Consider the following 62,120-nt stretch of genomic DNA (forward strand, 5'->3'; position numbering starts at 1 on the left):
GGGATGGCACATAGACAATCTGCTTTCAGTCATCTGTGATGGGAGAAGGATCTACTGACAACTGTGGCTCTTCTTTCCCTGCCGTGAACAGCACCCGTTACTACATTACCAGTCAAACACCCCAGCCGTTTGTACAGACCATCCCCTGGGTAATAGGTGGCTTCCAGAACTACCAATGCATATCAACACCCAAGTCGAAGTGCCACTGCTAGATATAATTATGTCTTAAGTAGTTTCTCTAGGAAGCCACAGTGGAAGAACAAGGGGGAAGTATACGTTCAGTGTTAATGTCCAGAGTGAAGTGTGAAGGTACCACATGTGCATGCCATGAAATAGGTGGAAAACAAGTGCATCTGCAAGTTTCTAATCCCTGGGCTCCTGTCGTCTGCCTGAGGGAACTACACATGGATGCACACTGTTAAGTCCACCTTAACACACTGTCAGCATTTTAAATAAGAGCTGTTCTTTTTTTAATTTAAGAGATTTCTTTTGTTTTTTTAAAGACAAGGTTTCTCTGTAGCCCTGGCTGTCCTGGAACTCACCATGTAGACCAGGCTGGCCTTGAACTCACAGAGATTGGCCTGCCTCTGCCTCCTGAGTGCTGGGATTAAAGGTGTGTGTCACCACTTGTCAGGCAGGGCAGATTTATTTTTATTTATGTTTATTTCTCTGTCTGTGTGCTGTGTGTGAGAGAGAGACAGAGAGAAAGCAAAAGAGCTCATTGACTCCCCTAGAGCAGGACCCATGGCCTGTGAAGGAACCACAATCTACAGGTGGTTGTGAGCTGTCTAGTGTGGATGCTGGAACCAAACTCCAGTCCTCTGGAGTGCTTCAAGCACTCTCAATTACTGGACTCTCTCTTCAGTAAGAATCTTAATGAAGTAGAGAAAAATGAGACTTTACAAACTTTAGATTTATTACATTTATTTATGGGGGTTTATGTCTATGGCACAGTGAGTATCAGAGGCACTTGTGGAAGACGTTCTTTCCTTCCATGGCAGGAGTCCCAGGAATCCACTCAGGTTGCCAGTCTTGTCTGCAGATGCCTGTGCCAGCTGAGCCAACTCCCAGGCCCAATTTCATAAACTTTTGTGCTTCTTTTCTGTTGTGAAACAAGGCTAGTTTCTCTTTTCCAATGTGAAGAGTGTTCTAGTTAAAAGAATGCATCTATTTAAGTCTTTCCCTTGATAACTTGGGAGAAGCAAAAGATTGTGGCTTTGAGATAAAAGCATCTTAGCTGGGTGTGGTGGCATGGGTCTTTAATCCCAGCATTTGGAGGCAGAGGCAGCAGATACTTGTGAGTTTGGGGACAGCCAGAACTACACAGAGACCCTGTCTCAAAACAACAAAAACCAAGCCAAAAACCATTTGGACTATACTCAGTGGTCCATTCCTGTACCACAAATATAAATAAGGCAAACAATTTCCATTTCTAAAACGTACTTCAATGTGGATGGACAGAGGCTAAAGACACTAGACAGGGGTCATGAGATGGGAGAGAAAGAATCTACAGGGGCAAGGAAGACAACAGAACACAGACAAAAGGGAGGGAGGACCACTGCAGCAGAGGGCACAGAGAGGCTAGGAAGTGAGTAAGAGGCTGCACCTGAGCTGAACCTGTGCACATTTACAAAGTATTAGATACAAATAGGAATTTCTAAGATACTTTATAAAACATTAACTTACCTACATATTATAAACGGTTGAGCAGTAAAAAATACCTTATTCACACATTATGGACAGCTGAATACAGTAAAACATGGCCTTTATGTATTACTCCAGTAGGCAGACAGTAAAAATAGAAGAAAACAGTGGTCTGAACCTCATCAAGTCAAAACTATCATCTAACAAGAATCAAAACGTGGGAGAGCGAGGATAGTCCCCATCCTCCTCCGTGCTCCCCATCTCTGTGTCCACATCCAGGCTGCTTGAGGACGTTCTGTTTGGGTGACTGCTTCGGGAGTCTGTCCCAGGTCTGCTTTCTGTCTCCAGCAGTCGAGGTTTCTTCACAGGCCATGGGTCCTGCGTGTCTAGAGCTTTACGCTTAGTCAGCTGGGCTGCAGGGGCTGGACTAGTGTCAGGGCTGTGAACATACTCCACCATTAAGGTCAGCTTAGCCACATCAAGATGGTGGTTCGTGTTACATCCACTTTGAGAAATACGTCTATTTTTCAAAGAAATAACACAAGAATGAAGAACTTCAGATTCTGGGAAAAAGGTTCGTAAAGCTTGACAAAGAAGAATGTTCTCCTGGGGGTTGTTTTGGACATTCTTCTCTCCTAGAGAGAACAAGAAAGAGCTTAACATGTGCTTGTTTCACAATCTTTTATAATTAGCTGTGTCAATAAAGTAAAAACGATTCCAAAAGAGGGATTATTCAGAATAAGAATGACATAACGCTAAATTCCTGTTTATGTGCAACGCTATTCTATGAAAAGTCAGTCTGCCTCTTCATCCGACACAGCACACCCACCACGGTAGCACAGTGTAATCACTACTTGTGCCCAGTGCAAGGGTTGGTGGGTCAGGACGCTGGCTTGCGCAGATGTGAAGGCAGCATCTGCAGTGTCCGTTCGCTGCTTACCCGCTGCTTTAATCTGCGCTTGCTGTTCTTTTCTAACTTCTTTTAGTCGGTTTACATCCATCATTAGTTTCTCCACTTCTCGTTCACTTTGTTCAACTTTTTGGCATATACTCTGCACAATAAAATAAGGGCACAGATAAAACATTCCAGGTTTGTGCTAATGAGGACTTACAAAATAAGATTCTCAGACTGTAAAATACCATTAACCTTTTGTGTAAACCACCTTAGTAACAAGCATTTGATGTTCTGTAGATAAAGACGTGCTTCTTAGATGTGTTAGCTTCCCATTTATTTGTGGACCAGCTATTTCATTGATAACAGACCTAAGGTAAAATTCATTTTGAAATTAAAAAAAATATGTATTGGGCTAAGGTTAGAGCTCAGTGTACAGCACTTAGCTAGAATGTGTGTAGCCCAGGTTCAACTCCCAACATGTGCCCCACCCCCAACAGAACTGTGATTCTGGCATTTGGGATGTGGAAATAGGATCAGCAATTAACGGTTATCCTTATCTATAGGGAGTTCAAGGTTAGCCAGAGCTGCATAAGAGCCTGTGTCTTTTTTTTTTTTTTTAAAGATTTATTTATATATTATGTATACAGTGTTCTGTCTGCATGTATCCCTGCAGGCCAGTAGAGGGCCCAGATCTCATTACAAATGGTTGTGAGCCACCATGTGGTTGCTGGGAATTGAATTCAGGACCTCTGGAAGAGCACCCAGTGCTCTTACCTCTGAGCCTGTATCATTATACGCCCCCCCCCCCCCAATCCACACTAAAGTAAGTAAAAAGCGACTATGTTTATATGTTTTAAGGAAATCACAGAAGACTACAATTTCTGTAAGAGAGGCTGTATTTGAAAAGTAAACTGATGCTATGTGTCTCAATTTTAAAAGAATGAGTAATATCATTTTGGAAATATACCTAATAAAAGCTTATATAGGATAATGATGTTTTTTACTGTTAAATCAAACATCATTAATTTCAAAACAAAGGTCAGAATTTAAGTATGGCCAATTGTAGTGGATACTTTTTATGGTATTTGCCCAGAATACTCAAATAATCGAATCATTACCAATGTTCACTGAAGGATAAATGAGTAAAGAAGTATGGCACTGAGAGAGAAAAGCTAAAAATGATCTACTTGGAGAAGAGAGCGTGAGTGCTGAGTGTTCTAACCACAAAGATGCTGACACAAGGCATTTGTGATTTTTCTAGATATAACCCTTCTATCACACACACACACTTTACAAAAAGTTTTCCCCTTTTTATACAGGGTCTCATGTAGCCCAGGCTAGCCTCAAACTTACTGTGTTGCTGAGGATGGCATTGAACTCCTGATCCTCTTGCCTCCACCTCCACAGTGCTAGAGTGGCAGGTGTGCATTACACGTGGCTTTACCTGAGTTTTACCTGTCAATTTAAAATTTAAGAACATAGCGCATTAAAAATAAAAGATTTTGTGGCAAAGTGAAAATGTTTAATGACACATCCTTTGAAATCACGATACAAATTCCTGTTGTCATCACTGTCAAGTATGTCAGTATTTATGTGTTGGGGGAAAACTTGAGAAATGGCAAAATAAAAAAAAATAAATCACTTGAAAATGGCGACATTCTCAGCGGCCTCCCAGCACTTGGGAGGCAGAGGCAAGTGGATCTCAGTGACTTCTAGTCCTGCCTGGTCCACTTAGTTCAGGCTAGCCACGGCTACATAGTGAGACCCTGTCTACAAACAAACAAAGCTACTTGGTTTCTTCCCACAGCAGAAGGGAACAAATAACAGAGACCTACAGTCTTGGAACATTTAGTCCTAAATGGTATGTCTATCAACCCCTCCCCAGAGCTCAGGGAGCTCTATGGAAGAGGCAGGGAGAGAATATCAGACAGAGGGAATGGAGGATGCCAAGAACACAGGCCCTCTGAATCAGCAGGATCAAAGCTCCATGAACTCAGACTCAGGTAGCATGCAGAGGGCCTGCCCGGGTCTGCCAGGTCCTCTGCATGTCTGTTATGGCTTCCAGTTTAGTGGTTTTGTAGATCTCTGAATGTGAGGAGTGGGTTGCGGTTTCCTGGGCCTTCTGTTAGGCCTTTTCCTTCTGTTTCCTCCAACTCTGATGTGTTGTTTTTGTTGTATTATATTTTATTATTATCCTTTAGAAGCCTCTTTCTTTCTTTCCTTCCTTCCTTCCCTCCTTTCTTTTCTTCCCCCTCCCCAGATGGTTTTTTTGTGTAGTCCCAGTTGACCTAGAACTTCAAGGTTGGCCTTGAACTCTAAGATCTGCCTGCATCTGCCTCCTAAATGCTGGAACTGAAGGTGTGTGACACCCAGGCTTACGTGTTTGTTTTCTAATGAGACCAAAAGGGAGTAGATTTGGATGGAAGGGGAGGTGGAGAGGTTCTGGGAAGAGTAGAATGAGGGGAAACTATAATCAAGACATATTATATGAGAGAAATATTTACTTTCAATAAAAAATTTACTTAAATAAAATGGTGACATTCTCAGTGTTATTTTCAAAGTTTCTGTGTTATTTATTCATTACAAAAACTAGTATGTGAGGGTTAGAGAGATGGCTCAGCAGTTAAGGGGATCTGAGTTAGTTTTCTAGCACCCACATGGCAGCTCACAACTGTTTGTATCTCTAAATCCAGGGGAACAAATGCCCTCTTCTGGCCTTCGAGGGCAGTAGACACACACAAGACATCAAGGCAAAAAACGAATCACATCAAAATAAGTCTTTAAAATATAATATATAATGTCTGTAGTATACAAAGTGTTAACCTTTTTTTTTTCCTTACTATGCTCTACTGACAAGTGTGGCTGCCATGGAAACAGGCTTTAGATATCCAACTGAGGAAAACAACTGACCAATGTTTCCAGTTTTAGACTCATGATTTCACAATTTATTAGACAAAGCCTCATGTGTCCCAGACTGGCCTCAGATTTAGTATGCAGCCAAGGATGACCTTGAACTTCTCATTTTCCTGCCTTTACCTCCCCAGTGCTGAAATTACAGACGTACACCATCGTGTAGTGCTGGGGATCAAACTCGGAGCTTTTTGAGTTCCAGGCAAGTGTTCTACCACTGAGCCCCAGTGCTTTCTTTTAAGCAGTATCCCCCAAGGACTGCTCCTAGCCATGACTGAGCAGGTGAGGACATTAGTATGCCTATGGACAACTTTGAGTCACTTTGTCCAATTAAGGATTTAACATTTTCTCCTTTTAAGAAAGAGTCTCTCTCAGTCAGGCACAGTGGTGCAATCCCTGTAATGCTCATGCTGAGGTGAGAGCAGATTCAAGGTTATGCTCAGGTAAGCTTTCATCGAACAGTACACCCGAAACTCCCCTTGACCAGCTGTTCTCTCCACCTCCCTGGAGTCAGATTCTGCTGTAGTCCTCAATCCCTCCGATTTATTTACACTGACCCAATGACTCTCCTGCATTTGGGATCCATCCTAGGACTCCAGACTAGAATGCTGGAGTGTGGCTGTGCTTCTAAATATCTGCTTCCCTCTTCGTCTTCAAAGACTGAGGGCTGGGCCTGGTGGCACATGCCTTTAATCCCAGGAGAGCCATTTTAAGTTCAAGGACAGCTTGGTCGACTATATAGCAAGTTCCAGGACAGCCAGGGCTCCATAGTGAAATCATTTTTTTTTTTTTTGTTTGTTTGTTTGTTTTTTTGTTTTTTCGAGACAGGGTTTCTCTGTGTAGCTTTGCGCCTTTCCTGGAACTCACTTGGTAGTCCAGGCTGGCCTCGAACTCAGAGAGATCCGCCTGGCTCTGCCTCCCGAGTGCTGGGATTAAAGGCGTGCGCCACCACCGCCCGGCTGTGAAATCATTTTTCAAAAAAAGAAAAGAAGTAGTTATAGTCATGATATACTGAGCAAAATTAAACTTGTATAGCTATCCCCCAGAGGTGGTAGTCTCTATAATGGAAGTCAAAGGAATACAACATATACTCAAAAAATGTTAATTTTTCTCTGAAATAATTCATAGCAATCTACTGAGGTGAACTCTGAAGTGGTCCCTAAGTTACCTTCAATTCTTCTTGTATAGCAGCGTACATTTCATTTATCTTATGCACCTCCTTTAACGATCCATCTTCATTAAAAAACTGAGAACTATTAAAAAAAAAAGATGATTTCCTTGGGTAAATGTATAGAACTTTAAGCAGACAAGTCTAAAAGGAACAATGGTGAAAATACTCTGGTTCCACCAGGATTCATTTAGTCTTTACTGTCTGAATAAGACTCTTTTTTTTTTTAAAGATTTATTTATTTATTATATATACAGTGTTCTGTCTGCATGTACACCCTCAGACCAGAAGAGGGCACCAGATCTCATTACAGATGGTTGTGAGCCACCATGTGGTTGCTGGGAATTGAACTCAGGACCTCTGGAAAGACAAGCAGTGCTCTTAACCTCTGAGACATCTCTCCAGCCCTTGAATAAGACTCTTACCTGTGTGTTCTCACCGCTCTGCTAAAGCCAGTGGACGTACAGGAAGCAGATTCTGTTATATAACCCAGTTGATCAGACATTCCCAGATTGGCAACCACCAAAGGTACTCTATGAAAAACCCTGATGAAAAAAGTTTAAAACTGAATTTAAAATAAAAGGACAACATCTGTCATCAGAGCATGCTGCTTTCCTAACAGTATTAAAATAAAAACAACTCCCCATTATTATTTAGCATGATAGAATTTTCCTGGATAAGCTAAGTTAAAGCAACTAGTTTTTTGCTTCATTATTTTATGTGTATGGGTGTTTTGCCTGCATGTATATCCATGTACCACTAGTGCCCTTGGAGGCCAGAAAAGTATACATCTCCCTGACACTGGAGTTTACAGATGGTTGGGAGCTGTCATGTGGGTGCTAGGAATTGAACCTGAGTCCTCTGAAGAGCAGCCAGGGTTAAATGCTGAGCCCTCTCTAGCTCCTGAAGCAACTAGCTTTTAAAAGGTATCACTCAGGAGCAAGAGGCAGGCATACTTTGAGGCTGAAGTGGTCTACAGAGAGTTTCAGGACAACAGGGCTGCAGAGAAACCCTGTCTCAAAACACAAAACAAGAAAGTGAAGATGTACATAGCATAAAAAGTTGTATGAAAATGGTTTAATGGCTGCTTCACCTGGTCATGTACATGTAAGCTAAGGAGAAGCTACCCAAGAAGACTGAGCAGACTCCTGAGTTGAAGGGCCATGATAGGCAACATAGGTGACACCTGAGCTTTTTGTTGCTGCTCATCTATTATTACTGTGTGTATGTTTATAATGTCCGTGTGTCAGAAGTTGGTTCCTTTCTTCTAGTGAAGGTTCTGGGGATAGAACCCAGGGCTTCAGGCTTGTGGGACAAACATTTTTACCAGCTGGGCCATTTCACGGTCTTTATATTTTATTTTTGACTCATGGTTTCAGGTAGTCCGACCTACTTTCTAGCTCTATGTAGCTGAGCATAACCTTGAACTCACAGTCCTGCTCCCACTCAAGCACAGGATTATGGGGATGCACCACCGTGCCTGCCTGAGACCGTTAAAGGAAGGAAAAGAAATGTTGGAGATGAAGTTCAGCGGAGGGGCCGCTCATCTGCCTGGTGTAACTCCTGCACTCTGCGTCCTCAGCCCACCAAAAAGGCACAACAGGTTAAGTATCCCTAGTCCAAAAGTTTGAAATTTGAGATAGGATCTTATTATGTAACCTAAACTGACCTCAGACTCAACCCAGTTTCGACTTACTGGGATTAAAAGTGTGCACCACCACAGATAGCTTAAAATGTGAAAACTTGTAAACACTGTCATACAGAAAATTTCTTGAAGTGCTAAGGCAGGAAGATTGTGAGTTCAAAGCCAGACAGGCTCATCTGTCAATTTCTTATCCAACTCAGTTTACACAGTGATGCTGTCTCAGGGAAACATAGTGAAAACAAATGGACGATTTCCTGTCTGACTTTCATGTAACAGATCAGCACAAACACATGTTCCAAGTCTTGTATGACAACCTATTATCTATAATCCTAGCACTAGGGAGACTTGAGCAGCAGCAAGACCTCAAGTTCATGACCAGCCCAGGCTACACACTGTCTAAAAAAACAAAACAAAAACAAGCAAACAATCAAAAACCATTTGCAATATTGTTTAAAAAATTAACTTGGTTATATTTATAGGGTATATAAATATATATATTTGTTTATATGTGAGTCTGCCCCACTACCAAGGTATCTAAGTGGGTATATGCAAAAACTCTAAATTCTGAACGAAGTGTCTGGTTCTGTCTAATCCTAAGTGTCTAAGATAAGTGATATTCAATTTTAAGGTATTATGTTGAGATTTATCTTCCATAAGCAATAAAAGTAATTTTAATTGGTAGTAATTTATAATACCCAAGGTGACTGCCTGAACTCACTGCGGCAGACCATCAATAAGTGCTGTCTCTGAAGAATTTGTTCCAGTCCACACTTAAATGACAGTAACGCTTCCCATCCCAGGACACAAGAGTCCAAGTCATCGCTGCACCTGGGCTTCCACCTCCTTCCCTGCCTTTGTTTTCTCATCTATTACTAACAGACAGTAAGACTTACTTTGTCGCTATTGGGACACCTTTGGCAACACTGTATGAAAACACTTAGAGCCACAAAGCACTATAAAAACGCTAGTGTTTTTCTATTAGTTTAAACTAGCCAGAACTAAGCAATGCTTACCCCGTCTGAGGTTTATATAAGGCGTGCTCCAGGCAGTGAGTGGAACAGCTTTCTGTTGCAATACTTGGTGTTAACAGCAGAAAAACAAGCTCTGGGCTTGAAAGATGCGTCTCTAAGTTCCTGTGCAGCAACTGCTCCCTAAACGTCATCATCTGATCCGAGTGACGACGGGATCTGTACCAGCCCACCACAGTCTGAAGAGAGTGTGGGAGAAATTAAAGGTATGTTGCTTACAATTATTACATGTCTTCTTACGTCTTAGCAATAAAACTGATGGTCTTGAGGCAGTAATTGCAGTATACCCAATGGCTCCAGCACTCGAGACGGAGGCAGCAAGACTGTGGTGTAGCCCTAGCTGTCCCAGAACTCGCTCTGTAGACCAGGCCTGCCTAGGATGGGTTTAAAGCCATCACCAAGCCTGGCAAAACCTACAGAACTTAAAACGGTTTTCCAACTGCTGGTAAAGTTTGCGTTATAATAAGTCAAGAATATACCTACTTATATACTTTATTTTATAAAGTAAACAAACTGACATAGTTACTTTCCACTTAGCAAAATCCCTACAATTTTAATGCAGAAAAATAAAACAGAACAAAACAACCTTCTTGTTAAGCGGTGGTGGGGCACACTTTTAATCCCAGTACTCGAGAAGCAGGGGAAGGCAGATCTTTCTGAGTTCGAGGCCAGCCTGGTCTAAAAAAACGAGTTCTAGGATGGCCAGGGTTACACAGAGAAACCCTGTCTTGAAAACCAAAACAACAAAAACAAACAAAAAAGTCCCAAACACCAAGACAACCCCTCCCCCAAAAAACCTTCTTGACTTACTGGGTTTTTTTGTTGTTGTTTTGTTTTGTTTTTTGTTTTGTAAACTGGGTCTTGTGTACCTCAGGCTGGTCCCAAGCTCCATATATAGCCAAGGATGACCCTGAACTTCTGATCCTCCTGCTCCCTTCTCTAGTACTGGTATATGCCACCATACCTGGTTTTGTTTGTTTGTTTGTTTGTTTGTTTGTTTTTTCTTCTTCTTCTTCTTCTTGCTTTTTTAATGTGCTCCACATTTTTTAAAATGTGGAACCCAGGTCTTTAGATAAGTACTTTACCAACTGAGCTATACCCCCAGTTCCTACTCTAATTTAACAATAAAGCAAAACATTTGCTATCTTGCAATCACCATCTTCTGTTAGAACACCGACACCATTGTTTCACATACCAGGAATCACTGCCTGGAAACACGTTTATGTCCTATGTACATGCTTGATTTGTAAATGTTAAGCTGTTTTAAAAAATTTTAAGATCATATGAAAGGTTTTTGTAATCTGTAGCATGCAAAAAATTCATGATTAATAGTAAGAACTGTTTTAGACTGGAAAATAATTCTCATTACTGACTTAACTATATATTTATTTGCACATCAAAGTGAAGAAATTAGAAATGGCTCTTATACCTCTAATCTCTGCATTTGGAAGGCTGAGGAGGATAACAAGTTCAAAGACATAGTGGGCTACAGAGTGAGGCCATGTCTCAAAAACAAAACTCAGCTCATCCAGGTTAACAGCCGGTGCATTTTCCCACCTCAACATCTTGCTGGCCCCCAATATAATTTTTTTAATTTCAACCATTTCCTTTAAAACAATTTTACACTTTATGTATGTGTGTGTGTGCATGTGTGTATGTACATAAGTGTTCTACCCATGGAGAGCTCAGGACAGCCTACTGTTCTCTGTCTCTCTACCATACAGTTTCCACAGACTGACCTCCGACTGTCATGCCTCATGCTTTAGTGCTAGGGAATTGAACCCAGAACCTTATCTGAGGCAGACAATCACCAGAGCTACAGCCACAGCCTGTGTCAGGATCTCACGAGGCTGCCTAGGTGGGCCTCAAACTTGAAATCCTCCCACCTTGGCTCCCCACATACTTAGGATAACATGTCTACACTCAGTATCTAAAAGACACTCCTGTTATTAAATCTACTTTCATTCTAAAATCAGAGATGTGTGCCACCATCCCCAGTGACCAAAACTATTCCTGAAATCTACTTTTATAAAATTTTAAAGACAAAAATGCATACCTTTTTTTTGGGGGGGGGGGGCATTTTGACTGTTGAATAACTTTATCTGAAGACCAAGTACATGGAGGATTTAAATGTAATTGCTGTATAGGAAGCTGTCTCTGCATTTATATAGAATAGTAACTGCAAAGCCAGGCTCTGTGACACACACCTGAAGTCCCAGCCACTTACTACAGCAGTTTGAGACCAGAAGACAAAACAAAACAAAACAAAGATGGCAGCTCTGTGAAAATAACAGAAATGAGTTATGTTCTAGAATAAATCAGACTGGCAAAGTCTGTGGTTAAGCAATAAACCACAGAGAAGTCTATGTAAATCGTAGTAGTCAAGGAAATAGTAAGATGGATATGTCTTTTCCCATTTTATTTTATATGCAGGAGTGTTTTGCCAGCTTGTATGTCTGTGTACCATGTGCATGCAGGCGTTCACACAGGACAGAAGAAGGGATCATATCTCTTGGGACTGGATCTACATCTGGCTGTGAGCTGCCATGTGGGTGCTGGGAACTTAACCCAAGTCCTCTGAAGAACAGCCAGTGCTCTTAACCACTGAGCATTCTCTATAGCCCCAAGACGGACACTTTCAATGACTAGTTTTGCTTTTAGAGAAACATTGCTGAATTTCTGGGAAGAATAAGTCTTCTTATATGCTCTAATGAATACCACTAATACCACTTAAGGCTTCTGTAAAAGTACTCTGTTTTTAGGATCGCAAAATAGTGCAAACAGTACTAACAAAGAAAGGATAATACCTTTTTGACATTTGAAAGAATTTTCTTCAGTGCGTGTTCGTTTACTTCACCTGAAGAATTATAAAAGCTATAAAAATCAAAATTAAAGAGATTTCAAGTAAGCTAGAAATTTGAATAATTTTATTAGCATTTTAAATATTACTCCTAACCCATTACTATACAACCAAAATGCATATCTACTTGCCTATCATATGAACTCCTAAAATAAATAGTAGAGAAAAATAAAAAATTAACACTTAAATGGTAGAAACATTAGGTCCATAAGCAAAAACAACAACATAAAAGACTAAGTATGACTGTCTATCATACTTTCAAACTAAAACAGAACAATAAACTATTCATTAAATGCAAGTATCAGAAAGTTCATATCACCAGTTCACTTCTTAATAACTGATAACCCCTGTTGGAACAGATAATAATGAAGAGCAGTAACAGAGGGTTAACTTACTCATTGTTAATCCCAAAAGCTGTGTGTTTAGGGCATCTGGGGAGACTGGAGAGGAGAGGATGAATGCTTTGCAGTTGGACTTCCCAGATATAGAAAGAAGAATATTTCTAGACAACACAAACATTTACTTCTAGCTTTGCTTTCTCTTATTGTAAGACTCCCAGTCATAGTTCCTTCCCTGTAGTTTATGTAGTTATGTGCAGTTTATGTGTGTGCACACAGGCAATCAGGTGCACACGCACACAAAAGCCAAAGGGTGATGCTATTTTCCTTGCTCACTCTGGACCTGGAGCTCATAGATTTGGCTAGTCAGTGGCCAATGCACCCTAGGGATCTTCCTGTCACCTCTCTCTGCCCTCCTCCCTGACACTAGGGTTCTAGATGCATGGAGCTTTGACATGGTTCTGGGGATCCAAACCCAGGTCTTCACTCTTGTGTAGCAGGTAGCTTAACAATGAAGCCATCTTCTCAGTCCTAGTCCTTCCTTTTAGCATTAAGATGGACGATATTCCTTTTTACAATGCTGAAATGATAAACAAAATCCTACAGGATTCTATCGGTTTTTTTGTTTTTTAATGGAAATCCTTAAGTATATACTGGAAATATTTATTACATAAAACTGACCAACTATACTCTATTTGCCAACATTTTTAAACTGAGCTTGGTGGTACAAGCCTATAAATCCGACCAGGATTAAGGCAACAGGTTAAAGCAAGAGAATCTCCAGTTCTGCCTAAGCTACAAGAGTGAGTTTAAGGCCAGCAACTTAGTAAGACGATATCTCAAATAGATGAAGAAACAACTGAGATTACAGGTTAACCCAGTATGAGTAAAGCCCTTGGTTCAATCTCCAGGACCACAGGGAAAACACAACAAGTAGCCTCCATTAAAAAAGTTTTAATGAGCCGGGCGGTGGTGGTGCACGCCTTTAATCCCAGCACTCGGGAGGCAGAGGCAGGCGGATCTCTGTGAGTTCGAGGCCAGCCTGGGCTACCAAGTGAGTTACAGGAAAGGCGCAAAGCTACACAGAGAAACCCTGTCTCGAAAAACCAAAAAAAAGTTTTAATGGGCTGAGTGGTAGCTGGGTTCATTGAAGGACGTCCGCTATGACATTAGTACTTGAATAAAGACTGAAATCATGACAAGTCCAGAAACCTATGCCCAGTTCCTAGGTTCAACCCTCAGAGAAGAAGGGGACAGGGAAGGAGAAGAGAAGGACAGAGGAGAGAAAAAGGAAGAAAAAGATTTTTATTGCTGTATTTCTCTAGCATGGTTCACTTCTAAGCGACTCAACCTGGTGCCTAACGCAGTAAGTACTTCAAGGTATATAAGCACAGGCTAATAGTATAGACGTGTGAGAACAGAGTACCTCAGGGTATATAAGCATAGGCTAATAGTATAGACGTGTGAGAACAGAGTATCTCAGGGTATATAAGCATAGGCTAATAGTATAGACGTGTGAGAACAGAGTATCTCAGGGTATATAAGCATAGGCTAATAGTATAGATGTGTGAGAACAGAGTACCTCGGGGTATATAAGCATAGGCTAATAGTATAGACGTGTGAGAACAGAGTACCTCAGGGTATATAAGCATAGGCTAATAGTATAGACGTGTGAGAACAGAGTACCTCAGGGTATATAAGCTTAGGCTAATAGTATAGATGTGTGAGAACAGAGTATCTCAGGGTATATAAGCATAAGCTAATAGTACAGATGTGTGAGAACACTGAGTACCTCAGGGTACATAAGCATAGCCTAATAGTACAGACGTGTGAGAACAGAGTACCTCAGGTTATGTAAACTCAGGCTAATAGTACAGACGGGTAAGAACAGAGTACCTCAGGGTATATAAACACAGGCTAATAGTACAGACGCGTGAGAACACTGAGTACCTCAGGGTACATAAGCATAGCCTAATAGCACAGACGGGCGAGAACAGAGTAACTCAGGGTATATAAACATAGGCTAATAGTACAGACGTGTGAGAACAGAGTACCTCAGGGTATATAAACATAGGTTAATAATATAGACAGGTGAGAACAGAGTACCTCAGGGTATATAAGCATAGGCTAATAGTACAGATGTGTGAGAACACTGAGTACCTCAGGGTATGTTAGTACAGTGCTGAGAGCTGCTGGTAGCAATGGCTTTACCAGAGACTGAGGGAGTATATAACAGGTGACAACTAGTATTAACAGGTCGACCCACCAGACCCACCTCATGGGGAGCCCCCACCTAGCAAAGTCGTGGGGTCACTAGCTGTGGAAATCAGTTGTTTCCTGTCTGTAACTTTCTCCTGTGCCCCCACTATACCTCCCTGAAAGTACAGCTGTAGGGTTCTTTCCACAGCCCATTGGTAGTGCATTTTACATCTTTGTGCATATAGCTATGGATGGTCAGGAAGATGGTTTCTGCTTAAGTTGTACAATTCTGATAATACTAGAATATTTCATAACTGACATAGCAAAATAACAGCATTCTCAGTCACAAAGTCGGCTAATTTTAGACTTCAGATCTAATTCAAAAACAGACTAAGTTGCCCCTGTACAAAATATACAAAGACAAGATCCCAGTACTACTAAATCAAGGTCAGGCTTGAAGCAACTTTGGTAGACATAACCCTCTACAGTAATTGACTTTTTTTTAGATTATTTATTACGTATACAGTCTTCTGCCTGCATGTCTGCCTGCAGACCAGAAAGGGCACCAGATCTCATTATGGATGGTTGTGAGCCACCATGTGGTTGCTGGGAATTGAACTCAGGTCCTCTGGAAGAGCAGCCAGTGCCCTTAACCACTGAGCCATCTCTCCAGCTCCCAGTAATTGACTTTTTGCACATAGTCCCAGCCTCAGTTTGTGTTACAGGCTCAAGGTTCAGCCAACTGTTTACTTTTTGTCTGAGACCTCTCATCAACTTAGAGCTACACGCATGGCCAAGCTTTACTCACTGGCTGGTCAGCGCGACCTTCCTAGCCTGAGAGAAACTGTGACTTATCATGTGTTATGAGAATGGGTCAGACACTGACAATGTAACATGTAATTGTCCAGAGTTTGGGTGTGAAAGAGTATTGAGTATATGAGTGTGTGTATGCTGAGTGAGGGATGCGGCTGAATGGGCAGAAAGAAAATTTAACACAGAATTGTCCAAAGCTGGGCAGAGAAGAAGAAATGTGAGAGTCAGGTGAGAGAGTTAATGAATGAGAGGGAATGAGTAAAGAGTGAATGAATGATGCAGCAATGTGTGAAGGAATGTAACTGAGTAGAGAAATTTATAGCTGTATGTAAAGAGATGTGAGGGACTGTGTGAAAAGAGCTGCTGCTATGTAGAGGAGCTTTGTAAAGAGCTGCTGTCAGTGTGTGTTAGAGTGTGGGGGTGTGCATGGAGAACTGAGGAAAGAACACGGATAGCTAGGCAAGAGAGAGAGAGCAAGAGAGGTTTTCGGGGGACTTTTTGTTTTGGTTTTTCGAGACAGGGTTTCTCTGCGTAGCTTTGCGCCTTTCCTGAAACTCACTCTGTAGCCCAGGCTGGCCTTGAACTCACAGAGATCCATCTGCCTCTGCCTCCCAAGTGCTGGGATTAAAGGCGTGCGCCACCACCGCCCGGCGAGGATTTTTTAAGATGAAGTAAAAGAGAAAGTTACCATCAGAAAGCATGTGTGTTTCCTTATTCACCTGTCAGATAGATAGAAACTTATTTCTAAATACCTTCAGATAAAAAGTTTCGTAAAGTCCTCACTACTCTGAGGTCTTCTGTTCATAACCCTGGAGCAGTTCTCGGGAGCTGGCCTCCCCCAGACCGTGTCAGCACAGGCTAATAATACAGACGGGTGAGAACAGAGTACCTCAGGGTATATAAGCACAGGCTAATAGTACAGACGTGTGAGAACAGAGTACCTCAGGGTATATAAGCACAGGCTAATAGTACAGACGTGTGAGAACAGAGTACCTCAGGGTATATAAGCACAGGCTAATAGTACAGACGGGTGAGAACAGAGTACCTCAGGGTATATAAGCACAGGCTAATAGTACAGACGTGTGAGAACAGAGTACCTCAGGGTATATAAGCACAGGCTAATAGTACAGACGGGTGAGAACAGAGTACCTCAGGGTATATAAGCACAGGCTAATAGTACAGACGTGTGAGAACAGAGTACCTCAGGGTATATAAGCACAGGCTAATAGTACAGACGGGTGAGAACAGAGTACCTCAGGGTATATAAGCATAAGCTAATTAGTACAGATGCGTAAGAATGCTGATTTTATGTCAAGTTTCTAGAAAGAGTTTTATATGAAAACATAATAAGCCAGGTGTGGTGACACGTGCCTATAATCTAACACTTGAAAGGCTGAGACAAGAGAATCTGGATTTTAGGCCAGCCTGGGCTACATATAGAGACCCTGTGTTGTCTCCCAACTCCCCAGAAGGATAGACAGTAAAGAATTCACACTTAGGGGGCTGGAGAGATGGCTCAGAGGTTAAGAACACTGGCTGCTCTTCCAGAGGTCCTGAGTTCAATTCCCAGCAACCACATGGTGGCTCACAGCCATCTATAATGAGGTCTGGTGCCCTCTTCTGGCCTGCAGGCCTACATGCAGACAGAACACTGTATATGTAATAAAAAAAAAAAAAAAATCTTTAAAAAAAAAAAAAAAAAAAAAAAAAGAATTCACACTTAAGTGCCTAATTTTTAAGTTATTAAGTTTTAGGGTTCACTGACCTATTTTCAAAGACTTTCTAGACTTCTAAGAAGAGCCAATCAGTGTATTCAGTTGAAATGTCTAAGAAGCACTATAGTTAGTCCAGGGCTGGTACAGTTTATCTGTAAACTACAGTCAAAACATTTCAAGCCTTTCCACCCATGTCTGCTTCCTATGTGTACTCTTTCTCTTACTTTCCCCACGACCTTTAAAATATAATGACATTCTGAGATGAAGGGCTGTATAAAAACAGCTCACAAAGTTTTATATTTTGACAACCCTTGTGAATTATAAAGCTGGGTATTAATGCTTATCTAACTTAGACTTCAAGAGCTGTCATCAGGAGACTGTTTTAAATAGACTCACCTATGTGATCTATAAGCGGGAAGCCCTGACATGACAGGTTGTTAGAAAGCCTAGAGGCTGGGGCTTAGCAGAAACTTGCTCAGCAGCATCCCCAACACCACACACACAACCATTAAAAAGAAATGCCGTTTCTTCCTGTTCTGTCCTACCATTATGTCAGTGCTTCTCAACCTTCCTAATGCTGGGGCCCTTTAACACAGTTCCTCATGTCGTGGTGACCCCCCCCCAACCATAAATGATTTCTGTTGCTACTTCTTAACTGTAATTTTACTACTATTATGAGTTGTAATGTAAATACCTGTGTTTTCTGATGGTCTTAGATGACCCTTGTAAAAGGGTCACTCAACCCCCAAAGGGGTTGAGAATCATTGCATTAAGCAGGTCTGTGTTTTCCACTAAATCATGAACTGTGGCCGATTCTGGTTTTAATTGTAGATGAAGGGTATATAAACTTTGTGAAGGAGAGATATTTCCAGATAGCTCTACCCATGTCCTCTTTACCTTCAACTTAAGTGCTGACAAGGCCCAGACATTAGTGGATGGTGGGCTCTGCAGCTCAGACCCTACTAAATTGGTCTAATTCTTTTTTTTTTACTTAGTTTTATTTATTTATTTATTTATTTAATTTAATTTTATTTTATTTTTTTTTGGTTTTTCGAGACAGGGTTTTTCTGTGTAGCTTTGCGCCTTTCCTGGGACTCACTTGGTAGCCCAGGCTGGCCTCAAACTCACAGAGATCCACCTGGCTCTGCCTCCCGAGTGCTGGGATTAAAGGCGTGCGCCACCACCGCCCGGCAGTCTAATTCTTAATGGAGTCACCCAGAAAGACTGATTCACCTTTCATCGTCTCTTAATCCTTTGCTGGTCCAGAGGCCCTTCAAGAAGTCGTTTTTATGAGGTCCCATGAAGAAGCCATCCTTTAACAAATGGTTTGTATGTTCACTGTACGTAAAGGACTGCAGAAAACTCACTTTTCCTGGTGCTCGGGTAAGAGCATGCTGGGCTGCTGGCTCACACCCTCTCCCCACCTCAGAGCCTTCTTTACTGGGCATGCCCCTGTAACGCACACAGTCTTAAAGATGTCCACAAAGAGTGTATGAAGTGTGTGAGTGTAAGATAGTGATTAGCTTCCTGTGCGGCTGATATAAATCATAAATGAGACTTTAAAATGACACTATACTATCGTTACATTTGTTTGCTTGGGGAAAATGTATTGTTTGTATTTTTCTATGAATGCTAACTCACTAAGACAGTAGGAAAACGCAGGATACTAATAGCAGCAGTTCTGCTACCATCTGTCAAACCGAGGGGTAAACTTTCACTAGAGAAATGCAACAGCAAACAGGTTAAAGAATATAATTGGTAACAAAGAGAGAGAAGCGATTAATAAAGCGGAATCCAAAGATGGAAAAAACGACTGTAACTGACACATGAGAATACAATAAGAAATGAGAATACAATAAGAAATGAGAGCCGGGCGGTGGTGGAGCACGCCTTTAATCCCAGCACTCGGGAGGCAGAGGCAGGCGGATCTCTGTGAGTTCGAGGCCAGCCTGGGCTACCAAGTGAGTTCTAGGAGAGGCGCAAAGCTACACAGAGAAACCCTGTCTCGAAACCCTCCCCCCCCCCCCAAAAAAAAGGAAAAGAAATGAGAGGACTGGGTGAGAAGATGCAACCCTCAAAGTAAATCAGCTTTTCAGAGGAAGCGGAAACCAGCTAACGGGAAGGCAACTGAAGAATCACAGACGGGGTTGACATGCACCAGTGTACCTTCAAACAAACGACAAACCTCCTTCCACGTACAACTGGTACTAAGACACTTTGTATGTGTTTTCAATTACTTAACTTACAAAGAATTATTTTCATAATGGGTAATTTACTTTTTACTAATACTATTACTCACCTAAAAAGCCGGTAGCATGGAATATATTTCTGAATGTCTAGAAAAAAAGGATTTCAGGTTATTATGAGTGTAGTAATCATTTGCCCACCACACTGAGGCGTTTACCTCATGCTCCTGGCTTCACTACGTGCACAGTTCTTCATTTACTCTTCAGACACACCCCTAAGACAAACCACTCTTACTATTTCAAAGGTGAATGAGCAAAGAGGAATCACGTGACTCCCCAGCGACACAGGGCTAAAAACCCTACCTGGAGTCCCACTTGGAACTACATGTTCTATTCACTAGCCAAAGACAAACACATAGGACCCAACTTCTGATCCTCCTGCCTCCACCTTCTAGGTGCAGGGATTTCAAGTGTGCAACAGTATACCCACTCATATATTTTAATAGTTTAAACATAGACACACACACACACAGAGGCAAGATGGCTCAGCAGGGAAAGGAACCAGCTAACAAGCTTGACCGACTCAGTTCAATCCCTGGAACCCACATGATGGAAGGAGAGAACCTATTCTAGCAGTTATGCATGACACATGTATCACCCACCACAATTAAAATGTTACAAAAAAAGTAGTCACAATTATGCTGATTACAGCCAGCACATAAACTACCAAAAACCACACAGAGCTAGGTGACTCACCAATTGTATAAACGACTTTAACATTATCCATTTGTGAATCAGTAATGCTGTTCTTGGCTTCACCTTTCATTTCCCCGAGAAGAAAACCTTCCTATGAGAAGAAAAAAAAACAAGGGGCAGTCTATGAAACACACCGGATAGGTACTGTTCTGCCTCCTCCTCCTCCTATTTTCTCAGTAGTTCCCAACAACATATACAAGTGTGGACAGCTTGGAGAGGCTGTGTGGAGAAGACAGCCTGACTTTCAAGGGCTGGGTAATCATCTGGGCAGGCAGCACTAGAAGCACGTCAGTCAAAAGCAGACAAGCTTAGAACCTCTGAAGGGCCTAGCAGAGCAGTCTGTCTTGGAGCACAAGGCTCCTGTGGGCAGTTGTGAAGGGAAAGCCCATGACAAAATATCCCAAATGAGCAGCCAGAGCCTGAACTTTACATGTGTTTCTGGGAGTCAGTGGTTTCTTTTCTTTTTTTTCCCAAAGTGGCAAGAGAAGACTTTATTGATCTTTAGAGTTAATGTGGCAACCCAAATAAACATTAGGATTAACAGTTTGACTTTTAACACTAGGGTTAAAAGTTGACCTGGGGGCTGGGGAGATGGCTCAGTGTTAACAGGACCCTGGTTCAACTCCCAGCACCCACACCCAGGGGATGGCTTTGTCTGAATTCTGCAGGCACTGCATGCACATGATGCAGACATGCACATAAAATAAAAAGTTTAACTCTGAGTTACCACTCAGAACCAGTTCTCAGGCAGGTATCAACAAAACCCTCTGGACACCTGTTTAGTTTTTGCCCCGGGCCCTTTCCTGTACTCCAGCCAGTTGGCTGTCTTAGTCTACTGCTGTGAAGAGACACCACGTCCAGCACAACTCAAAGAAACATCTAACAGCAGGTTTGCTTACACTTTTAGGGCTAGTCCATTACCACTGTAGAGACGATCGCAGCACACAGGCAGACTTGGTGCTGGAGAAGGAGCTGAGCAACATGCTGATTCACAGGCAGAGACAGACACTGGGCACACACACAATCTAGAGAGACACACCTCTAGGGACACAATTGGGGACTAAAATAAGCCAGTGGCACACCTATAACCTCAACTCCTGAGAGGTAGGGACAGAAGGCCATACCCTTGGTTATGCTGGTAACCAGTTTGACAGCCTATCTAAAACCAAACCCCAAGAAGCCCAAGCTCCCACTGTAGCTGGAATTTGTCTTAGTTATCTCCTCATCTAATGTATGGACAGTAAGTAAACACTCAAGTCTAGCACAGGAATTTTAAGACTTCAGGGACAGAGGTCTGTGAATGGTGCTCACAGGGGGAGTCAGTGATTTCTAAGCTATGGGATGACACAGTGATCAATGTTTTCAGATTTAAAAATTTGTAAAAAATTATGAAATAGTAAAAATGTGGAATTCAATTTCAGCATCTGCTTCCCAAGGGGTTACTTTTAAAATACAGGCATACAAGTTTTTTCATTCCAGTGAATTCAGTTATTCCTTTAGGTGCATTTAAAGATCAAGTGTGCTTGACAGTGAACTTTTCTATTCATTAAAATTAGTTAATAATGGCTGGGCGGTGGCAGTGCACGCCTTTAATTCCAGCACTTGAGAGGCAGAAGCAGGTAGATCTCTGTGAGTTTGAGGCCAGCCTGGTCTACAGAGGGAGTTCAAGGACAGCCAGGACTATACAAAGATACAGAGAAACCCTCTCTCTCTCTCAAAAAAAAAAGCAAAACAAAAAAAAAAACAAAACAAATTAAATAAATAGTTAATAATGCCTTGCCCTCATTTCATTAAAAGTAAATAAATAAAGGAATGTCCCCAACGTCTTTTAAAAGAGCCAAGTGGGTGAAAATCCATAATTGCAAGTATTCTCGATTTTGATATTCCCAAAGTCAAAAACTAGGAAAAATATCAGTCAATTCTAAGTACTATTCAGAAAACAACTCTTGGGCTGGAGAGATGGCTCAGAGGTTAAGAGCACTGGCTGCTCTTCCAGAGGTCCTGAGTTCAACTCTCAGCAACCACATGATGGCTCATAGCCATCTGTAATGAGGTCTGGTCCCCTCTTCTGGCATTCACCAAACACGCATGCAGAACATTGTGTACATAATAAATAAATAGATCTTTAAAAAAAAAAATCAGAAAACAACTCTTAAAATTTTTAGTTAAGGAGCTGGAGAGAAGGTTCAGTGGTGAAGAGCACTGACTACTCTTGCCAAGAACAGGGTTCAGTTCCCAGTGCCCACATCTCTACCATTCAATACCAGGGGATCTGATGCCCTCTTCTGGCCTTCACGGGCACTGCCCCAGTGTAGTCCACAGATGTTCAAGCAGGCAACACACACACACACACACACACACACACACACACACACACACACCTTTAAACAACAAAACTATAGTTAAAGTAGCTGAGAAACTAGGGTCTATCACCAAGATGTAGTTTACAAAGGCTAATCTTACAAACTACAGACTTAAGAACAATCTACCTATGTTCACACTAAACATCTTCCAAAATTAGTGCCACAAATACACAAGTTTTTTTGTTTTTGTTTTTTTTTTTAAAAATATGAAGTGCTTAAATTTGTATGCCATCCTCCTGTAGGGCCAAGCTAATCTCAGTATTATGTGCTGCCCAAATGAGCTCGACACACATTTTAAGATGTCATCGGGTTGGGGATTTAGCTCAGTGGTAGAGCGCTTGCCTAGCAAGCGCAAGGCCCTGGGTTCGGTCCTCAGCTCCGGAAAAAAAAAAAAAATCATAAGGCAAAGATGTCATCTACTTGTTCTTTGCTAGGTGTTAATCTATAAGGTAATTTGATGTAGTGTACATAAGACATACTAACTACAACCTTTATTGTACATTCCTTATCACTAGGACTGTGCTGAAAAGCAACTTTAGGCAACGAAGATCTCATGCTTTAAAATGAAGGGCACAACACTTCACCTGCGTTACTCGACATTGTTCAGTACGATACTCTCCGAACTATTTCAGCGCAGTCCCCAAAGCTCACTTTGATAGTATTAGTTTCTTTCATTACGTTACTAAAAATTTATTACAAGATGTTACTTCCCGACCTCAAAGTTTTACAGTGAGTTTTTTGTTTTGTTTTTGAGACAGGGTAGCCCTAGCTGTCCTGGAGCTTGCTCTACAGACCAGGCTGGCCTCGAATTCAGAGATCCGCCTGCCTCTGCCTCCCGGTTCACAGTGAGTTTTTAATCTCCTAAATTTTAAAAGCAGACTTACAATTTTTCTTTTTCCACTTTCACTCAGTGGCTTCGAAAGTAGGCAAAAGTTTAAAGATGCACTTACAACATCTGACCCAGGACTAATTTGCATTTGTAACGGAAAGAGGCAGAGAAAGTAGCTGGGCCATCTCAGGCCAGGTTTGAGCAGCCACCGCAAGCCCCAGAACTCGGGTTGGCCAACTAACTCCCTGCAGCGGCTGCCAGCCGCGTCTACCTCGCCCGGGCCCGTCCTCCCGATTGTGGCCGCGCACGCGCGCTGCCGGCAGACACCGGCGCGGGTCCCTGGCAAAGGACCGGGTAGTGAGAGCGGGAAGCGGCCCGAACGTCCCCCGCCGAGCGGGAGGCCGCCCGGAACTTTCCTTCACGCCCAAACTTGACCAGATAAAAAGGGCCCGGACAGGAGCCGGGGAGGGCGCCCCGGTCCGCGACCCCCGCACGGCCAGCGGGAGCTGCGGGCAGCGACGGCGGGAACCACAGCCGCGCGCCCTCCTGCCGCCCGCCCGCCCGGCTCACCGTGTCGGAGTCGGTGTTGAGATGCTGGAAGGTGAGCGCGCCGAGCACGAAGCCAGACAGCACCCCCAACGTGCTCTCACCCTCCATACCGCCGCCTCAGTCGGGACCGCCACTGCCACCACCGCGGCGCATGACGGGAGGGCGGGGGGCGGAGGCGGGGCGGGGCGGGGCCCGAGGGGGCGGGGTTTGCGCCTGCGTACGGGGAGGGCGTGTTTTGGAGGGAGCTCAAAAGAGCGCCCTCTAGCCCAGGGAGGGTGATTCTTTGGTCAACTTCGCTGAGCTACCTGCGGCATACAGGCAAAATCCTAGGTATGGGTAGTTTAGGGTTACTAATGGTTGTTGCTTGGCAATATTTTAATACCCCAGATATGTCCCATTTTGGTTTTCTAACTGCCCTTCACCTATTGAAACTTAGAAGACCAATAACCAGTTTGGGGGCGGGGGCAGGGAGGGGCGCCTTGTCTTTTCTAGGATATTCCAGCCGTGTTGCATTCTTCTATGTGTGTGTGTTTGGTTCTTTGGTTTGTTTGATTGCAATTAAAAAACTCAAGATCTAAGTCTATTTTAAAGACTACATTTGAACATTATGAGAGTTTAATGATCGGCCTAATCATACTGTGCTGTGTCATTTGATATAAGTAAAGTGAATGGGAAGATGTGGGATTGACACATATTTCACACTTGTGCACATGCACAAGTACGAAAGCGATGGTTTTTAAATAACTGAAAGTTGGCGAAATAACCGACTACTGAAATGAATTACTATTACATGTCTGGGTCTTGTTGCACAACAGCCAGGATTGGCTGGGCAGTATCAACAAGGAAGAAGGCAGAGCTACACCCCGTTGCCACTAATCGCTTGTGAAGTTCTCTTTCCCCTTAGAGGATTTCAGGGTAGCAGTATGAAGTGGAGGAAGGAGTTATTAAAAGACATCTCATACATGAATTTTCAGCACAGGGGTTAACAGAGATGCCCAAGGAAAGCATAAGGCATACTGAAGCATGGACGTGAGCTTAAGAGAGAGTTGCATCTACATCACATATGTATATAATGGATATAAATTTTTGTGGGACATCATATGTATCATATGTATATATAATTGTATGTGACATTTAATTTTCAGAAAAGTAGTATGTTTATCTAAAGAATTACATGAGCAGGAGGTCAAGGTGATGGCAGAGGGAATAAAGACAAGAATACAAGAGTACTAGCCAACAAAAGTCCCACTCAGCACCTAGTTTTTCTGCCCATTGACCTCTGCACTTCCTTTCCCTCCTTGTGAAAGTGTTTTCATTTACTGGTGTTCCCTAACATGGAATTGTGGGGGGAAGGTAGTTAACTTCATCTTCTCAGAGTACTAACTCTTAAATAAACCTGGCTTCCTTCCAGCTCTCATTCCCTGAATATTGGCTTTTAAGTATGGAACAGACGAACTTGGGTCTGGTAACATTTCTGCTGAGCAACTGCATTAGTTACTTTTCTACTGCTATGATAAAATACCATGACCAAGACACCTTACAGAAGGCAGGGTTTATTTGGGCTTACAGTTCCAGAGGGTCAGGAGTTCATCACCATTAGAGTGGGGAGCATGGCAGGCATGGTGACCGGACTAGCAAGCTGAGAACATCTTGAACCTCATGCAAGAAGCAGACAGAGCAAACCAGAAATGGTACAAATCATTTAACTCTCAAAGCCTGCCCTCAGTGACATACTTCCTCCAGCAAGACCACACCTCCTAAACCCACCCAAACAGTGCCACCAATGGAAGACCAAGTATTCAATATCCCAGACTATGGGGGCATCTTATTAAAGACACCACAGCAATGTTTGTGATAATTTGCCCTGGACATACTCACTGGACTAGATTACTGTCTGAAAAATACATCACCGTGTTGTGACAATACAAATGTTATACAAAGGTAAAACCCACTAGGCTACATACTTCCTGCCTTTGTCCAATCAGGGGCAAGCATACATCCTGATGTTTTCCTACCTGTTGCCTCCTGCCTACATTTGAAACAAGCACATCCTGTGCAGTTGGAGCAACCAAGCTTGTTTACAGATGTGAAAACACATGACTTGTTCTCTCACATGAACAATAGCCCCCAGCATTCCAGGAAGTTATCTATCCTAGGGCAAGTGGGGCTCACAGGTTAGAGGCATTTTTTTTTTTTTTTTATAGAACTCTTTTTTAAAATATTTATTTTTATTTTATTTGCATTGGTGTAGCTAGAGTTTTCCTGCCTGGCCCACGGTCAGGGCAAATCTCTCTCACCCGCCAGTCCCACAGCCATTCAGACCCGACCAAGTAAACATAGAGACTTATATTGCTTATAAACTGTATGGCCGTGGCAGGCTTCTTGCTAACTGTTCTTACAGCTTAAATTAATCCATTTCTATTCATCTATACCTTGCCACGTGGCTTGTGGCTTACCGGTACTTTACATCTTCCTTGTCCTGATGGCGGCTGGCAGTGTCTCTTCCACCCAGCTTCCTGTTCTCTCAATTCTCCTCTCTGTTAGTCCCGCCTATACTTCCTGCCTGGCCACTGACCAATCAGTGATTTATTTATTGACCAATCAACAACACATTTGACATACAGACCATCCCACAGCACATTGGTGTTTTGCCTGCATGTATGTATAAGAGCATTGGATTCCCTGGAACTAGAGTTACAGACAGTTGTGAGCTGCTGTGTGGGTGCTGGGAATTGAACGTGGGTCCTCTGGCAGAACAGTCAGTGCTCTTAACCACTGAGCCATCTCTCCAGCCCCCTTTATAGAACTCTTAGGCACAGCAATTTAAACTTGAAGCATACCTTTAGCCCTCACAGAACTGAACATAAAGGAGTGAGTATGTGTTTGTGGGTTGTATGTTGAGGGAAATCTAACATTGTTTTAACACCCCCTCTCCCCACTGCAGAAACAAAATAAGAGGGCATTGCTTTGAGCTCAGTTGTACCAAGTAGCTGAAAGGGAAACCATATGTCATTAAGACCTCTCTTGCAGCTAGAGGCCTGTGTCAATGATGCGGGTACGAGGTTGCTACTGGTAGAAAGCTTATCACTAAAGCATCAGTGAATGCTTTAGGCTGTGTTAGCTAAAGAAAACATCTTCAACCTGAGTTAAGCAGAAGGACACCTTCTTTGGCTGTATCAGTCAAATCTTTTCGGGTGATTTATTTCCTGTCTTTGGAGGGCTGTTGACCTGTGCAGTTGCATCATGGTCCATACATTTCTGTGGCATCATGCTCTGAGAAGGGCTTTGATACTCTGCTGTCCTATTCAGTTTTTTTTGTGACTGGGTGAGGGGGCAGGCTCTGTTTCAATTTGTCCCCAGGACCTGCAAGTTGCCAGAAGTGGCCCTGCAATTCTTTGAGTGTTTCTTCATCTGCTACAAAAGGAGGAGACATCAGGAAGTGCAAGGAAACTTCACCAGCTGAGCTAATCTCAAGGTCATTGCAGACACTGGAATCAGGAATGTAACTCAACATTTTGGGTAGAGCATCCTGCATAAATCCCACTCAGGGCCCGGGGGCAAGGGTGATACTCTTCAAGTTCACCGAGGTCCTTGATGTTTGACAGAAAAGAGTTTCAGCAGGAGTTAGGGTGAAACCAAATTAGTGAGTTTATTGGTTAAGCAGAAAGGCAAGACAAACCTGAGCCACCAAATGTGAGCATGAGGAGAGGAATGCACCTAAGCGCCTTGGCAGTGGCCATATTTGACTTAGGGGCTTTTCAACAACTTAGTCCAAAACTGGGTTTAGATATTAGGGGAAGTATAGGCTGGTAAACTTACTTTTCTTGCCTGCAGAATTTTGTCCTTGAAGAGACTTTCCCGAATCATCATGAAGGCTTGCAGCCAGAGTGAAACAGCATTAGTGTGGCTGCATTCCTGCTGAGCTACCCCTGGCCTGGATCCAGAGACTTGTAGCACCTAGCCCTAATCCATTTTTTTATTTAACCAATACCTTTTGTTTCTATTATTGCCCTATGTGAATCTTGTCTGAGAGTCTCCTAAGGATACAAAGTTTATGCAAAACTTGGTTCAGGAAACCTGGAAAACCGTGGTACCTGAGAAAGTGAGGAATCTGCACTTGGCCTTGTGTCTCTGGGAGCTCCTTTCAGGGTGTTCTGAGCACATGGAAACTGACTGGCTAACTGTAAATAGAGAGAAAATAAAATGCCCAGGGCGAAGGGAAAGTGCTTCAGTCCTTAGAGGCTGGACCCCTCTGCAGCCACCAAAGGCTAAATTCATTCTTAAGGTGCCTCTGAGTCTTCTTTCCACGGATCCACGTGAACCCACACACCCGTGCCACAACACGTTAGGAAAGGCTTTTGCTAAAAAGCCTTGACTCTTCACTAGGGCAACCAGAAGCAGGGTGAAAACTTGACATTTCTGCTTCTGTTTTGTGTCTGTGTCTTTACTTTAAAGGCACAGAGATAAATCTCATTGTCCTTAACCTTTTTTCTTGAGTCACCTTGGATTCGAGAAACGGCAAAACTTTGCAGGTCAGAGCAACTCAACTTCACCACAGATAAGGATGGTTTTCTATAAAAGAAAAAACCTCATCCAGCCACAGAACTAATTGTTTCTCAACAACCACCTTTTCTCCCTTAAATGAAAAGACTTTTTGAGACCACTTTGCAGGATTGGAGGTGAAATCAAGTCAGGAAGACCGGGTCTCCAAATATACCTCGCCTCTGGCCCAGTTTTTCCTCTATTTAAACCTAAATCTACCCTGAAGATGAACTTGGAGGCATCAGACTCCTATTTGTTTTTTTTTTCTCAAAGGTTCCACATGGAATCACTTCTTCTTCCTGCTGTTCACCTTGTATTTTTACATGGTGTATTTGGGTGGATGGACAAATCTAGCCTTTCAGGGCTGCTGGAGGCCATATATTTGCCCTAAAAACTCTGGTTCTACTATAAGAGATAAGATGTTGATCAAATGGATCCTTGCTTGTGCATGGGTCACAAGGAGGTAGGTGAAAGGGTTTTGCAGTCAAAGAGTATCTTGGTGATCAGGGGCCCAAGGAATGCCACAAAATCACACCAGGAAACGGACCTCATGCAAGGGATTTACCGGGGATGGGGTGTGTGTGTGTGTGTGTGTGTGTGTGTGTGTGTGTGTGTGTGTGTGCACGCACAAGGGTTGCCTCTGAGCTGGGATAGAAACAAACAGCGGTGGGCCAGGCTGTAATGGAGGGCTCTATAGGGGAATGGAGCATGAGCATAGGGAAAACATGGCAGCAGTGTGATGGTAGAAATGTGTACCATTGGCAATTAGTGATGATGGGGCCTAGGCTCTGAGTCATTGAAGGCAGAGAGGAGGGTTCGGAAATGTGGGTGGGTCTTAGTTGACTAACATTCCTCCCTTTCGTTTATTATAAAAGGTAAGGAATAATAGGAAGGGGAGACTGGTGAGGTAGGAATGGGGTGCCATGCTCTCTAGACTGCTTCCTGTTGTCTGAGGCCATCGACATCTTTGGGGACCCAAGAAAGCTGGAGTGCTGGCCAAGGCTGGGAGGAGCAGGCTGTTTCACTTGCTGTCCAGGCTCTGTGGGACCATCTAGAGCTAGGGAAGTGCAGGCTGCATTGGAGCGGCTCTCAGTCTTTACTTGATTGGAAATGTATATTAGGGGCAGAAGGCAAAGTTAAGGAGTTTTAGGGGAACATTTCTATATTGGATGTACATTTGAAACTTCCAGGCCCATGGTCCTGGTAGTTGGGGGAGTGGAATCCTAAGACTAAGGGAGGGAGGGAGGGAGGGAGGGAGGGAGGGAGGGAGGGAGGGAGAGAGAGAGACAGAGAGACAGAGATCCCACTGTCAGGAATAGGCAATCGGGAAAACTTCATTCTTTTTTTTTTTTTAAATATTTATTTATTTATTATGTATACAGTGTTCTGTCTGCATGTGTACCTGTAGGCCAGAAGAGGGCACCAGATCTCATTACAGATGGTTGTGAGCCACCATGTGGTTGCTGGGAATTGAACTCGGGACCTCTGGAAGAGCAGTCAGTGCTCTTAACCTCTGAGCCATCTCTCCAGCCCCGAAAACTTCATTCTTATCTGGAGTCTGTGTCACCTGTGAGAGGTAGATCCAAGTCACTTCCCTGAAGCTTATGTTATTTTTTTTAAGTTTACAAAAAGAGGTAAAAAGTTTTAGATATGTTAACATTACCACTTGTTTGAAATCTGTACTGAAATCTACACTGTAGGAGAGACAGTAGATTCACGCCTTTGAGTCATAGTAAAAGCGTGGGAACCCAAAACTGGTTCTGGGCTAAAAGTCCTAGCACTCTTCCCAGAAGGCTGGACATGTAGATTGCACAGAGATGTTTTAAGCATGATTGAGAAGCACTTTTAAGTCCAGTCTTAGAAGACAACCAAAGGAAATTTAAAATCTTGAACTTGTGACTGATAATAGTGCTTTACCACCTTATCAGAACTCCATCAAATGAAAATTTGAACTTTAGAAGTTTTAATGTATAGGGAGGAAAAAAGACATATGAAACATTTTTTATTTTTCACATACTTTAAATCATTTTCTTAGATCTTTCCAACTTGCATTTAAATGCCTTAAAGCACTTTCTTAGACCCTCGGAACTTACATCAACTTTCATATCCTCACCCTTATACCTTGTATTTATATACCGCAGAAGGCTTTCCTAGACCCTCAGAACTTATGTCAACTTTCATATCCTCACCCTTATACACTTTGTATTTATATACCTCAGAAGACTTTCCTAGACCCTCGGAACTTACATCAAATTTAAGCTTCTTCCCATCCAGCCATTTACTGTGGGACTCAGGTGGTTGATTACTGACAGCGGTCATTGTGAAGCAAGTCCCTTTAAACAAAGGAAAAGTAAAAAGTTACTTTATCTCTCTTCAGAGTCTGGTAACAGGTAAGCTGGAGATCCAGTTGCTCTAGGAAAGTGAGGCCTGAGGCTGGATCTAAATGAACTAACAAGGCAGCTGCACCCTTGGGGAAGGAGTTGGTACGCTTGTTGCTGAAGAAGATACAGTTGGTCAATATCACCAGAGATACGAGAAGGATAAATTACAGCAGGAAGGGGGCTGGAGGGATGGCTTAACGGTTAAGAGCACTGACTGTTCTTTCAGAGGTCCTGAGTTCAATTCCCAGCCACCACATGGTGGCTCATAACCACCTGTAATGAGATCTGGTGCCCTCTTCTGGCCTGCAAGGACACATGCAGACAGAATACTGTATGTATAATAAATTAAAAAAAAAAAATTACAGCAGGAAGTATAATCCAAATGGCCCATGTGTCAACCAAAATAACAGATTTGCCCACTACCTAGACAGTTGCTCTAGGCTCCAGTGGTCTCCACGGCTTTGTTGGGGGCAGTGGTCATAGGTTTCCGGCTGACACACAGAGCAACATTGGCCTTTGGCTGCCAGACCCAGCTCTGAGAGACTTTCCTGTGGAGAAGGTTCTTGGAAAAAAACTGACCTAACTTTGACCAGGCAGGGCAGGGCAGGGCAATCAACCTAAAAGTGTCCACAGTTCGGGCAGAGCCCTAGCAGCAGGCAAGGCTTAGGGCAGTTTTCCCCAGTGATTAGGGTTACCACAATTCAGGTAGAGTCATTGTGCTCCATCTATCTCCTTTGGAAACCATAGGGTTCTTGGTTTGAGCTTGCATGTCTATTATGGGAAGCCTGTTTTAATTCAACATTTTAAATGTCATATTTGGCAGTGAAGAGTTTGAGGACCATCGATCCACTAAGCATGCCTGATTTTAGGTTTAATCTTGAAAACACATCCACTTGTATGTTTTAATTATCTCTAACAGTTTAAGTTGGCAGTGTGGTGATGTATTGTGTCTCCCAATAAAATTTACCTGAGGATCAGAGGAAATAGCCAACCACTATAGTACACAAAAGTCATGCAATGTTAGCACACACCTTTAATCCTATCACCTGGCAGGCAGGGATCTGTTCGGATCTATGCGAGTTCAAGGCCACACTGGGAACAGAGCCAGGTGTGGTGGCACATGCCTTAAATTCTAACACTAGTTAACTATAGAGGTCTGGTTTGGAGGTCTGTACAGACAGACAGGAAGCGACAGAGTTGGACAAGAAGAGGAAGTGATGTAGCTGGGCTAAGACAGCCAATGAGAGAACAGAACAGAAAAGGCATGTAAATATGAATATACAGGAAGAATATTCAGAAGCTGCAGAGTTGGTGAGGTGAGGTTAGCTCGTGGTTTGTTCTAGTCCTCTGATCTGTCTCTCAGCCTTTAACCCAAATTTCTGGCTCCGTGGTTTTTTTTTTTTTTTTTTTTTTTTGGTTTTTTTGAGACAAGGTTTCTCTGTGTAGCTTTGTGCCTTTCCTGGAACTCACTTGGTAGCCCAGGCTGGCCTCGAACTCACAGAGATCTGCCTGCCTCTGCCTCCCGAGTGCTGGGATTAAAGGCGTGCGCCACCACCGCCCGGCCGTGTTTTTTATTTAATAAGACCATTTAGAAATTCATCTACATGGCAGCTTTTATAAGACTAGGATTTTACAGCTTTATCCTTGTTAGGTTTAGCCTATAAAAAATAACAATTCTTGGGGGTGGGGATTTAGCTCAGTGGTAGAGTGCTTGCCTAGCAAGCACAAGGCCCTGGGTTCAATCCTCAGCTCAAAAAAAAAAACAAAAAACAAAAAACAAAAAACAAACAAACAAAAAAAACCCCAATTCTTCAACTGAAGCTCTTTTAGCATCAAAATAAAACTTTAAAACCTCCAAATAACTTTAACAAAGTGGAGCAAGGACAAAGAAACTCGACAAATATTACTGTGAACTTGAGTAGACCTTAGGATTTATTATCAAATATACCTTATTTATCAAACATATGCTATTACCTATCTAAGTTTTTTTAGGAGCCTGGTGTTGAACAGTTAGCAAAAATGTAAGTAGTTAGACATACATCTTAAATCAGCTTTTGTTAACCCAAGTAGACCTTTACTCTCTTGCCTTTTTAGAGCCTCTGGGGACACTATTAAGCAGGATTCTGAGATCTTCTCTGGGACTCATTGAAGAAGTGTCCCGGCTATTTATACTGTCAGCGGCAGAATGGAGAGAAAGACACTGGTGGGATTTATGTGCCATCTCTGACCCACACAATCACCAAAGTTGTTTCTAATCTGAAATTCCAGTGTTACTGATGTGGTTAGGGTCAGAGCCTAGCAGCCCTAACAGTCTAGATTTAGCCACCTGTCCTCAACATGACAATTAAACAAACAAGTAATGGTGAAAATGGATAAAAGAGATTTCTTCAATGTGGCCACCTTGGGAAGAGAAACAAAGAGGTCCATTGACACCACTGTGTTCATCTTCAGGGTCCTAATGCTAGAAATGAGTTTGGGGTCTGTGGTGGTTTGAAAGAAAATGGCCCCCAAAGGGAGGGACACTATTAGGAGGTGTGGCCTTGTTGGATTAGGCATAGCCTTGCTGGGCTTTGAGTTCTCCTATGCTCAGCTACTCCCAGTGTTTCAGTCCAGCTTCCTGGTGCCTGCAATTGTAGGACTCTCAGCTACGGCTCCAGCACCATGTCTGCCCGCATGCCACTGTGTCCCGCCATGATGCTAATGGATGAAACCTTAGAAAATGTAAGCCACCACCTCAATTAAATGTTTTCCTTTATAAAAGTTGCTGTGGTCATGGTGTCTCTTCACAGCAACAGCAACCCTAAGACAGGGTCACAAAGAAAGGGGCATCCACCCTGAGTGAAGTGTCTGGATAAGCAGGTTTACTCTGGATCAAGAGGGTATGCTTGGAAGATCAAACACCCAGAGACAGGAGGGGCACTTAGTTTTTATTCTAACTCAGGTAGTAACTGTGTAGGGAAAAGGGGCCACAGCTCCAAGGAGAAAAGGGTCACTGATCCAGGCCATCAGATTTCTGGAATACCAAACTTGGTGTAAACAATTATTTTCCTGGGTGATGAATATTGAAACATTTGCATAAAAATATCATGAGGTGGGAAAGGTAAAAAGATTTATATTCTGGGCCAGGTGTGGTGGCGCACGCCTTTAATCCCAGCACTGGGCAGGCAGAGGCAGGTGGATCTCTGAGTTCAGGGTCAGCCTGGTCTACAGAGCATGTTCCAGGACAGCCAGAGCTACACAGAGAAACCCTGTCTTGACCCTCCCCCAATAAAGGGTTTTGAATTCCTCGTCCTGAGCACAAATGTTATAATGTTTGATAGAAAAGTCTCTGGTTTGACATTTCTTACACTAACATGAGATTTAGGAGTTGAGATCAGGCTGTGTCCTACCCTAAGTTATTCCAAGTTATGTAAAACACGGTTTTTGCCTTGCCCTAAGAGACCATACATACACAAACACACACACACACACACACACACACACACACACACACACACACACGCCCAATTATTTCTTTTTATTACTTTATTTATGAGTCACTGTGTGAGCGTGCTTGCTTCTCTGCATGCCTGTCTATGACTTGGAGGCAGAAGAGCATGTTGGGTATCTTTTACCACTGCCTGCCTACTCTATGGAGGCAGGATCTCTCCTTGAACCTGGGACTTGTGTTTTCCAGGGTACAATAGAAGTTGCCAAGCCCAGGGATCCTCCTGGAGAAATTCCATTTTAGAAGTAGCTTTGACTCAGTTTTGAGGATAAAGGATGGCTTTGGACCTGGTTGGACGTATGAGCAGCACCATCTGTCCAGAACTACCCATGAAGCACAGACTGAGAAATGACTCCGTTCTGGGAACTGGAATCTATTCCAAACTCCAAATGCATCAAGAGGAATTACTGAAGTGAGTAGGAAGAGAGTGAACGTTGACTTGAATGAGTTACCTACATCCAGGATGTAATTCACAAGCATAGTAAATGCTTTGGAACACTTAACAGGTGAAGCATCATGCTTAGAGGCATGGTTAATTCCAAAGACGGGAGGAGAAAGACCACGGACCCAAATCATCACGGCCAAGTTAATTAAGTCAAGTATTTAATTAAAGCAAGCTTGTTAGTATTCTGACCCACCCCTTGGCTCCACCCTGCGTCATGTCGTAAAAGCCTCATTTTAAGGAAAAACTCCTCCCCTTCCTCTCTCTTCAACTTTTCCTCCTCCGAGGTGTGCACCATCGACCCCTCTCTCTTTCTCTCTCTTTTCTCCATCTTTCTTTCCTATCTTTCTCTTCATCTCTCTATTATAATAAACCATTTCCAAGGCCGATGCAGCATCTGGGTCGTGAATGACTAACCCCTGCCCCCCCCCCCATGCCTGTATGATGTGGGTCTCCTGCCAGCCTGCTGCTGCATTTGCACAGCATGCCAGCGTGTTTCCCTGAACACACGGGATGCCGTCGGGGTTCCCCATATATCATAACAAAGCTTTTTTATTCCTGTACATGGGCTGCCTCCCCTCAAGGTGAGGTTCGAGAGGTCAGCATTGGAGTGAGGAGACAAGGCTTTTATACAGGGGTGGGGGGTTCCAAATGGGGGTTTTGGCTGGCAAAATAGGTGGGGTTACAGGAGCAGAACATCATAACAAGTTAGTTGTAGCTTGAGTTTTCCTGCCTGGCCCACAGTCAAGACAAATCTCTCTCACCTTCCAGTCCCACAGCTGCTCAGACCCGACCAAGTAAACACAGAGACTTATATTGCTTACAAACTGTATGGCCGTGGCAGGCTTCTTGCTAACTGTTCTTATAGCTTAAATTAATCCATTTCTATAAATCTATACTTTGCCACATGGCTCGTGGCTTACCGGTATCTTCACATGCTGTTTCTCATCGTGGCGACTGGCAGTGTCTCTGACTCAGCCTTCCACTTCCCAGCTTTATTCTCCTCCTTGTCCCGCCTACACTTCCTGCCTAGCCAATGGCCAATCAGTGTTTTATTTATTGACTAATTAGCAACACATTTGCCATACAGAACATCCCACAGCAGTTAGTCATGAAGACCCCCTGAAAAAAAGACATGGCTGCAAGGTGGGCATAACAAGGTAATCATACATGGTCATATAACCTTTTGAAACAAGTAGGGTTGCAAGATGGTTATAAACATCTTTTTTGGGTTGTTTTGTTTGTTTTGGTTTGGGTTTATTGAGACAGGGTTTCTCTGTATAGCCCTGGCTGTCCTTGAACTTGCTCATAGACCAGGTTGACCTTGAACTCACCACCTGCCTTTGCCTCCTGACTGCTGGGATCAAAGGTGTTCCCCACTACCACCACCACCAACACTGCTGCCTAGGTATAAACAACTATTTGAAACAAAAACATGATTGCCATTCCTGGAACAGGCAGTACAGAACCGTTTGTAGTTAAGGTTGAGCAACAGAGGTTTAATCGTAAATAGGAATGAACTGAGTTTGTCTTTACTATAAGATGGCTTTAAAGCCTACGATGGAGGCAGGCTGGTTCTTCACTACCTCATCAATAGTTCTCTAAGCATAATCCAGGAGTCACAGAATGTGCATATTTATTATATTTACGCAGTGTTTCTTATATTGAAAGAATTTATATCATTGCATGATGCAAATTTCACAGTGTACGCATACATTGGTGTGTTTCCCTCTGATTACTGTCCCCAGTCCTTCAGCATCTCTTGACTAACTTTAAAAGTTGCTTTTGGGGGCTGGAGAGATGGCTCAGTGGTTAAGAGCACTTGCTGCTCTTCCAGAGGACCTGGGTTCCAGCACCCACATAGTGGCTCACAGCTGGTTGTAACTCCAGCCTCAGAGGATCTGATGTCCTCTTCTGGCCTCTGGGGGCACCACGCACAAACGCATGCAGGCAAAGCACCTATACCCATAAAAAGAAGCAAATTTATCTAAAAACTGTGAGTTGCTTTTCACAAGACTCGGGTAGTTTGTGCTTAGGTAGCCACCAACCTCTGCAGAGGCTGACATAAGAGGATTGCTCGGCAGAGCCCGAGACTTCAGAACTCAGTGTGGTCAACCCAGAGGTACATTGGCTTTAGTTTAATCTCTTTTGCTATGATAAAGCAAAACAAAACAAAACAAACTGTTGCTTTATTAACCTTGAATTTTCTCAATGCTGATGAGAAAGGAACAACAGCTGCAGAGAGACATTGGACGACAGACAAAACTCCCGAGCTAAACCAACCGGTTTATTTCAAGGATGTGCTGACCTCAGAATGGAAACCTGGATATGTTCTACGTTGGGGAAGGGGTTTTGCCTTTGTTTCTGCAGGACAAGAAAAGCTATGGATACCAACAAAATTAATAAAAATTTGATTTGAACAGGAAAAACCCCTTGATGAGGTAAAGTAAAAGATCATCCACCAATGTGACATCTCTACAAGTTGTAAGAAAAATTTAACAATCAAGGTTGGGGTAGGGTTCTGTTTTTGTCTTTCCAGGATAATGGAAATATCCATCTTCCAAAAATCATAAGGCCTTGGATATCCAGATGTTTACAACAGAAACAAAGAATCTATTGGTACCAATCTACACACGGTAAAATCTCACTGTCTAACATCTATCTTTCTATCAATATTGAATAGTTGTGGTCCCAATTCAATTATAAGCCAAGCTGGCTTTGGAGATGGAATTGGCTCACTCCTTCTCTAAACCCAAGCACATTGCTAAAAGAAAAGTTTGAGAGATTCTTCAGTACCATATCAGAAGAGCCCTCTGGTGTGGGACAGAAGGAAACCAATAAAAAGGGACCATTGTCTTCTAGATTCTAATTCTCTCCATGCTTACTCTTGATTTCTCAGAATCCTTTCTTACATGCCATGTCCTCTTTAAATCCAAATCTTCCATTTTGATAACAAATAAGTTTTTCTAATAGCAATCTCAGAAGTCTCCAGAAGGAAGATGGGGCCCCAACAACAACTCTACCCAATCCAGAATGATGCCACGGTAATCATCATCATACTACACTTCTTACCAGAATTTCAGACAATCTTACCCATTACTCTAAGACTTGCTGCAGAACCTACAGTTAGTCTAACTGAAATTTAACTATCTGCGCTTTCTCACAGTACCCAACAGAGATAACATCACCCCCTAAACACCAGGAAGCAATTCTAAGAAAACGACGCCCCTTCTCCCTTAGGTTTCATAATTCTCAGGGTTATGGATGATGGTTATAGGATTGGGGGTGGAAGTAAATATTAAACTCAGTACTCCCAAAAAAAAAAAAAAAAAAAAAAAAGGAAAAGAAGAAATGGAATGGATACGTATAAGACATTATGGTAGATTATTGTATATACTAGTAAACAAATTTAGTAAAATAGCAGCCTTAAATAATTTTCACTGTAATTTGCACTGTTATGGATTCTTATATGTTGATACAAATGTAAACTATTTTTATATTCCTGTTTATGATAATTTGTATATTGATACAAATACAGAACTATACTTGGTATAATGTACATATATTTCTACTCTTATTTGAAATGTTTGTATATTGATACAAATGTAAATTTATATCTGTCATACTTTATGTATGTTCTACTTCTGTTTAGGATATTCGGTATATTGATATATATTTAAGATTATTGTCATATTGCATATCCCACTACATACTCCTACCTCTGTTATAAATATTGATATATATTTAAGATTATTGTCATATTGTATATCACACTATACACTCCTACCTCTGTTATAACATCTTGTGTATTGTCACAACTTTGAAGTCATTGTTCTTTACCATACACTTGCTTATAGACTGTCTACCTTGTTTACGTGAAGCCTTAGTCCTTAGGTTATTTCAGTAGATAAGACTTGTAGATTTATAGTCACCTATGCTTGTCATCTCTATAGTTACGTTAGTCAGGTTATACAGATTTACAGATACATAGGTCAGATGGACAGGTAATCTTCAAACACTTCATAGACCTAGAGAATATGGCATTTAAATAACTTAGAATTCTGTTGATGCGAGACACAATTGCTCCTGGCTGCACCAATTTGATCCCGAGAGAATGTTGGGCTTCTAGACATTTCCATTTGGAAGTTTGTCTTCTTGGCACAAAATGGCCTACTGGGCAAAGAACTGCCCTTGCCTCGACAGCTGACAGTACAAATGCAATGCTATCCTTTCTGGACAAGCGGGACACAAGGAAAGCGACCACTGTACTCTGCCAAGACAGGGTAAGATGGTCTTTCAGAATTCCTGCTTCTGAAAATGGTCTGTCAGATACTTTAGGCCTGTAGCCAATTTGAATGCACCAACAATGCTGAGAAACATTAGGTGATTGTCCAGGCTGCCAGCTGTCTCGGTCTACTCTCGCAAGGTTCCCGAAAGTTGCTTGCATCCATCTACCATTTCTCAGGTACCATTATATTCCTTCTCAGGTCTTTGATGGGATTGAAGACTAGCAGTTATAGTTACAACTTAGTAGATAGAACATATTAAGTATTAGATTCAGGTTCTTTAGGGTAGGACACCTTTTGGAATGATCTTTGTAACATGCCATTTATCTATGCTCTATACTTCTCTGGATTTTAATATGTGTTTCTTGCTTGATATTGTTTGCATTGGTTGTAGTTCCATCTTATCTAGGTCATTATCCCTCATTATTCCTGGACAATATTTGATAACCATTCCTTTGTATATAGTCTTGTATTAGGTTAGAACTTTCTTATTTAGACAAAAAGGGGGAGATGTAGTGGGTAGCCATTCCAGCTTTGTTCTGGAAGTTCCAACCCCCATTGAGACTTCGGCAACTGTCACGCCTACAAGGCGGGGCCAAGGGAGGCGCCGGGGGACCCGAGATCGGGATCGGCGAACGCTCGCTTGGGTCCAGGACCCTGGATGGTGGAGGTGGACAACGCAGAGCTCCAGAGAACACCGCTGGACTGTGATACACCTTCCCCAGACCCCGCGACCTACCTATCCCTTAATTTGTAAGTTACGCCATTAAATAAATCTCCTTTTAACTACGTGGAGTGGCCTTAATAATTTCACCAATAACAAACAAACAAACAAACAAAAAACAAAAAAACGAAAAACAAAAACCCACTCTGGCTTCTGGGTGTGGTGGTGCATGCTCTTAATCCCAGCAGAGGCAGAGTGATCTCTGAGTTCGAAGCCAACCCAGTCTACAGATTGAGTTTCAGGACAGCCAGGGCTACACAGAGAAACCCTGTCTGGAAAAAAACCAAAACCAAACCAAATCACAAAACACTCTGACCCAAAGCAAGCTGGGGGAGGAAGGAATTTACAGAAGCTTACAAGTTCCAGTCCATCACTGAAGGACGGTTGTGGGCTTGCTTGCTGGCAGGCGTGTGCTGGGACTCTCTGCCAGAGGAATAGTGCCATCCACAGTGGGCTGAGCACTCGTACATAAATTAACAACCAAGACAATCCCACATGGGTGTTCCACAGGATAGTCTGATCTGGGTAACCTCTCCCTTCTCAGGTAATGGTTAAAGCTAACTAGGACACCATCTCAAGAAAAAATTAATTAGAAAACCAAATTGTTCCTAGGCCCCACAGATGAAATGAGTCAGAACATTGGGGATGTTGCCCAAGCAGTGAAAAAATTTCAGTATACTGATAATGGGAGTCTTAAGTTTTATTTTATTATTATGGTTTATTTTATATGTATAAGTGTTTTGCCTACATTATGTCTGTGCACCAAGTGCTTTCTGTGGTGCTCTGGGAGGTCAGAAGAGGCATCAGATCCCTTGGATCTCGAGTTACATACAGACAAATAGTGGTGAGCCGCCATATGTGTGCTGAAATCTGGAAGAGCAGCCAGTGGTCTTAACCACTGAACTCCAGCTCCAAGTTCAGTTTTATAAATAACTGCTTTATGGGAGATTATAGATGCTTTTATGACCGAAATTTATGAATGAATAATCTTACGAGGTGATGAGTAAGCTTGGACAAGTCTTACTTCAGCACCCTAAAGACAGTGTAACTCAGCTCTGTGGAGGAAGAATGAGCGGCAAGACAGAGCCATTCTTACTGACATCCGGCAGTCTTTCTTTGAAGCCCACGGACAGGAAGTCACAGACAGGTTTGCCCACGCAGTGGAGAAGAACCAGACTGATTGATGGTTCCTTGGCTGGTTGGGAAGTGGGCTGTGGGGTTTTAAATGCTGCAATCTGTCCATGCTGAGGGTCTCTTCAGAGAGCGTACCTGACAGAAGAAGCTGTGGGGGACCCAGCCTTTAACTAGGAGAGTGAGTCAGGCTGGCTTCAAACACTCTTGCACCTGGTGGGTGTGGTGAGAATACCTGAGATAACAGAAAGAAAAACACTTTGTAGACTCTGAAGTGGCTCCTCCTTGTCATTACCCATGGTGCATCTGGCTAGGCATCACAAAGAAAGATGGGTGCTCAGCAGAACCAGAGCCGTGCCCCATAGTCAGCGTACGTTCTAAAAACTTGCTGAAGTAGTCTTAGACTGCTGAAGCATTGGACCTTCCCATTTCCCTGCTACCGCTAACAACGCAAACATCAGTTTTCACCATCCCTTGAAAATTAAATTATCATATGTGAAAGTGGAGGTATCTAGCTTTGTTCTAAATTCCTTCTCTAGAACTGGGTAGAGAGCTGGCATTCTAAGCTGCCCAAAGAGACAGGAGGAATAATTATCCCTGTGTTGTGTAAATTTCCTAAGAAATTTAACACTCCACCTTGCAGGAAAGCTCCTTAAGCAGGAAGGTAAACAACTCAAAATAGCTTCAGGAACCCCCCCCCCCCCCAACCCACCAGAGTGACTAGGCCCCTCTCTGCCAGGGGAAGCAGTAAAATCTGAGAGTCCCTCTCAGAAGAGCAGAGTCAAGCCTCAAAGATGACTCTGAGACCAAACTAGCATCCTGGAAGCGTCCTGGAAGAAGCAGAAGCCAGTTGTATGGAAGAGGTTTAGACCAACTGAGTCACCTGGAAAGGACACTCTCCAACCAGTTGAGCTGCCTGTGGGCTGTGCACTGTGCTCCAGGTTCCCAGCTCTGTGAGCTGTCACCCGTGTCGGGGTGGGCTTTGGTGATGCAGCTGTCTGTGAATCATTTCCGCTCTTACAAGTAACCACTCACCCATGCTCCTGTAAGTAACCCCAATAAAACTCCATAGTTCACCAAGGGGGACTTGGGAGTTATCTGTACTTTGATCTGTTGTGGGTTTCCTGACTAGGGTGAATAGACATATGTATTTTGTCTCTCCTCTACAATGTTTTGTATCTCCTATTGAGATAACATACTTTTCCTTCCCAGAAGCCCCCTTTTCAGGACAGCCTCTTGGAGCTGCTGTCTCAGTATCCGCCACAAGGCCAGGCCACTTCTTAAATTACACAGAAAAGTGTGAATTTTTCTTCCTTTAATCAGGCATGCTTCCCCAAGGCCCTGTGCTTTTTCACACTTTTCTCTGAAGTCTCCGATCTCTTCTTCCAACACCTGGCTGCTTGTCAGCCTCCATTCCAAGTGGCATTGTGTTTTCTCGTCCTCTTCCATTTCTCTTCTCCTGGCTGCCGCCAAGATTTAGAACTTGCCTGCCGTGTTGTTTTTTTTTGCTGAAGCTCTAAGAAAATTGTCCTCGACCTTCTGTCTTCTGTCTTCAAATCACAATTTTAATTTCATGTATTGAGGCTTTTGTCTGTGTACCTCGGGCATGCCTGGTGCAGGTGGAGGCCAGGAGAGGGCATCAGGCCCCTAGAACTGGAATCAGATGGTCATGAGCCACCCTGTGGGTACTGGGAATTGAGCCAGGGTTCTCGGAAGAGCAGCCAGTGCTCTTAACCACTGAGCCACCCCTCCAGCCCCTTTCTTTTGTTAATGAAACTAAGTCTCAGAAGGGAACCCCAGTGCTGTGGGATGTATGGCAAATGTGTTGCTGATTAATCAATAAAACACTGATTGGCCGTTGGCTAGGCAGGAAGTATAGGCGGGGCAAGGAGGAGAATAAAGCTGGGAAGTGGAAGGCTGAGTGAGAGAGACACTGCCAGCCGCCATGATGACAAACAGCTTGTGAAGATGACGGTAAGCCACGAGCCATGTGGCAAGGTATAGATTAAAGGAAATGGATTAATTTAAGATATAAGAACAGTTAGCAAGAAGCCTGCTGCGGCCATACAGTTTGAAAGCAATATAAGTCTCTGTGTTTACTTGGTCGGGTCTGAGCGGCTGTGGGTCTGGCAGGTGAGAGAGATTTGTCCTGAGGTGGGCCAGGCAGGAAAACTTAAGCTACACCCCAGTTTCCTTTGTAACAAACTGTTGCACATGTAGAGGCGAATTTTTAAATATTTGATCTGTATCTTAGTAAAGCTAGCATACTTTAAAGGGTGGATTTAAAACACACAAGCAGCAAGAGTTCCTTCAGCATCATGCATCTGACGAATACTTTTTTTTTTTTTTTTTTTTTTAAGTTTTTCGAGACAGGGTTTCTCTGTGTAGCTTTTGTGCCTTTCCTGGATCTCGCTCTGTAGACCAGGCTGGCCTCGAACTCACGGAGAGCTGCCTGGCTCGGCCTCCCAAGTGCTGGGATTAAAGGTGTGCACCACCACCGCCCAGCAGAGACAGGGTTTCTCTGTGTAGCTTTGGAGCCTGTCCTGGAACTCACTTTGTAGACCAGGCTGGCCTCAAACTCACAGAGATCTGCCTGCCTCTGCCTCCTGAGTGCTGGGATTAAAGGCATGCGCCACCACCACCCGGCCGAATACTTCTTGATTAACTAAAGGGATGTAGAAATTTCTGAAGTGTCCACCAATAACCTTTTAATCATTCCCTTCAGAACAGTCTCCTGTGCCAGAACTTTACTGATAATAATCATCATGGGTATATAAAAAAAGATACAGATTTCACATACATGCACACATGCGAATTAATCACACATACATGAATTAGATACACATCATGTACATATACACATCACATCGTGCACATATACATATCTCACACACACAATACATGGAACACACACAAAGATTTTTATTTTATTTTTATCTTTTGGTTTTTTGGGACAGGGTTTCTTTTCTTTTCTTTTTTTTTTTTTTTTTTTGAGACAGGGTTTCTCTATGTAGCTTTTGTGCCTTTCCTGGAACTCCCTTGGTAGCCCAGGCTGGCCTTAAACTCACAGAGATCCGCCTGGCTCTGCCTCCCTAGTGCTGGGATTAAAGGCGTGTGCCACCACCGCCCGGTGGGTTTCTTTTTTTTTTTTTTAATTTTGTTTATTTTTATTTTATGTACATTGGTATTCTGCCTGCATGTCTATGTGAGAGAATCATATTCCCTGGAACAGGAGTTACAGACAGGTGTGAACTGCCATGTAAGTGCTGAGAATTGAACCTGGGTCCTCTTGAAGAGCACCCAGTGCTCTTAACCGCTGAGCCATCTCTCCAGCCCTGGGACAGGGTTTCTTTGTGTTGTTTTGGTGCCTGTCCTGGAGCTCTCTCTGTAGACCAGGCTGGCCTCGAACTCACAGAGATCCACCTGGCTCTGCCTCCCTAGTGCTGGGATTAAAGGTGTGTGCCACCACCGCCGGGCATGCAAAGATTTTTAAAAGGGACTGTGGGTAAAACACTGTGCAAATGTGCAGAACTGAGCCTGAATCCCCAGAACCATGTGAAGCTGAACATGTAGGACACACCAGTAATTCTCATGCTTTTATGGTGACACAGGATCAGAGGCAGGAGACTCCCGGGAAGTTCACCAGCCAGCTAGCCTAACATACATACACAGCAGAGAACGACAAGACACTGAAAGGAAGGACCAATATCCAAGGTTGTTCTCCGCCCCCATGTGTGCTGTGGTGCACACGGGCCCTCATTTGCACACCTGCACACATACTCACACACTCGACACAAGATTGAAAAAGAAACAAATGCAAATTATTTCTTGTAGTGCGGATAGTATTCTGAATCCTGCTTAGGTTGTATCTTGCAGCAAGCTACCACTGAGCTGTTCCATGTGTCTGGCTGCAACAAAATCAGTCGCCCTTGAAAGGTAGGATAGTATTTGCCAAGACCAACAGAATCACTGGTGAGGGCATGGAGTGCACATAAACGTGTAACCTTCTGTCTCAGGGTTACTATTGCTGTGGTGAAACACCATGACCAAAAGCAATCTGGAGAGGAAAGGGTTTGTTTGGCTTACACATCCTGAATCACAGCCAACTGAGGGCAGCCCCATCAATCATTAATTAAGAAAATGCCCTACAGGCTTATCTGTCTACAACCTGCTCTTATGGAGGCATTTTCTCCATTGAGTTCCCTCCTCTCAGGTGACTCCAGCTTGCGTCAAGTAGATATAAAACTAGCCAGCCCGCCTTCCCAGATGCTTTTATCCATGGGGAGTCTGTAGTCACCTCCACTGCCTTAATTCTAGGCAGTGCTCTGAACCCAGGCTTCACCTTAGCTTCCCTGTAGACTTGGAACTACCAACACTGCAGCTTGCTGGGGGTTGGTGGGGGTTGGTGGGGGTTGGTGGGGGTTGGTGGGGGTTGCTGGGCATTGCTGGGGGTTGGTGGGGGTTGGTGGGGGTTGGTGGGGGTTGGTGGGGGTTGGCGGGGGTTGGCGGGGGTTGGTGGGGGTTGGTGGGGGTTGGTGGGGGTTGGTGGGGGTTGGTGGGGGTTGGCGGGGGTTGGCGGGGGTTGGCGGGGGTTGGTGGGGGTTGGTGGGGGTTGGCGGGGGTTGGCGGGGGTTGGTGGGGGTTGGTGGGGGTTGCTGGGCATTGCTGGGGGTTGGTGGGGGTTGGTGGGGGTTGGTGGGGGTTGCTGGGGGTTGCTGGGGGTTGGTGAATTTGAGGACAAGGCAGCTATGGGTCGTGGTTTACCACTCCTTGGTAAATGGTAAATGGTATTTTCACCAGCGTGAATGAGTCATTTTCTTCATTGCTGGTGCCTTCGCAGTTTGGGAGCAGAGGTTAATTTCATCTTTTCCCAGAAAAGCCACACATTTCTTCTATTTAAGTAAATTCGTTCTAATTCCACAATGGGCTGAGATCGCCAAATGCTCAGTCTAGCAAGACATAGACATGTAATAGGTCTGACTCGCTGGTTCAGTGGTTTGAGTAAATATTTTTAAGTCTCTGGTCCGGAAGACAAGTAACCACTGTTAAATGCTTAAGTTGCTAAGAAAGGGTGTCATATCATTGGTGTCTGTTGAAGCAGGGCACCTGTTGACCTAGATTGTCCATCCATCCACCCTTCCTCCATCCATCCTTCCTCCATCCATTTGCTTAGCACATTTATTGAACACCTTCAATGTACTTAATGTATACAGATGCCGGTGGCCCAGAAGTAAGACCAGACTGTCCATGCAGTGGAGTTCACCTCACCTTGCTCCTGAGAAACCCTCACATTCCCAGCTTGGGGTTCAGTGTGCCTCTGTACCTTTGGGTTACTCTTGTACCCACACTATATTTACTGGACTTTGGTGGTTTTTTGTTTGCTTTTCTCTCTTGTATACAAGTTGCTCCATGAGGACTTTAAATATTAAGGAGTGGCAGATTCCATAAAGCCCACTGGTGTATAAACCCGAACACTCAGCCCAACAGTCTGACACATAAACAGATTTGGTAAGAATCTGAACTGTCTTTTCCTCACTCGATCCAAATGTACACTGTTAAAAAATAATAAAAAGTTTAACCCTGACAACCTCAAGTCCTTTCTAACGTTAAACATCTTTGATCCCCAAGAGCTAAGGAGCTGCATTGTTATTGCTCACAGAAAAGTCTCTGTGACCTTCCACCAGGCAGGAAAATATGAAAAGATTTTTTTTTAATGTCACAAAGTGTAGCTAGAGTTTTCCTGCTTGGCCCACGGTCAGGGCAAATCTCTCTCACCCGCCAGTCCCACAGCCACTCAGACACGATCAAGTAAACACAGAGACTTATATTAGTTACAAACTGTATGGCCGTGGCAGGCTTCTTGCTAACTGTTCTTATATCTTAAATTAATCCATTTCCATTAATCTATACCTTGCCACATGGCTCGTGGCTTACCGGGATCTTCCCATGCGGCTTGTCATGGTGGCGGCTGGCAGTGTCTCTCTCCCCCAGCTTCCTGTTCTCTCAATTCTCCTGTTAGTCCCGCCTATACTTCCTGCCTGGCCACTGACCAATCAGTGATTTATTTATTGACCAATCAACAACACATTTGACATACAGACCATCCCACAGCAACAAAGTCTTAAGTTAATTTTTAAATAGGAGTTAAAATAAATTTTAAAAATTAGATTTATTTATTTTATTTTATGTGTTTGAATATTTTGTTCACATGTATGTCTGTGCACCATCTGTGTGCCTGGTACCTGGAGAGGCCGGAAGAAGGCACTAGATCCCCTAGAACTGGAGCTATGGATAGTTGTGAGCTGCCGTGTGGGTGCTGGGAACAAATGTTCCTAACCACTGGGCCATCTCTCCAGCCCTAAGCTACAGTTCTTAAAGCCTGTTTTTTTCATTTTTCTCTTGAGTAGTAGCAGAACAATAGTCACATACTGAGGGAGAACTAAGTTCCTAGTTGTAGTTCAAAGATTTACAAAGAGTAGCCAGACATGGTGTTTCATGCTTGTGATCCCAGCTCTCAGGAGGTGGAGGCAGAAGAGTGAGTTCATGGGCTATACAGCAAGACCTTGTCACATATGTGCATTTACATATATACAGATATATTTACATAAAAGACATATTATTGATTAATAAAAAGAGTTTCAACATATTTTTTCCTTTGGAAACCATGTTTAGACTGAAGTAGAAATATTACTTATAAGGTAGCATGAAAGAAGTGAGTTGTAGCTCGAGTTTTCTTGCCTGGCCCACAGTCAGGGCAAATCTCTTTCACCTGCCAGTCCCACAGCCTCTCAGACCCGACCAAGTAAACACAGAGACTTATGTTGCTTTCAAACTGTATGGTCGTGGCAGGCTTCTTGCTAACTGTTCTTACAGCTTAAATTAATCCATTTCCATTAATCTATACCTTGCCACATGGCTCGTGGCTTACCGGCATCTTCACAAGCTGTTTCTCATCGTGGTGGCTGGCAGTGTCTCTCTGACTCAGCCTTCCACTTCCCAGCTTTATTCTCCTCCTTGTCCCGCCTATACTTCCTGCCTAGCCAACGGCCAATCAGTGTTTTATTGATTAATTAGCAACACATTTGCCATACATCCCACAGCAGTGAGTCCATTAAAATTTTTATGAGATGATTTTTTTAAAAGATTTATTTATTATGTATACAGTATTTTGCCTGCATTATGTCTGCACACCAGAAGAAGGCACAAGATCTCATTACAGATGGTTGTGAGCCACCATGTGGGTGCTGGGAATTGAACTTGGGACCTCTGGAAAAGCAGCCAGTGCTCTTAACCTCTGAGCCACCTCTCCAGCCCCAATGAGATGATTTTTGTCCCCCTAACATTTTCTCCTCTGAACAAATACGTAAGCAAATAAAAACATGTAAACACAGAAATGTTAAATTTGTTGGGTCACATTCTGCTTGCAAAACTATTGCAATAATTATATGTCATTAATATTTTTAACATGGAAACACATGAGTTCTAGGTACACACAGAAAAGGAAGATGCTTTTAAAGATGAGTTTGTTTTTATTGTTGTTGAAATTTTAATTATTGGTGTATTGTGTGACTGTACAGAGCTCTGCGCACATATGATGCACGTGTCTTCAGAGTCCAGAAGAGGGCGCCAGATGCCCTGGACCTGGAGTTAAGGAAGTCACGTGCTCCCTCCTGAAGGAGGCCTGCTTGCCTGCTCCTGTGGAACTCCGGGGACAACTTTTGGTTCTTTTTTTCCAGGATGGGTTCCTGGGATAGAATTCAGGTGGTCAACTTGTACAGCAACCATTTTTGCCTGCGGAGCCATGTCATCAGCCTTGCTTTTTTGTTTGTTTGTCGGGGGTGGAATGGGGTGGGGTGGGGTGGGGTGGGGTGGGGCGGGGCGGGATGGGGGCGGGGTGTGTTATGATACTGCACCAGGGAGGCACCCAGCGGACCGGGCCAGGGTATCCCTCGCGGGAGGGAAAACATGCCAGGCAGATGCAAGGGCGGGCAACGGCGTGGACAGTCGCTCATACCCCAGGCACTGCGTCCACGTGGAAATAAGTCTATTATAACGGAGAGATGAAGAGAAAGATAGGGAAAGAGGGAGGCAGGAAGAAAGAGGCGGGGAGGAGAGGGGTCGGGGTGCACACCTCGTGGGAATGGAGAGAGAGAAAAAGAGAGAGAGAAGAAGGGAGGTTTTTTTTTCCTTTTGTCAGGACACAGGGCGGCCCCAAGGGGCGGGTCGATACTAACAGGGTGGAAGGGGGTGGGGGCACATCTCACTCTGTAGCCCAGACTGTCTTGAAACTCACTATGTAGCCTAGGCTGGCCTTGAACCCAAGGTAATATCTCCTGCCTCATCCTTCCAAGTGCTAAATTAAATGACTTCCCACTCAGCAGTTGTGGAAGCGTCCAATGCTTAGTGTCTGCTCAGCGTAACTAACTGCTCTTCTCAGTATTTCTCCTAGGAGAGAGAAAACACAACTAAGTAATGGTCACTCCTCTATTTATCCTCATGGACAGACAACAACTTTAAAATAAGGTTTAAGGCGACTGATTTTTGTTTATCTCTAGATTCTTTGTTAAATACACAGCAAAGAAAGCAGAATTTAAAACGATGAATGATTCTAGGAATAACTCTGGTGGCTTGAAAATGTTTATACCACACCTGCCGTCCTCAGGACTGTGGTGGTGCTCTGGGATATATAGCCTCCGCAGGGAAAAGGAGGCAGAACATGGCTCCTGGCCTGGCAACGGGCCCATCTCTGCGGAAAGTTTGTAGATACGGGAAACAAAGATTAATGTAAAACTGAAATGGCCTGTTAGAGAAGGTTTCTCTGGTTCCCAAACAACAGCCACCGCTGAAGTCTCAGCCCATGACCGTGGTGCATAGTCTCCCCCTCAGAGCCCAATGACTGAAGCAGGGCAGAAGGAAGCGGTGTCTTCCTCCTCTACAGAAAGGTACACCGCGCCCCTTCCTTACTCCTGCCCCAAATCTCTCTATCTCAGATGACAGACAGGAAGGATAAGAGCATCTGAGGGAGATCTGGGTGGTGGCTCTCATGGGGTGTGGCCGTGTCCTCTGCAACCCTTTCAGCCAGTGGCCTCAGAACCTGTGGGCTATTTTTCTTACATTGTAGATGTAACCAACCTTCTTATTAAATAAGAAACACAGAACCAATGCAAAGAAGAAAGCCAAGAGGTCAGAGCTAAGAGCTAAAACCTTACCCTTCCTCCTGCAGTGGTCCTACCTCTCCGAACCAGAGCTACCCCTGTGTTAATGTCTTTATATAGTGTTCCTGTTCTGCCTTCTCATTGGTTGTAAACCCAACCACATGACCGCCTCGTCACGGCCTGTCTATATAGGCCTCCAGGTTTTCCTTGCTTGGTATTGAGATTAAAGGCATGTGTGTCCAATAATGGCTGTATCCCTGAACACACAGAGACTTACCCAGCTCTGCATACCAAGTGCTGGGATTACAAGCGTACGCCACCACTGCCCTGCTTTCCTATGGCTTGCTAATAGCTCTGACCCCCGGCAACTTTATTTATTAACATACAAATAACATTTTAATACAAATAAAATATCACCAGGATACAGTACAGCTGTATCCAGTATTATACTTTTTTTTCATCCTAGATTCATGGTCTAAATTTTACTTTGCTTGTGTTTTGTGTGTGCACACATACATTGTGTGTGTGTGTGTGTGTGTGTGTGTGTGTGTGTAGAGGGCAGAGGTCAACCATGCATGCTGTTCCTCTAGAACCATCAACCTTGTTTTTTGAGACAGCATCTCCCACTGAGACCTGAGGCTCTCTGATTTGGTTAGGCTAGCTGGCCGGTGACCCTCAGGATTCCCCTGTCTCCCTCCACCTTTCAACCACTGGGATTATAGACACCTGTCATCATGTCCAGCTTTTTAGGTGAGTGATGGTGATCAAATTCACATCCTCTGCATGTGCAGTGAAGACTTTACTGGCTAATCGATTCTGCAAGCTCTCTGCTTATTTTTATTAAATTACTCGGTACAAAGATGTGTCAGGGTTTTGTGTACTGTAAAAGATGGCTGGCCAAGGAGAGAGGCAGTGAGTAGAGAGAATACTGTGTGTTGTGGCTGTATGCTCTTTCTTTCCAAAGCAAACCACTGGGAAAACTGTTACAGCCAAGTCATCAGGGGAAAACTTTGATGTTTATGGAAGTTAAGCAACTTGCCGAGTGCATGCTTACTGTGGATTAGGTACTCCATAGTCATTGTACTTACTACACAACCCAATGTTACTAGCCTTCACATAAACTCTTTAGAAGCAAGGGAGCCTACGTGCCTTCCTGTAATCCAGATCTTCCCTGTTATCTGACTCTAAGGCCCAGAGCTTTATTTAAGCTTTCTGTAGGTGAGCCAGTGGTCCTGGAACACTCACTGCCAAGTAAGATGGGCACAAGGGAGGTCGCTGAGCTTAGGAAGGCTCAGTTGGCAGCTTCCAGCCTTGTCACCTCTGCTATGGTTAATCTTAGGTACCAACTCGACTGGACTATAGAATACCTAGAAACTGGGCATGGTGGCTGGAATGAGAATGGCCCACAGAGGCTCATATGTTTGAAAGCTTGATCTCCAATTGGTGGAACTGTTAGGGAAGGATTAGGAGGTGTGGCCTTGTTGGAGGAGGTGTGTCACTGGGGGCTTTGGGGTTTCAAAAACCCATGCCATTCCATTGTCCTTCATCCTGCCTCATGCTGTGTCTCAAGATGTGAGCTCTCAGCTACTGCTCCAGAGCCCTCCTTGTCTGCCTGTTGTCTTACTCCAATCCATGATGGTCAACTGTGAACCCAAGTAAACTCTTCTGTAAGTTACCTTGGCCATGTGTCTAGAGAAGTAATTAAGAAACTCAGTGAAGAATTGTTTTTGAGTGTACCTGTGAAGGTGTGTCCAGAGAAGGTGGGAGGCTCAGTAGAGTGGGTGAGAAAACCCTCCCTGAATGTGTGTGGTACCATCCAATTGGCCAAGGAGACAGTGAGAACAAAACCAGAAAAAAATTAAATGTGTGGACCCTAGTGATCTCTGGGGTCTATGGCTCTTGTCCTTAGACACTGGCCTTGGTATCTCAGGATTCAAGTGAGGTCTCAGCCTTTTGCTTTCAGTCTGAGAATTGCACCCTTCCCAAGCTTCCTTTGTCTTTTTATGTTAAAGATATATTTTTATTTTAAATTATGTGCCTGTTTCTGTGTGGCCTGACATGTGGGTGCAGATGCTGTGCAGTCCAGAAGAGGGCTCTGGATCATTTTTGAGCTGGAGTTACAGATGATTGAGTCACCTGACATGGGAACTGAGAGCTGGAGGAGCAGTAGGAACTCTGAAACACTAGGCTGTTTCTCCCCTGTAGTTAAAGTTTTCCTGCCTGGCCCACAGTCAGGGCAAATCTCTTTCACCTGCCAGTCCCACAGCCTCTCAGACCCGACCAAGTAAACACAGAGACTTATGTTGCTTTCAAACTGTATGGCCGTGGCAGGCTTCTTGCTAACTGTTCTTATAGCTTAAATTAATCCACTTCTATAAATCTATACCTTGCCACGTGACTTGTGGCTTACCGGCATCTTCACAAGCTGTTTCTCATCATGGCGGCTGGCAGTGTCTCTCTGACTCAGCCTTCCACTTCCCAGCTTTATTCTCCTCCTTGTCCCGCCTACACTTCCTGCCTAGCCAATGGCCAATCAGTGTTTTATTTATTGACTAATTAGCAACACATTTGCCAAACAGACCATCCCACAGCACTCCCCTTGTGTTTTGGCCTTTGGACTTGAGCTAGGACACTACAGATAGCCTAGGTTCTTCAGCTTGTTGCTGGTTTCGGCTTCTATGATTCTATAAGCCAAGCCCCCAATAAGTCATATATTGACATCTGTCTGTGTATCTGCCCGCTCACCTCCCAGTCATTCATCTTCTGCCCCCTTCCTGTTGGTTTGTCTCTCTGAGTGTTGTCAGATTCTTACACACCTGGACGGGTGGTAGGGTATGATGTAATGAGCAAAACTTGGAGGGAGGGTTAGCTGAGCTGGGGAACTTTTTTTTTTTTTTATTTCCTTTCAAGTCAACTGGGAGCTGTTTCGTCTCTGGGAAATCATGAATGGACCTCCCCTTAGCTACACAAATGTAAGGCAAGTATGTAACCTTTGCTTTTAGTAGAAAACAAAAGAAAGCAGAACCTTGGAAATCTTAGATAGAAGTCTTTTGTTGTTATTGTTTGTTTTTGCTTTTTGAGACAGGGTTTATCTGAGTAGCCCTGGCTGTCCTGGAACTTGCTTTGTAAACCAGGCTGACCTTGAACTCAGAGATCCACGTGCCTCTGCTTCCTGAGTGCTGGGACTAGAGGCGTGTGCCACCATGTCTGGCTGACAACAAATCCTTTCGACACAGTAGAGGACAATTTTGAAAATGTTCTGGTTGCTAGAAAAATATGCACAGCACTATACATGGTTTCTAGTGTTCTGATTCACCATTTGTCGCTTATAAATTTGGTTGTTAGGAAGTCAAGTTCCTTATTATGAAAGTGGAAAAGCTGGTAAGGACCACCGCCACTATAAAGTGGACATCATGTTAGGTGGAGCTTGGCTCTTAGCTGTATGTGGATCTCATTCTAAGAATTACACAGAGGGAAGCTGCAAGAGATTTACACATTTGTGTATGGCTTTGTCCTTAAGAATCCTGGGGGAGCCCGGCTTGGTGGCACACGCCTTTAATCCCAGCACTTGGGAGGCAGAACCAGGCAGATCTCTGTGAGTTCAAGGCCATCCTGGTCTGCAGAGGAGATCCAGGACAGGCTCCAAAACTACACAGAGAAACCCTGTCTCGAAAAATAAAAAAAAAAATAGCAACATGATGGGGGTGGAGATGTAGCTCTGTAGCTCGGTGGGTAGAGAGCTTTCTTAGCATGCACAGTGTCCTGGGTTGAATCAGAAGCCCCACATGAACCCTGAATGGCAGTGCACATTTGGAATCTCAGCACTCAGAAAGTGGAGGCAGGAGGATCTGTAACATGAATCTTAAATGGTCTTAATAAAAAAAACCTCAGAGCCAGCTATTGGGGTGAATTCTGAAAAATCAGAGAATCAGAATAAGCCACAGCTAATCTCACCTTGCCAACTTCTCAGCCAATCCTGTTTCCTCAAACTGGAAATCTCTGTGTCCTCATCCAAATGGATTTCAGCTGACCTGCTGCTAAAAGCCTAAAAGCTTAAAAGCCTAAAAGTTTAAAAGAGCCTCTGAAAGGACCAAGCAGATGCCATAACAGGCTGCTCAGTCTTCTCTCAGAGATCAGGCCTCAATTTCAGTTTCCTGAGACTTGAGCAAGCAGTTTCTGGGAGGGCCATGAACAAAAGACATAGTCCTTGCAGTAGCTCCCTTTCTGCACGTATTCTGACTGCTCAAAGTTCAGCCAGATGTTTACTCTCTGGGGCCCCTCACCAACTTAGAGTTATGTGCAGTACATGCTTGGCCAGCCAGCCCCCATGGTGGCTTAAGGACAAAGCCTGGGACTTGTGCTGGACTGCCCCCAAAGTGATAAATTGTAACCACCAACCAGTAAATTCAAAGGCTACATACCCTCACCCAATTAAAAGAGAACAGAGATAAAAATAAACCAATCCGAGTTGCACCCGTGCAAAACTCCCCCAACCCCCCTGAAGGGCTTGTGGATTTTGCCTTTAAAAAGCTAGCCACACAAAGAAAAAGCAAGCTCCTCCTGGCCTCACGGTTACTAAGAGTGAGTGCTTTGGATTGAGCTTCCCTGCCTGAGGCTTGTAAACAAACAGAAATAAACCTTGCTTTTACATTCTGTACCTAAGGTCTTCGGTGGTATCTTTGGGGTCACAATTTGGGCATAACACCTCTAGTTCCTGGTTTTCATGCCTTATATACCTTTCTGTTTCCTGCCATCACTTCCTCGGATTAAAGGTATGTGTCTTTCCCAAGCAGACAGGAGATCTCAAATGTTGGGATTAAAGGTGTGTGTCATTATGCTTGGCTGTGTTTACAGTGTGGCCTTGAACTCCCAGAGATTTGGATGGATCTCTGCCTCCGGAATGCTAGGATTTTAAGGCCTCTAGGTTTAATATAGTGGCTGTTTTGTTCTCTGACCATCACCAACCACCTCCCCCCGCAGATAAGTTTGGGGTGCACAATATATCAATCACAGAATCAGAAGTTCAAAGTCATCCCTGGCTCCAATAGTGTGAGGCTTTCCACCTCAATTAACCTAATCTAGATAACCTTCACAAGCAGGCCCAGAGGCTTGTCTCCCAGTGATTCTAGATCCTGGTAAGTTGAGCATCAATATTAACTATAGTAACTCAATGTGACACCCAAACTGGTAAGCCATAATCTTCCACTTCTTGTAACCATAGGCTCATGACATAATGCAAGGAACAGTCATTCCAACTTCAAGAGTCCCCATAGTCTTTAACAGTTCCTAAACTGTTCAAAAGCTTTGGTGTAATCTCTTTTGAGACCCAGGCTCAGTCTTAACTGTGAACTTTTATATCATCAAAAAACAAGTTACATACTTCCAACATACAATGATACAGAATAAATGTTCCCACTCCAAAAGCGAGGAATAGGCCATTGCAAGAAATGATCAGACCAAAGTAAGATTGAAACCCAGTAGGGAAAAAAACAAATTCTATAGCAATGTGTCTAGCCTCTGGGTTAGTGACAGAAATGTCTGGACCCCACAAAGCTTGGGTAGCCCTACCCCTCCAGCAATACTGCCTGCAGCACATATATCCTTTCTCTAGGACCAGTTCCACTTCGTGCTTTCAATGTTCCCAGCAGACATCCCATGGTCCTTGCATCTCCAACATCCTTCCTAGCAGATATCCCATGGTCCTGGCATCTCCAACATCCTTCCCAGAAGACATCCCATGGACCTGGCATCCCCAACATCCTAGTGGCTCCGTTAAAACCTTGGTTTTCTAGAAATGACCTGAATGCCTCCTCCCTAAAGGTGCCATGGAAGCTTCCAAAGGAGGAAGGCAACCAAGAGTCCCACCCAACTCTGCCACCTATGAACCACATCAATGACCAGCATGCTATGGTGCAGGAGTGGTACATATATACCTTGGTGGTAGCCAACTGCTCTCTCTAATTGAAGTTAAGACCTGCTTAACAAGAGAGATATGATGCCTGGCACTGGAAACCTGGCTAACTATTCAGTGCTAGTGATGTCCACTGCTATAGGAGGAGAATTTGCAACCATTAATTTACTAAATCAGCATAATCCCTAACAACAACTTGTAAACATTTGTTAAAGGTTAAAAGGAGAAAGCAAGGGCAGAAAGAAAGAATGTGAGAGCTGGAAAAAGGGAAGGAGTACTGTGAAATGTCTCTTGGATATTATATGGCTGTTACCCTCATGAATTTACAGCAGCTGTGGTTACCTGCACAAAGACGCAGCCCACCAACATTCCACCATGAATGGGGGAAGGGCTGGTAAGGCCCCATCTCTCCCTGAAGATTTATAAGCAGTTAATTTTTGTTGAGGGAGGTGGGTGTATTGGCTGCTTTGTATTGTTGTGATAAAACACTATGATAAGGCACCTTATGGAGGGAAAAATTATTTGAGTTTATGATTCCAGAGGGTTAGAGTCCAAAATGGCTGAGACAGTGTGGCAACAAGTGTCAGGCTTAGCAGGAGCAAGAAGCTTTGGGCTCTCATCTTGAACCACAAGCATGAAGTGGGGCGGGGTGGGGTGGGGGGAATACATGAGGCTTTGAAATCGGAGAGCCCACCCCCAGTGACATACTTCTTCCAGCAAGGCTTCATCTCCTAGACCTCCCCAAACAGCACCATAACTGAGGTCCAAATATTCAACTATATGAGCCCATGATGGACATTCTCATTTAAACTACCAGAAGGTAGAAATTTGAGTCATATTTCTCAATGGTGTAGACACTGATAAACTTCTCAAATAAGTAACACCCCACCTATGCTTGTGAAAGCAGAACTTAAAAGCATTGAGGCACATTTTTTAAAAAAGCATGAAAATAGTAGGGAGGACTTGTTGGGAAGAACGAATTTGGTGGCAGGTGGTAGGAGAGGACAATGGAGAATATGGTCAAAATCGTGTGTGTGTGTGTGTGTGTGTGTGTGTGTGTGTGTGTGTGTGTGTGTGTATGAATGAATGAAAACGATAAAAAGGAGTAAACCACCGAACTGTGATTAAAAATAAACTCTATCTTCCTTTAATTAATTCTGTTGGGTATTTTATCACAGCAACAGGAAAAGTAACTAATATTGATGATGGTCTTCCCTCTAGTTTCTAAAAAATTGTTCTTCATTTTCAATTGAGACGTCTTCAGAATGGCCTTTACTGATCAACAGTAAAGTGGTCAGGACCATTCAGTCTCTAAGACTGAATATTCCCCACAGTTCTCCAGAGGGCTCACCATAATTTCCCTGAATACTCAGTTCATGGTAATCTAGGTTTTTTTTTTTTAAGCCTTTCCCACTAAATTATTCTAATTTCTATCCATCACTCAGTGTCAGAGCTTCTTCCACATTTTCAGGTATTCGTTATATTACCAACCCTACTCCTGGTACCAATTTTCTGGCTTAACTTGCCTTACGCTGCCATATCTGAATGCTATGGACTTGGAAGTTTATTTATTTATTTATTTTGGTTTTTCGAGACAGGGTTTCTCTGTGTAGTTTTGGTGCCTGTCCTGGATCTCACCCTGTAGACCAGGCTGGCTTCGAACTCACAGAGATCCACCTGGCTTTGCCTCCCGAGTGCTGGGATTAAAGGCGTGCATCACCACCACCTGGCTCAAACTCATTTTTTTTTTAAAGATTTTATTTATGGGGCTGGAGAGATGGCTCAGAGGTTAAGAGCACTGACTGCTCTTCCAGAGGTCCTGAGTTCAATTCCCAGCAACCACATGGTGGCTCACAACCACCCGCAAGTAGATCTGGTGCCCTCTTCTGGCCTGCAAAGACACATGCAGGCAGAACACTGTATACATAATAAATAAAATAAATCTTTAAAAAAAAAAGATTTTATTTATTTATTTGTGTATGCAGTGTTCTGCCTGCATACATGCCTGCACACCAGAAGAGGTCACCAGATCTCATCTCTACAGATGGTTGTGAGCCACCATGTGTTTGCTGGGACTTGAACTCAGGACCTCTGGAAGATCAGCCGGTGCTCTTAACCTCTGAGCCATCTCTCAAGCCCAAATCTCTGAGCCCAAACTCAAATTTCTAAATCAAGAACTCCTGCAATAATGAGAATAATCTTTCTATGGGGAGAGACTCTTCATTATGGCATCACTTCTTACATGTCACACTTCACATTGGGGATTAAATTCCCAACACATGGCCAGACATAGTGGCTCACACTTATGATTCCAGCATTTGAAAGACTCAGACACACATTTTGTCTTTGTTATTCTTTTGAGACAGGGTTTCTCTGTATAAGAGTCCTGGCTGTCCTGGAACTCACTCTGTAGACCAGGCTGGCCTTGAACTCAGATATCCGCCTACCTCTGCTCCCTGAGTGCTGGGATTAAAGGCATGTGCCACTACTGCCAGGCAAAAAGGAGACATATTTTATTTATTTATTTATTTATTTATTTATTTATTTATTTATTGGTTTTTTTCGAGACAGGATTTCACTGTGTAGCTTTGCGCCTTTCCTGGAACTCACTCTGTAGCCCAGGCTGGCCTCGAACTCACAGAGATTCACCTGCCTCAGCCTCCCGAGTGCTGGGATTAAAGGTGTGCACCACCACTGCCTGGCTGGGAGTCTTAAATACAGGCTTACAGCACAATGGGAGAACCCCGGAGGGCAGAAGTTTGCTATTGATGTTTTGCAATCTTGCATAGGATACACAGACAAGGAACTTCCCTTAAGCATTCAGGAGGTTGAAACCCGGGAGGGAATTAGCATAGGGAGGATATCAAGGTCATGATCAGCAAGCAAGGCAACAGTTACCCAAAACGGGGGTGGGGGTGGGGTGGGGTGGGGGGTGGGGGGTGGGGAGTGGGGGGCCGGCAGGGCCCTACAGGTCCCCCTTTTTCTAATAAATGAGCTTCTGACTTAGGTTGCATGGGACATCAGCAGGTCACCTTACCCGTCATGGAGACGCCTGCCCAGGCCACACAGGCGCTCTATCTTAGGTTGGTGAGCGCCTCCGTAGGCATTATCGCCTTTGAATACTCATTATCATACAGGCTCAATCGTGTGTGAGCTGCAGAGTTAACTGCTGCCAAAAATCTCAAAGTGGCGCTGTGCTTGCAATCTGTGTGTTCAACACAGAAAAGACCAACAGAATTCCTAACCCACCCATAGCCAGTAGGCTAAAGGCAACTGAGCCATTCCAAAAAGGAGACATATTAACAAGAGAAAAGCAAGCAACTTTATTAGCCCATCTGTGCATACCATTTGGAACAAACCTCACTGAGAAAAGACAGGTCAAAGCAAAACCTCCTAACTCTGGCTCAACTTTGACAAAGAAGATATCAAAGTCTAGGTACATCTCATAGGGATTCCCGGAAGACCACCCATTCTTTCTCAGTGGGTGGGGGTCTACAATGTCAAAACTATTATTTTTATAACCTTGTGTTCACCCTCATTCTCTCGCTCATATAGTTGATGTTTTTCATGTGTCTGGCGGCCAGCTACAGTCCCTAGTTACTGATTCAGATGCTAATCCCAGATGTCACTATAAAGTTACTTTGTCTATGTATCTGACATCTGTAAATCAAAGACTGCCCTAGGATTGTCCAGGCAGTCTGAGGCAATTGGTCCAAAAGCTCTACAGTCAGAGCTGAGGCCTTTCCAGAGAAGAAATTCTGACTGAACTGCTGGTGGGTCAGAGTTCCAGCTTTCCTTCCTCATAGCCTGTGCATTCATTCCTCCCGACAGCAGATCTTTACATTTATTTCTCCTACTGTTGCACTTCCCTGGCTTAACCCAGAATGACAGATGTTGGCAGTGGAGGTGGGTATAGAGAAGCAGAATCCATTGGTGTTGTTTGCTTTTTTCTTTTCTTTCTTTTTTTTTTTTTTAAGATTTATTTATTTATTATGTATACGAAAGAGGGTGCCAGATCTCATTACAGATGGTTGTGAGCCACCATGTGGGTGCTGGGAATTGAATTCAGGACCTCTGGGAGAGCAGTCAGTGCTCTTAATCTCTGAGCTATCTCTCCAGCCCTCTTTTTTTTTTTTTTGAGACAGGGTTTTTTTTTGTTTTTTGTTTTGGTTTTTCAAGACAGGGTTTCTTTGTGTGTGCCTTTCCTGGAACTCACTCGGTAGTCCAGGCTGGCCTCGAACTCACAGAGATCCGCCCGCCTCTGCCTCCCAAGTGCTGGGATTAAAGGCGTGTGCCACCACCACCCAGCTTTGGTATTTGCTCTTTCTATGGAGTCTCATGTAGCCTTGGCTGCCCCTGGCTAGTATGGTACTTGTGCTGTGTATACTTGGCCTTCCATTTACCAAATTACAACTATCTTCCAGCCTTCCCAGTATCTCTCTCTCTTTTTTCCCCCAACATAATATTTTTATTGATTATTTGGGAATTTCATACAATGCACTCCGATCACACACATTTCCTATTCCTCCCAGGCCCACCCTCCCATCCTTGTACCACCCCACCCCCACCACCAAGGGGAAAAAAAAATACCAAGTCCAATTTGTGTTGGCTATGTACTCATTGGAGCATGGTCAAAACTCTTCGTGGCCAGGCCTTAAAGATAGCTGAGTGTCCCCGCCCTCCCTCTGTCCCACCAGCCATCAACTGTGAAGAGCTACACTTCAGCATCTTTATCACAGTTTTTAAGAACTCTCTTCAAAGGCTTCCTGTCTGGACTTTATCTTTTTTGGGGGGAGGAGGTTATCACAGAAGCCTTGAACATCTCTCATTTTCAATGAGTCCGCAGTCACCCATAACACTGCAAAAGAAGCTTCCTTGCCCATAACAGCCAGCATCACTGCAGATCATAGACTTCCACCTGGTTTCTGGTGGCAGAAATCATGAAACCTGCATGAAGCAGAGGGAGACAAGAAAGGTCTGGTTGGAAGGTGTTCAAGTTAATGCCGACTGTGGAATGTGGAGAAGTCTGTCTGAAAACACAACAAAACAAACAGACCTCAAAACGAATAAAAAAGACCACTCGAGGGAGGGGAGAAAGAGAGAGGCTAAAAAGTGACTCTCTTCTTTCATCTTAGGGATATAACACATGATAGAGCACTGGCCTAGTACGTGCAAGGCCCTGGGTTTGATTGCTAGTACTGCAACAAACAAACAAATAAATAAGTGTTAGTATGCTATTTTATTTGAACCCAGGAGCGTGTATATGTACTCTATTGGTAAGCTACACTCCCAGCTGCCTGCCTGCCTCTCTCCCTCTCCCCCACTCCACCCCCCTCCTATACAGGAATATATATACATACACCCTTGGCTTGACTAGTATTGGCTGTGTAGCCCAGCCTGACTTCAAACAGGAATCTCCCAAGGGTTGAGACTGCAGGCTTACCTACCCTTCTTGTTTTAAGTTGAAATGACTTAGAAATCAGTAGTTGCTAGAATAGGTTTCTCCCTTAAGTTTCCTTATTTGCATACTGACCACAGCTCCCCAGGTGGAACACGATTCCTTCTACCCCTCTACAGAAGACCAAACTGATGACAGTTGAGGCTGAAACTCAAACATAGTGCAGGAGAATCTTTTTCCAGAGCATCGGCTGTCACTGGGGTTTAAGGAACAAAACCCCCAACATGGAGATTTTGTTGTCAGCATCTAACCCAAAGCAGTGCATCTGTAAGGAGAGCCTCTCCGGAATTCCCTGATCTGTGTTAAGCTCAGACTGCAGAGCTGAATACACGACTGCCCCACCCCCACCCTGCAGTCTCCTTAGCCCAGAACCTCACCAGACAGATTCCTGTAAAACACGAGGCCAAAGAGATGCCTTTCTCTAAGTCTCCTAGACTGTTTCATTCAGCCTCAGGTGTTGACAAAGTTCTCCAAATCGACAAGCACTGGTTAAGGGTAGAACAGTAATGAATGGATTAGGCTTCACGGTCAGTTGTGCCAGATAATTTAATATTTTAGGATTGCGGAGGATGTTAGAAATTATGAAAGCATAAAGGGAGTATTGATTTATCACCAAAACACAACACATTTTGAGAGTGAAAAAGGATGCTGTTAGAGTATATGCCAAGGGGCTGGAGAATGTAGCTTAGTAGGTAGAATGCTTGT

The 62,120-nt window shown here is 43.6% G+C and overlaps 1 protein-coding gene across 2 annotated transcripts; it reads right to left on the reverse strand.

The window, feature by feature from the left end:
* Nucleotides 1-907: 907 nt before the first annotated feature.
* Nucleotides 908-24,056, reverse strand: Abraxas1 (abraxas 1, BRCA1 A complex subunit). 2 transcript variants are annotated; one of them, XR_009381653.1, is made up of 10 exons: nt 23,920-24,056; nt 20,158-20,248; nt 19,515-19,551; nt 12,098-12,164; nt 9,276-9,469; nt 7,043-7,162; nt 6,618-6,702; nt 2,585-2,696; nt 1,687-2,279; nt 908-1,149 (listed from the first exon to the last, which is right to left on the reverse strand). XR_009381653.1 is itself a non-coding variant. In XM_059274813.1 (9 exons), exons 1-9 carry the CDS (start codon nt 24,004-24,006, stop codon nt 1,855-1,857), a joined length of 1,218 nt encoding a protein of 405 aa, XP_059130796.1. In that variant the 5' UTR covers nt 24,007-24,056; the 3' UTR covers nt 1,652-1,854. The 2 variants fall into 2 exon arrangements, 1 of the variants encoding a protein (XP_059130796.1); XM_059274813.1 differs by lacking the exon at nt 908-1,149 and having other exon boundaries at nt 1,652-2,279.
* Nucleotides 24,057-62,120: the final 38,064 nt, after the last annotated feature.

Source organism: Peromyscus eremicus, chromosome 10, assembly GCF_949786415.1.
Source record: "Peromyscus eremicus chromosome 10, PerEre_H2_v1, whole genome shotgun sequence".
Classification (NCBI taxonomy): Eukaryota; Metazoa; Chordata; class Mammalia; order Rodentia; family Cricetidae; genus Peromyscus; species Peromyscus eremicus.

Coding starts and splice junctions, on each gene's coding strand:
- Abraxas1 (XM_059274813.1), bottom strand. CDS start 24,006: ATGGAGGGTGAGAGCACGTTGGGGGTGCTGTCTGGCTTCGTGCTCGGC. Junction 20,249..23,919: donor TCAACACCGACTCCGACACG/GTGAGCCGGGCG, acceptor TTCTTCTCATAG/GAAGGTTTTCTTCTCGGGGA. Junction 6,703..7,042: donor AGAGCGGTGAGAACACACAG/GTAAGAGTCTTA, acceptor TTTTTTTAATAG/TTCTCAGTTTTTTAATGAAG.